The 72,089-nt window shown below is 35.2% G+C and overlaps 2 protein-coding genes across 14 annotated transcripts; one reads left to right on the plus strand and one right to left on the minus strand.

Moving 5' to 3' along the window:
- Positions 1 to 4,757: 4,757 nt before the first annotated feature.
- Positions 4,758 to 26,481, plus strand: GUF1 (GTP binding elongation factor GUF1). Of its 6 annotated transcripts, none has more exons than XM_067735848.1 (17): positions 4,758 to 5,130; positions 7,309 to 7,420; positions 7,569 to 7,717; positions 7,999 to 8,079; positions 8,985 to 9,062; positions 10,693 to 10,776; positions 14,118 to 14,182; positions 14,696 to 14,899; positions 16,373 to 16,512; positions 17,635 to 17,758; positions 18,109 to 18,241; positions 19,058 to 19,201; positions 20,131 to 20,264; positions 23,026 to 23,127; positions 23,997 to 24,116; positions 25,422 to 25,458; positions 26,294 to 26,481. In XM_067735848.1, the coding sequence occupies exons 1-17, from the start codon at positions 4,966 to 4,968 to the stop codon at positions 26,429 to 26,431; spliced, it is 2,010 nt and encodes a 669-aa protein (XP_067591949.1). In that variant the 5' UTR covers positions 4,758 to 4,965; the 3' UTR covers positions 26,432 to 26,481. The 6 variants fall into 6 exon arrangements, with proteins under 6 accessions (XP_067591949.1, XP_067591950.1, XP_067591951.1 ...); XM_067735849.1 differs by lacking the exon at positions 26,294 to 26,481 and adding an exon at positions 25,746 to 26,287; XM_067735850.1 differs by lacking the exon at positions 25,422 to 25,458.
- A 2,396-nt stretch (positions 26,482 to 28,877) lies between these two features.
- GNPDA2 (glucosamine-6-phosphate deaminase 2) lies at positions 28,878 to 56,830 on the minus strand. 8 transcript variants are annotated; one of them, XR_010942982.1, is made up of 9 exons: positions 56,674 to 56,829; positions 53,542 to 53,703; positions 49,332 to 49,433; positions 48,090 to 48,272; positions 42,089 to 42,273; positions 36,277 to 36,451; positions 34,462 to 34,638; positions 33,840 to 34,001; positions 28,878 to 29,899 (listed from the first exon to the last, which is right to left on the minus strand). XR_010942982.1 is itself a non-coding variant. In XM_067735855.1 (8 exons), the coding sequence occupies exons 2-7, from the start codon at positions 53,663 to 53,665 to the stop codon at positions 34,475 to 34,477; spliced, it is 933 nt and encodes a 310-aa protein (XP_067591956.1). In that variant the 5' UTR covers positions 53,666 to 53,703; positions 56,674 to 56,829; the 3' UTR covers positions 28,878 to 29,899; positions 34,462 to 34,474. The 8 variants fall into 8 exon arrangements, 5 of the variants coding, with proteins under 5 accessions (XP_067591956.1, XP_067591955.1, XP_067591958.1 ...); XR_010942981.1 differs by having other exon boundaries at positions 34,442 to 34,638; XR_010942983.1 differs by lacking the exon at positions 34,462 to 34,638.
- Between the last annotated feature and the right edge of the window lie 15,259 nt (positions 56,831 to 72,089).

The following is a 72,089-nucleotide window of genomic DNA, read 5'->3' on the forward strand; positions in this document are numbered from 1 at the left end:
CAGAGAAGCAAAAAATAAAACAGGTAAGAACTAGATGCTAATGTGATTATCTAAGATGAAGTCACAGAAAAATTAATTCCCTTCAGGAATAAATATCTATTTTCCTTGGCAGTTGTACACTTAGAAATGCACTTCGCTGGGCTGTTTACGAATCCTTTCATCCCTGTAATGAACTTTATTGTTCCCCAGTATCCATCTTCATTTTTCTCTCCTATCAGCACCTAGTTTTTCCTTTGAAGAAGACCCTGCTGACTTTGTGTGAAAGCCATGTGATTCTGACTAGAATGACAGTACACCTTCTGGTAGAAACATTGTAAGAGCTAATGTGTCTTTTATTGCTGTCTCTTATTTTGCTACTGTTATACTTGTTGGGTTTGGATACTTTTTCAGTTTAAACACTTCTAATCCTAATGCCTCCGCCCATTTTATGAAGATAAAAATTATACACCAACATCCATATTAAATTACTTATAAGTAATTTAATTTTTTATAGCAAAATCCATCAAAACTCTTAATGAAGTCCTCTTAAATGAAACACAGTTGCTCACCGACATAGTTTTGGAAGAGGACATAACTTTCACCTTCTTCTTAGTGAAGCTGTGTGTGCCCAAACATATGACAGTCCAAAGAACATTGGGCTTTCCCTTGGGGTTATGGAAGTTAGTCGACTGAGAACCAAAGCTCTGGGCCATTCGTGTGTGACTTAATTTGATGCAGGAGCACCCCATCGTCTCAGCAGGTCAAAGACTTTAAACTGGGGCATCAAATAGGTTTCTATACACCCCAAACAGTAAGAGTAAGAATGCCAAAGACAAGTCATTTTAGTTATTTCTAAATCCCTGAATCAATTTTCCATTGAGAAATTTGTGGACTTTGCTTTTAAGGATCTTTTTAAACCATAAAGACCGATATCCCATGAAGTTAGAAAGTAATCGGGTTGGTTTTCATCTGACAAGACCACCACGAAAGTTTCAAAAGTGCAAAATGGAACGAAATGCTGCTTTTTCTCTTGTAGTCCTAGTGAATTTTTGAAACCAGTAGATAATACCTGTGATGAGTGGAAATCAGAGACCAGTTGATACATTTCAAGTGTGAAACACGGACAATTATACTAATCATAGGATTGTTTTGAGGATTAATTGAGGTAATATTTATAACATGCTTAGAAGAGTATGTGACAGATAGTTAGCTCTTTATAAATGTGTATAAATAAATCATATCTATTTCATGTTTGCATCCTCATGGCTTAATACTGTATTCTTGGATACATAAGGAAATTCCTGAACAATGTCAACACACACCATACAAGCTATTCTGTGACAGTAAAGCTTGTTTTTCTCATTTCACAAAAGGATACCCTAAGATATGGCAAGTGCTTTTCTCAACTATTTTATTTTCTACTCTCTGACCTCAAAAACTCACTCAATACCACTGTTTTTGTTTTATTACCTTTTTATATATGGTTCCAAAACTCTAGCCCTGAACTTTTTCCCAAGCTCCATTTACAACTACCTGTGAGATATTTAATATTTATGCTTCACATTTTGGTAAACAGCAATTACATTCTCCAATCTAGCAGAGTTAGAAAATTTGGATGCCTCCCTCTCTCTCTACATCAAATGAACTCAGTTAATTCTATCTCAAAATATCTACCAATCACTCCTTCATCCTTATTCGCTCCAGCGACTCCTTCAGGCCCTTACTGTGTCTCACCTAGATTATAACATAGAAGACTCTCCTCTCTCTGCCTCTGTTTCTCTCTCATTACTTCATCCACTTTCCTCTTCAATTCATTTACACACCATTGTCATAGTAGGCTTCCTAAGGAAAACCTGTGTTATTTCCTTACAATCACTTCTGCAAGGAATGATAGTGAAACAGTAAGTAGCAAAGACCCTATCCAAGGTCCTTCAGAAACTTGGCTGAAATTGTTCTTTCCATATATAACACCAGCCAATTTTTCTCCTCCTTTCCCCAGATACTTGCTATTTTCTGATATAAAATATTTATAAAGCCTTAATTTATGTGCACAATTTGAAAAACAATATGAAAATCAAAAAAAAATAAGTCACAGAAGACTTAAAAAACTAACTGAAACGTGAATTCCAAGCTGTATTTTCCACTGTAGACATGTTGGGGCACCATTTTAGCTGGTTAATAGCAACTCTGGAGATCCAGATCCTTTGTTAACATCATGTTAAGTTGCTCTAAGTTTGTGTGTGTACCTGTGATAACTATTGAACTGATATTAAATATTTATTAATGGTATTACTGTTAAAAATGCTCCAACATATCAGTAACTTTGAAACAGAATTTAGAGGTCATAAAAATTATTGTTTATATATATAATTTTTAAATTTATGATTCCCTTTCTTATGGGCTGAATTGATATTTAAAGTTCACATGTTGAAGTCTTAACCCCGAGTACACCTCAAAATGTGAACATATTTAAAGATAAAGTCTTTAAAGAGGTAATTAAGTTAAAGACAGGTCATTAGAGTGGGCCCAAATCCAATATGACTGGTGTCCTTATCAGAAGAGGAGATTAGGACACAGACAGGTATTGAGAGAAGACCATATGGAGACACAGGGAGAAGATGGTCATCTATAAGCCAAGGAGGAAGGCCTCAGAAAAAACCAACACAGCTGACACCTTGGTCTCGGACTTCTAGACTCCAGAACGGTGAGAAAAAAAATTTCTGTTTATGCCACCCCCTCTACTGTACTTTGTTCTTGCAGCCCTAGCAAATCAATAGACTCTTCAAATATGTTTAAAAACATAAATACAATAGTTGCAGATTACTGTACTATGCAAGAATGTAACTTCCCTATTATACATTCCCTTGTATGGGGAAATGAGCCTCCATTTATATGTTTTTAATTATATGTGCTCTTCAGAAACCCTTGCCTCAAGTAAAACGCCGAGGTTCTAATCTTGGCCATTTTCCTCTTCTGAGCATTAACTCAATGTCATACCTTTTTACTCATTCACCCTCGCTCAGCAGAGTTTAATGGAGTGGTTAAGGGTGTAGACTCTGGAGCCAGTCCACCTGGGCTCACAGCCCACTTCATCACTAACTCTGTGACTTTAGGCAGTTACTTAAAAAGCCTGGGCCACATTTTTCTCAGATATGTGTACAGTAGAAACAATCATAAGAGTACTTGCATTAGAGGGCTCTGTAAGAATTGAGTTGATATATACAAAGTGTGTAGAATAGTATTGGGAATATAGTAAGTACAATTATGCTAGCAATGATCCCTCTGCTTGATTAGGCTCCAGTTATCTCTTTCAGAAAACCTTTTTATCCTTCAAGGCCCAGAAAAAAAATGATACCTCAACTTTGAAACTTAGAGTGACTCCACTTCCCCTTTCTTCCCAGGTTGAATACTAAATGATCTTGTGTTGTCAAAGGCATTGTAGAGGTTTGAGCTTTGGTTTTTAATCTGAATTCAAATATAGATTTTTTTCCATTTACCTATTACACAATTTCAGACAATTTGCTTAATTTGTCTGAGTCTGCACATCTAGTACATTACATGACAGGCAGGCTCAGTATTTTTCTAATAAATACATATTTCATCTTGGGTCTGGGAGGATAATGTCAACCAAATAAGATATTACAGTATTCCCAAAGTGTGAGACTAATGGAGGTACCAAGATAATTTTAGGCTGAACATAGACATGGCCTTAAGGACACTGAATCATACAGAGAAAACTCTTCTTTCAATTTTACTTCAATACTGCTGATTAGGTCAAGAAGAATTATCTCAGTTTGGTGCTATGTTTTAAAATTCTTTAATGCTTATTCATCCCCATTTTTAATCAAGAGAGATTCTGAGCCTTTATCAGGTAACATTTATTTAGAATTGAATCACATTTAGTATTAATTATACTTATTTTTACTTTGAAATTTAGGACAGGTCACAGTGCTTTTTCCATTTATAGAAAATGATACAAATTTTTCTTTTAAAATAAACTCATTCAAGTATAAAAGGTAAGTTGATTTAAAGAAAAATATCACTTAATAATAGTGGTATGAGGACATGGTGAAAATCGAGGATAATATTAAAATTACTGAAATTTGGGCAACACTAACTTATATGAATTATTAGAAACGATTGTGTTCAATACATTTCAAGGTGGCTATTAAGTTCATTCTGTAAGATGACAGTAGCAATTAGTGATGTATCAAGTATTGTTTTACAGTAGTCCCAAGAAAAAACTAGAAACAGTACAATGGTAAACTCAACACAGCTGCTGCTTTTCTTCTGTACCAGACCCTGGATATTGCATAAAAGCCCACGGGAGATAGTGGGAGACAGACACTAGATGTGGTATACAGGTCTCATTATCTCTTATCATTATCCTCCACCTTAGAGCTCTGCCTGCCCCACAAGGTAAACACTGTTGAAGTGGTAACCCGAAGGTGACAGAGACTGAGGGCTTTCAGGATGTAATTTTTTTCCTCCTTCACTTCTGGCCCAAACTTTCCTAGGATACATTATTGCAATAAATTTTACTGCCCGTTTCCATTCGGATGCACTTCAATACTAGCGATACCGCAGATAACATGGAGAATACACCTCAGCTTCCAGATTTTAAAAGTTACTCTCGTACTTTACCACTTGGTAGGTTAACCCCCAAGGTTTCGCTAAGAGAACTGCTAACACTGCCCGCGAGAGCTTCCCTCACGTGACCTCCTTAGAGCTCCGCGCGGAGGCACGCTGACGTCAAGACGTCATGCGACGTCCGGACGTCAGCGAGTCGCCGAGCGTCTTGGGCGTCCTGCCGGGGCCTTTAGTTGGGCCGTGGTTCGCAGTTTAAGTCTTCCTCCCTGCTTCCGAAAGCGTGTTTGAATCCTGTCTTTCAGCTCCCAGCGGGGGCGTCTTGGAGGAAACGGAGCCGGGGGTGATGGCGCCGTCGCGTCTCGGGACCCTCTCCTGACGATTCTGTTGCGCGGGGGGATGTGGACGCTTGCGGGTCAGGGCTGCTGGCGCAGACGCGCGCTGGCGGCTTGGGCCACCCGGGCGGCGCGTCGGGGGCTGCCCGGGCCTCGCCCCGCGCCGACCCGGGGAGCTGCAGCCGAGTCCAAGACTCCGGACAGGAGCTACAGCTCTGCGGACCGCAAGGTGACCGCCTCTGAGTTTCTCGTCAGCCAAGTTTTAAAACTTGGGGGGGGGCTTATTTTGCTACTGTTGTACTTGTTGGGTTTGGATACTTTTTCAGTTTAAACACTTCTAATCCTAATGCCTTCGCCCATTTTATGAAGATAAAAATTATACACCAACATCCATATTAAATTACTTATAAGTAATTTGGGAATTTGGGAATGTGTCGGCCTTCCTAGGACTACCTGTGAACGCAGGCTGCGCTTCTGAGAAGGGCGCGGGCTCCGCTCGGGTTTCTGACTCCATTGCTCACCAGTGTGACCTTGGGCAAGTCACGCCCTAACTTTCCTCATTGGTGATATCAGAAGTCTTTTATTGTTTATGCGAGGTGCTGGTCTCAGCATGTATTTAATTTTAAAAGCCTACTGGGGAAGCTGCTCGTTCCATTTTCGTGCAACTTTTTAGCCATGGGACTTGGGCAAGTTACCTGACCTTCCTGTGACTGTTTCTAACGTTGTTGAATGAGATGCTCATAAAACTCCGAATGGCTGTTTGTGAGGCTTGCGCGGTGTAAGGCACAGACCTTTTAGCCCAGTACCTAGACTATAAGGAGTGCTGGGTATGCCTTAGCTTCTGTTTGTTTTATTATTTCGTTTAGCCTCAGCCGGAGCAGGCTTGTGCAGTTCTGACTATTCCTGTGGTTGGAGGAGGTGGGGCTCCAGCGACTCTTAAAAACTGTACTGTCTGATAACTGTGAAGAGATAACAGTTTAGGCAGTAAAGTAACTGAATGCAAGTTGTGAGTAACTGCGGATAAAAAAGACTATAATTATTCGGTTTTACCCTTTTCTAAAATGCCTGTGGAATGTAAAATGGATTTATGTTGCAATTCTCAGATCTTAAAAATGGTGCAGGACTGTATATCTTTTGAATTGAATGTTGGGGGCGGGGGGAATCCACGGGGCAAACAAATCAGGTTTAGTTTTTTTGCAGAATTCCTTTCAGGTGTAGTTGCACTCTTATTGTGCGCCTTGTATTGGAGCACTTACAAAAAAAAAGGAAACTTAAGCTCACGAGAGTTGTGTATTTCATTGTAATTTCACTTTTTTTTGCTGGTTAGGAGATAAAAATTTGATTGGAAAAATGAAATGTTTTGAGTACAAAAAACTGACATATCTGCTTAAATACCAGTTTTTAGCAATTTGCAGTGAGTCTCAGTAAAACAGTAAAGGTGTATGCAACTAAAAATCAGAAGTTAACTTTTCAAAATATTTTAAGAATTAAAGTGATAAAAAAAAGAGGCTTTTTTTCCTGATGTGGTCATATTTTTTCCTTCTCTCTCTCCAAAGAAGTTGTCAAATAACAAAATCATCTAAATTAAACTTCTGAAGGCTCTACTAGGAGCACAGATTTTTAAGTAGACTGTTGATTAAATATGTGATGGGGGCGAAAACTTTTCCTTTTATTCTTTCAGCTTCTCTGTAGCTTTTTTGTTTCAAGAGATTTTGTTAGACCAGGTGCTCCACGGCAGTGGTAGCATTGGTCTGAGGCCTGTTAGGAACCGGGCCGCACAGCAGGAGGTGAGGTCCAGCGGGGGGGGGGGGGGGGGGGGAAGCTTCCTCTGCCGCCCCGCATCACTCCCCATCACTCGCATGGCTGCCTGAACCTCCCCCTGCCCCCCATCCATAGAACAATTGTCTTCCATGAAACCGGTCCCTGGTGCGAAAAAGGTTGGGGACCGCTGCTCTAAGGCTGTAGAGTTCTAGGTATCTTGTGTTCTCCATTCATGAAAGTACATTCAGTTCCTCATTGGCCCTCTACGTATCTTGTGTTCTCCATTCATGAAAGTACATTCAGTTCCTCATTGGCCCTCTATGTATCTTGTGTTCTCCATTCATGAAAGTACATTCAGTTCCTCATTGGCCCTCGAGTGATGGAAATATTATGAGACTTTTATTTAGCTATATGGTCACCTTTGACAGTGAAACCAATGTTTTTGATGGTCCTGTTGTAATCCATTGCTTGTAATACGACTTTAGCCATATGTCTCTTTACTGTCAGAGGAATAATATAAACAATATAAATGCTGTAAATGAAATTGTTCTAAGAAGACTAAAAGAACATTCTTTAATTTAGTATACTTGTTTCATATTGTGCACAATTTATACTCATAAATGTAATATGTCTCTCCCCTTTCTAGGAAAAAATTGATATGTCTAGATTCTCTGTTGAAAACACTAGAAATTTCAGTATCATTGCACATGTGGATCATGGCAAAAGTACTTTAGCAGACAGGCTCCTGGAACTAACAGGTATTTTCATTTTATATTCTATACCTAATTAATGGCAATGAATAATTGATAATTTTACCATGCTTTTTAAAAGTTTGGTTTTAATTGTATATGCAGTATTGTCTCTTTTTAAAAGCTCAGAAATATCAATAAACATTTGTATTTATAGGGGCAATTGATAAAACAAAAAATAATAAACAAGTTCTTGATAAATTGCAAGTGGAACGAGAAAGAGGAATCACTGTTAAAGCACAGACAGCGTCTCTCTTCTATGATTATGAAGGAAAGCAGTACCTTTTAAATCTCATCGATACACCGGTAAATTTAATATCAATTTTTTCTCTATTGTTAAAGTCAGCCTTGTATTAATACTGCTAACAAATCCTTTTTTCAGGTTTTGAACTGAACATTAAACACCTCACTTTGCTTTTTGTTTTCTCAGTGTTCTTATGTTAGTGTCAGTTGTTTCACAAGCACAGGCTAAAAAAGAAACCTATTAACTTTTTATCCAGTGGAGTCAATATATTTACCATAGTGCCCCTCCCTAAGAAACATTTAAACTCCAACACTTAGAGGCATTAATATTTTTTGTTTCTCAGGGCCATGTTGATTTTAGTTATGAAGTATCCAGGTCACTCTCAGCTTGCCAGGGTGTTTTACTTGTGGTGGATGCAAATGAGGTAGGTACTTTAATTTTATATGATGTGATATGCTACTTGGTTGTTCCAGGGTTTTCCTTAAAATGCTTTGGGAAATAGAATTTTTGTGTTTGAAGAAAATAAGATTTATTTTATTACTTAAAGTTATGTTTTGGTCCTGTTAATTTGAAGTTTTATTACACTAAAGTTGTCTGTGAAGTTGACTAGTTCATTCTTTCAAAAATGTTAAGAGAAATTGTTCAAGAGATTTTTGAAGTATGTCATGTTATATATACATCCTGCCAAAAAAACCTCAATTTTAAGCAGTTCTTAATCTGAGGTTTCAATTTTTTAGCAGAACTTGAAAATAAATCTTTATTTTTGAGGTCATTTGGGGTGTTTTTAAGGTAATAATTTGGGAAGTGTTAGGTTTAAAGAAACATGTCAATAACATTACCAAGTTCTCTGGTATAAATATAACCATAATAACATATTGAGATGAGAATATAAGAGCTATGATATACTATTTAAAGTAAGCTTTTGATATGTTTCAGTTTCTCACAGACTCTTCATTCAAAACCCAAAGATTTTTTTGTTGTTGTGTTAAATCTTCCCTGAGCCTGTCAGGGAGAGTCAGTCTCTACCTTACATACATATACTGGGCTTTACAAAATGTGTCACAAGAGTCCTTTGGGAGGCTTAGAGGTCTTTAAGGATCTGTGTTTTACTACTTTGTCTCCAAAGCCTAATACAGTGCCCTCTAAAAAACATTTCATGAACTGAAAGAAATTTTCACAGGGAATGATCCAGATGCATGGAAGTATAGATACCATAGTTTGCCTTGTACCTTTGCTTTTGATGAGGATGTGTGGAATGGTCTTGAATTACAACTTTTGCCATAAATGGTGGAATGATCATCTTAGTGTCTTGTGTCTTGTTATTTCCAGGGTATTCAAGCCCAAACTGTAGCAAACTTCTTTCTTGCTTTTGAAGCACAGCTATCGGTAATTCCAGTCATAAACAAGGTAATTTGTTAGCACAACAGTGCTATTTATTATTTTACTTTGTAAACTATATAAAGGAAAAGTCAAAAATCTGCGTGTAACTTTTGACTCCCCACAAACTTAACTACTAATGGCCTACTGTTGACCAAAGCCTTACCAGTAGCTTAAACAGTCTCTTAATGCATACTTTGTATGTTATATGTAGTTATATGTATTGTATACTATATTCTTACAATAAAGTAAGCTAAAGAAAATAAAATGCTAAGAAAATCATAAGGAGGAGAAAATATATTTACAGTACTCTATTTATCAATACCCTAAGTTTATGTCATCTGTTTATAAGGTGAATCATCTCTCAGTACTTACATCAATATTGTCTTAGGTGATACAAAACACCGTAGGTGTTATATGTATTACTGACACCAGACATCAAAAAATTAAAACATAATGTGAAAAAGAACTTCATATTCATTTGCAGGTATAATGATTCACACATTGATAATGAAGCAGAAATATGATTGCTTTATGGTATGATACTGTATGTGATTGCTTCATGGAAACCTAGCATATACACTAATGAATGAATCCTTACAAAGTTTTTATGGCATACAGTATTACAGTCACATTTATAACAGTATTGGAAACATTGCTACATTTTAAAAAAATATGCTTATATATAATTATAGGCTGATATGCAGTTTCTCCAGTTATGAGAGGCATACTGTATGGTAATGTAATTCTTTGAAAGCAAAGTTATAAAACAGTAAGAAAACCAACACATTATTAATTTTATGTTAAATATCACTCATCTTATGCCTTTGCTAGGGATAGGCTATCCACTCAATACAAGTCTTGCACATGATGTTCTACAAGTGTATTTTTACATATTTATTGAAAAAAAATCTGCACACAAGTGGACCTGTGCTGTTGAAACTCTTGTTATTCAAGGGTCAGTTGTATATTGGTGGGATTTATTTCTTTGAATTGCATATGATAAAATTGCAGCTCAAGCTCCTATACCCTGGCATGTAGTTGAGAAGATGGTCTCCCTGACTTACATGGAGTGATGGGGGGCTGTTTCTGTAGTAAAGGGCAGGGCAGGCACAATAGTGTTGGACTAAACCATATAAAGGAAAAGAAAAGGACCTTATGAACTAGGATGAAATAGTGTAACACAGGACACTTAACAGTTAAGTGCTAAATTGAGCAGTGTTGATAAAGCTTTTATATTTTAAAATTAATAAATTAAGAGTCTTAATTAAAAATCTGCATGGCATTCAGTTTTATTTTTTGATATTGAAGTTAGGTTTAAAAGAAGCAAGGTTGCTTATAGGTAAGACAGTTTGTTTTTATAAGTTATATCTAACTTATAAAATCGGTTTACATGGTGTTACTAAACTCTTCTGCCTTGAATAGCTAACTGCCTCAGTTTCATGCTTGCTCTGCTGTCTGCCTATTTTCAGTGGCCATGCTTGTTAAAATTATATTGCCTTTTTCTAGATTATTCTTATTTTAATACTTTTGAAAATAAAATCATAAAGGGGTCAGTTAGCTTAAAAGCAGGTATGCTTTTATCTATCTCCAAATACCACTAATAAATAATACATTTTAATTTAATTATATTAAGACATAATGAATTTTTCTTTTTAAGATAGATCTGAAGAATGCTGATCCTGAAAGCGTTGAAAAACAAATTGAAAAGGTGTTTGATATTCCAAGTGATGAATGTATTAAGGTAAAATACTCTTTTTTTTTTAGAAGACTTGGTTTTACTTTCAAAAATCTCAGGTAATTGGCCTAAGTATATTATTATCTTACAGTTCTACAAAGTTCTTTTTACTGATATTTCATTTGATCTTTGCCAAAAATCCCTATTATATGGTTAGGACAGATAGAAATTACTCTTATGATACAGTTGAAAAGACTAAGAGTCAAAGATTTTATCACTTTCTTAAGGTTATAGACCTAGTTAGCTAATGTGCCAGGACTAAAATGTAGGCCTCCTGCAACTCTTTATAGTATTATTTCTTGTATGCCATTTTGCCTCTATGGAAATATTCTCTTTGAAGAGCAGGGTCAGACTAATTTCAAGGCATATGTACATATCATTCTTGGAAATAGATTTTATTTATATCAAAGTTGATACTATTTTAAATTTGAATTTTTAAATTTACCTTTTAAATGGTGCTTTGGGTATTAAATAGCCATCACTGAACTGTGCTGTGCTACATGCTTGTGTAGTAAGTCTGTCAGTGCAGTAATATAATGTTTAGCTTCCACTTTCAATCTTGTTTGAGTTTTGAAAAAGCAAGTTTCAGCTGATGAAGTGAGTTTTTTTGGTTTTTTTTTAATTTTAACACATTGGCTGATTATATAAACTTGATAATAACGAGAAAAAGCAATAATTTTTTTTCTTGGATATATACGTAGAATTTAATGGTTTTTATTATGAAGAGGGACCTCATTGTAAGGCAGTTCTGAAATTATGGTATCATGACTTGGATTATGTTATATTGAAGTATAATTAACTGTTCAGATTTTAATAAATATTTACGAAATTCATTCATATACTTAATAGCAGTGAACAGTACAGGCAAGACCTCTGTCTCGTGTTTATATTCTGCTTGGGGAGGCACTCACTGAATAAGTAAAAAGAGAAGTAAGTATAGTAATTATTGAATGAGACATATGTTATCAAGGAAATACATTAACGGAGTGTATTGTTCCAGGTGGAATTACCATACTTAACAATGAAAAAAGTCTTTTTCTCAGAGAGGAGCTGTGATGCAGAGTAACTTAGGGAATTCTTCTCTGATGAACTGAGACTTGAAGAAATGAAGAGTTGGGAGAAATGCATTCTGGAAGAGGAAGGCGCAAGTGTAAAGGCTTGGCATGTTTGGCAAGGTTTGGCATGTTTAAGGAACAGAAAGAAGGCAAGTTAGATGAAACGGCTTTGTAGGTTAGGTGGGAATCAAGTCATTCTGGGACTCTTGCTGTGCTAAAGGGTTTAAAATTTTTAAGATAATGAAAGAATTTTAAAGCAAGAGAGGAAAATAAGCTGATCATTCAGGTTGCCTTATAGAGAATGGATTAAAAAAGGGTAAGAGGAGATATGGGGAAACCAGCTTGTAGTAGTAGCCCAGGTGCAAAATGGTGGTGGCTAAGTATGTGCTGCTGATGTTGAAGAAGTGGGCAAATTTGATGTGTATTTTGTGGATACTGTAGATTTTGCTGGTGTGTTACGTGTAAGGAAGTGAAATAAAGAATCAAGGAGGGTTTGGATTTGAGCAACTGGTTGAATACTGGTATTTGTTAATATGGAGAGGACTCGGGGAGGAACAGACATAGTGGGAAAATGAAAAGCTCTGTTTTGGACATAGTGGGTTTGAAATGTCTGTTAGACATCCAAGTAGAGATATTGCATAAATCTACAATTCTGGCATTTGTGGAGAGGGCTGAGTCGAAGATATTTAAAAGTCTGTAGCATGTATGTAGTATTGAGGCCACAGAAATGGATGCCGTTTCCTAGGGAGGAAGTGTAGGTAGAAAAAGAGGTCCTAGAAGCCAGACTACACTACATTATTATCAATTTGTAGGGGGTTTTGAGTAAGAATTTGAGAAGTATTAGAGAGTAGGATTCAGAAGAGGAGGATGCAAGGATTGAGTTTTCAGAGAGGTGAGAATATAGATTGTAACAAGAGAGAAGGCAAAGAGGTTGTGTATACAGGTGCAGATGGATTTGTATGTTTGGGTAAAGGAGTTTTTGATGTTTTCTGTTTCCTTAAATGAAGTAAGAGGCAACCGTATCTGAGAGTGAATTGGCCATAGGGAAAATGTGTAGATTGAAAAGGAAGGTGGTGTGAATTATCTTAATGAGCGACAATGTGAATTTAGTAAGGGATGTGTCCTGGGACTACCAGGAAATGTTAACTGCACATTGAGATCTGTGGTCATGAACTTACAGAAACCAACCAGACCAGTTACTTGACTTTTCTCCAGCAATGTTAAGCTGTTCTGATTATAGGCATAGAAAAGGCACATAGTTGGATGCAGTCACAGTTGAGGTTTTACCAACTGCTTAGGATAGAGAATAAAAAGTAGTTAAACAGAGTGATCACAAACAGTTGACCCTTGGAGTCTCAGCTGTGAAAAGAGGCAGGGGGGTGAATGGATAATGAAAAAAAAAAGTAGCCTATTCAGTGGATTAGAGGTTGTGATCTTAAAGGATTGTTGCAAAGAATGTACTAGAGTCTAAAGCAGTGGTTCTCATTAGGGGGTAGTTTTGCCCCTAGGAAACATTTGGCAATGTCTGAAGTCCTTTTTTGTTGTCACACTGGGGGATGGATGCTACTGGCATCTTGTGGGTAGATGAGAATCCATGGATACTGTTAAGCATCTTACAGTTCATAGAACAGCCCCCCAAACAAAGAATTATCCAGCCCAAAATGTCCTTAGTGTCGAGTTGAGAAACTCTGATCTAGAGGGACTTTAAAGGGTAAGAGGAAGTATTCATGGAATTGGGTTTGAAATAAAGATTTCAGAGATAAGTTCAATTACTGGTAATGACAAAGGTGAGTCAAATGCACATGTGTTTTGAGTCTTTTGACCTGTATTTTCAGTGTGAGAACAATAGTAATAATATGCCCTACAGTTACCTGTATGATATCCACAAATACTGCTTATTCACACAGCAACCTTGAGGTTTAGGTAAAATATGAAAAATCAGTTCATTTATCAGATGAAGAATTTGAAGCTTAAAGAAATGTGTATTGTTTGAAGTCATTTATTACATGTGGAGTGATGATTATAACCCAGATTTTTTTGAACTCTTAGTCCACTGTTCTTTCAATACCATAATCAGAATGCTTTTGTAATTTAATACCAGAGAATCACCTAACTGTAATGGAAGGGCAGTTGTTGATATGTTATATGCTTTGTGCTTCCTTTTACCAAGTTCTTCAAGCAAATTGATAAATTTTAGAGTTCTTTTTCCCTTCTAATTATAAAGCTCAGTCACAAGGATAGAAAAGTGAAGTCTTAACTTTTTCAGTGTTTGTTTCACATACATATTTTTAGATTTCTGCTAAACTTGGAACGAATGTTGAAAGTGTTCTTCAGGCAGTCATCAAAAGAATACCCCCGTATGTATTTTGCTCTTTTTATACTATTTGTTTAACAGTACAAGGTCCATCAGTTTGATCTGCTATTTTAGCTTAGTAGCTATGGCAAATGTACTCTTTGCAGTCAGTGAGAATAAATTTTTAATTTATTTTTAGTAACATATAGAAGGCAAATACAGTATAGAAAAATAAAAGAAAAAAGGATGATAGAGATCTCTTAACAATTATTGCAATAGACTTGAATACATTGGTAATTATTGTTTTTTCTTAATCCTGAACAAATATATTTAATCAGTTTCATAAGTAATTTAAAAACAGTCATTTAAAATGTATTTAAAACTTGAGGTCGAATTAAAACTAATATAGGCATTATACCTTATAGAAACGTCCTTTTATTTTAGCTGTCAGTTAATCAACTGTACTAGAATAAATTAAGCATAATATTTGAGTTAAAAAGGTGTTATATTAAGATTTTAATTTATTTATTATTTAAATTTAATTTATTAGTGTTTGTTCTTTACTTATTTTTAATAGTCCTAAAGTGCATCGCAAAAATCCCTTGAGAGCTTTGGTATTTGACTCCACCTTTGACCAGTATAGGGGTGTGATTGCCAATGTAGCATTATTTGATGGAGTGGTTTCCAAAGGAGATAAAATTGTATCTGCGCATACTCAAAAGACATATGAAGTTAACGAAGTAGGAGTTCTGAATCCTAATGAGCAGCCAACTCACAAACTGTAAGTAATCTGCATTAGTAATTAAAAGACACTTGTATGTGTTTCTGTCACAGCCTTTCTTAACTTGGTGCGCTTAGAATGATCCCAATTTGATAACTTAGAAAAAAAACAAAACCTGATTATTGAATGCAACTACATAGTGAATCCTCTTTGAAAAAGAATCTCATGTGTGAGGGACAGTAGGGATTTGATGTATTTTTTTATTCCTTTTGACTAGCCACAACTAATTTTATATTCTGGTTGCAGACTGGGTCCAACATTGATGTACTTGATGAGACAGTGGAAGAGATAATTCTCTCATCCATATCCATGTCCATACTGGGTATCAATTATTGACATTTAATTTTTTTGTAATTAGATTTTTCAACATAAAATAGTGAAGAAAATTCGATAATTGTTTTCTTTAGTGTGGAATTCATGGTAAAACTTTGATTAACAAGAATTTATGGTGTTTGAGGTTAGCAAGGTAGTGTACATTATAAAACTGAGTTCTGAGTTCACTTATAAAACAAATATTTATTGAGTGCCTATTCCATTAGTACCCCAGATACTAAGATAGATTACCTTGGGCACATAGTTTTCTAAGGTCTTTGTTTCATCATTTGTCAAATTCAGGATATGAACCAGGTGACTATATAGGCCACAATTGATAGTTTAATGTTGTATGTCTAAAACTGCACTATTTTGTCCTTTTTTTAGGTAATTGAAAGTCATAAAGTCTATTGTAATTTTTTCAAATATTTCTAAAATCTGTCTATATCTTATTTAAGTATAGTTGATTTACAGTATTATATTAGTTTCAGGCATACAGCATTATGGTTCAGTATTTTTATAGATTATACATTAAGAGTTATTGCAAGATAATGGCTATAATTCCCTGTGCTATGCAAAGTCTGTCTATATTGTGTCGCATATATATTGACAATTACTGCATCTTTAGTAAAGATTTTTGTACCTCATCCTAAATGGAAATTATCATTTAGGAAGTTTGCTTTAAAAAAAAAAAAAAGCTACAACTCTGAAATCTTGGATTTGCTCTTCCTGCAAGAGGCACATCAAACAGATAATCAGATTTGTTGAGAGTTCACATTTTTTTGCTTGGTTAAAATTTTTCTTTTCTTTTTTAAAGGACATTTGTAATATAATTCACTAATAAAACAAATATTACAAGGAGCGTTTTATGTTTCTGCATTTATCAGTTTCACTGTTGTTTAATATGCAGAGGTGGGCAGAGTCATTAAGAAGGTCCCTAGGCTTATTGTATTGCAGAGGTCCTTGGTAATGGATTGTAAGGCATGGGATGTTCTTTTGCTGACGATTCTTAGAGTTGAGAATTGATATGTAGCACTTAGTTTCAGTTTGATGAGGTTTTGTTTGGAAAGTGTGATCATTTCCTAGAAGAGTAGAGCTGATTGTGAGTGTGCACATGAAACATGAAAACAGTAAATATTTCCATATAATAATTTTATTTAGATATGCAGGACAGGTGGGCTATCTGATTGCTGGGATGAAAGATGTCACTGAAGCACAAATAGGAGATACATTATATTTACATAAACAACCAGTGGAACCCTTGCCTGGGTTTAAATCAGCGAAGCCAATGGTATTTGCAGGTGAGGAGCACACATATTCAAAGGATAAGGGCCAGTTTACTCTAAATTGAAATAAAATTTATTAGAAATACTCATTTTAAAGAGCAGCTAATTCCTGTTAAAATAACAGTTACTCTGTTTTTCTTAATTTTTTTTTTTTGTGGGCGTGCTATTTACATAGCAGTTAATTGCATATGTATGGTGAAACTTTATGTGGGAGATAATTTCCTAAATTTTTTTAGGACTTCTTAAAAATTAACCTTTTAAACAAGCCCTCTGATATATTGGAAGAGCACAGTAATATGAACTTCCTTCTTGTTTCACTAGAGAGTAGGTCATTGTGTTTGAAATACTTTCCTAATTAGGATGTTTTTATTACTGATTATCAGTGGACATTTACTGACTGCCTTCCCCTTAGCTGGCCTTTCTTTAATACTGTATTATACTAGTGTAGGCATGGCAGAGAAGAGTGTCACCTCATGTGTGCATAACTTCAGAACCTCTTATTTCTGCATTATATTACATACATTTGAAAAAGGAAGACCTGATTGAAGGTCATCTGGTTACTCTGTACCGGGTATCCATTCCTTGTTTCCTCGCTTTTGTATTTCTCATTGGGAATTATAAATGTTGTTTAACTCTCCCTGCCCCTGTTAAGACAAAGTCAGTCATCTGGATTTTGAAGAACTTAAGAGGTGAGGACTTGGGTTTGAGGTGAAAGAGAATCTGACGAATCAGTAGTTCTTGTTTTCATTTCTACCTCTGCTTTTTATCTGCTCATGGAATTTCATTTGTGGTTGTGGATGTCTTGCACTTTTGTTTCTTAAAATAAACACAATGTATTTTCCTGATAGGCTTAATTCCCATGGTTCTTTTTTGTTTTCTCTGTATTTTTTGCAAAAGCAAAAACATCACTTTGAGTGTGAATCTAGTGGTAAATTCAACGTTTATGAAACTCGCAAAATACTTTGAAGCCGATTTAACTTAATATTTATAGTTTTCTTAGCAAACCAGTATTTTGGTCAGTGAAATACAGAAAGTAATTTAAAAGCTAAGCGATTAATTTTGAACTTGGCAGCAGTGCATATTAGCTTTTCTAGGCAGCGTTTCACATGTGATAATTAGAAATCATTGTGTCCCCAGGAATGTACCCTATAGACCAATCTGAATATAATAACCTGAAGAGTGCTATAGAAAAACTGACTCTAAATGATTCCAGTGTGACAGTTCATCGGGATAGTAGCCTTGCCCTAGGTGCTGGCTGGAGGTAAGATTCAGTTATGTTGTAGTGTTCCATTTTTATTGAAAAGTAAAGTTTAAATGGTGTATTGCTCTTTAACATTTCTGAAGATAAGTTCATATTAGTGTAAAATGAACTAAACAATGTCTGCCTATTTCTCACTGTGGATTCATATTCTGTGGGTAAGTTTTAAAGCTATTTTACCAATGGAAGATTTTATCTTATTTAATGAATTTATGCTAGCATTTAATTATGATGTGATAGATTGAATGACTCTTTTGATTCCACTCCTCCCCCACAAAGTAGCAGTATATTCATCAAAGAAAATACAGCCCGTGGGACATAAACATTTTGGAGTTTGGCTTTTTCTCCCCCAGGTTAGGATTTCTTGGACTTCTGCATATGGAAGTTTTCAACCAGCGACTTGAGCAAGAATATAATGCTTCTGTTATTTTGACAACACCTACTGTTCCATATAAAGCTGTTCTTTCATCAGCAAAATTGATAAAGGTACTGTTGTGAGTCAGCATACAAAGGAAAACTCAATAAATGTATGTGGGTGTGTATGTGTGTGCAGAATACAAGAGAAATATTTTAGTACACCAGTAGCTGAATAGCTATTAAAACTAAATATTTCTTGATTAATAGTAATAAAAGTTGAATTACCTTATGATGGAGAAGTTACTTGAGAACTAATTTATGCAGTATTTTTCTTAACCTGATAAAACGTCCACATTATCAATACTAGTCTGTTACTAAGGGTAAAAAGTAGAGTTAGTTCTGAAAATACTGTTCAAAATTCAGCACAAAGATTAAGAGTATAATTTCGGTCATAAGTAATTCATCTTATGAAAAGTAAAGCATTCTGTCCTACGTGGTGGTAGGAAATTTAGATTTCAAGTTAACAGTAGAGACAATATTGTATTCAGTCTAAGTGGCAATCTATTCATTTTAAACAAATATTAACTGGCATCTGTAAATATTTTCCAACAAAATTAACTTGGGAAACTACTTACACTGCCTTATAAGGAGCAGATTAAAATGTATCCTTCCATCATATTTTTCTAAGTGGTGTACACAATGTGTTTTAGTAAACGTCAATAACCAGAATATATTAATGATGGTTATTAATGTTAAAGATTACAGTTGGAGAGTTTTTAATCTAAAGTGTGTTAAGATAATATTCTAACCTTTAAGAATTCTTTTGTGTTTATTCCAACACATTCAGTAACAGTAAATTCTAATATATATTATAAATAACAAATTTTAAAACATTGTAATTATTAAGATTTCTTTTTAACTATTGGTGATTTTTCTTATTTTTAGGAATACAGAGAAAAGGAAATTACAATCATCAATCCTGCACAATTCCCTGATAAGTCAAAAGTAACAGAATATTTGGAGCCGATTGTTTTGGGCACCATTATCACACCAGATAAATATACTGGAAAAATAATGATGCTTTGCCAGGTATAAATGTAATACTGTTTGATACAAAAGTAAACTTTAGTCTTCTCAAACAGTGGTACCCAGCTTAGGTTTTGAATTGTTTCTCTCGGCAGTGCACGTTGAATTTAACAAAAGAAATTTTCATAAAGATCTATATATATTTTACCTATTTATACATGTAGATATACATATATATAATTACAGTATTTTGATTTTTAAATAAGAAAATAGAGCCAGAATTTTTGATCATCTGTGTTAGTTTATTGAATTGATATTTTAGCCTAAAGGAAAGGAATTTGATGGCCTTTTAACTTGAGTAAGGTATAATTTCCTTTCGCCTTTTTGAGTATTTGAAATTGAGTATCATTTGAAAGATAATTATAATACTTTAGAGACCTTTGTTTGGAAGGTATTCCTCAGTTTGCTTTAGTTCTTGCCACATTGTAATAAATGATTTAATCCACAAATTTGATATAATCATAGTCCTTAAAAAGTACGTATTTGAAATATTCTGACATATTGAAAAGAACTCTCAAATGACTAGTGGACTTGAATTTTAATTGTCTTGTCACAAAAAAATTTAACTTTAGTCGCTTAATTTCTCTGGGCCTAAATTTCTTTTATTTGTAAAATAAGAAATTAGAACTTTGACTTTATCTGTAGCTAATTTGATTTATTGTTAAATGAAATACTGTATAATTAAAAAAGACAAAGTAGTTTGATAAAGACAAAGGATTAAAAGCTTTGGTAGCAAATATATTGTAATTGAGATACAAAATGGTTCTTCCTGTATTATAAATATTGGTCAGATGTTTTTACTAGATCATTAAAAAAATATTCCTTCGTTTTGCCCATTCTTTAAAGTTGATAATTGACATCTTCCTATATCCATTAAATAAACCATTATTTGATTAGGTTATCATTCAATACATTTTTTATTCCCTTTTCAGGCTCGAAGAGCAGTTCAGAAGAATATGATGTATATTGATCAAAATAGAATAATGCTTAAATATCTCTTCCCTTTGAATGAAATTGTGGTGGATTTTTATGATTCTTTGAAATCTCTGTCTTCTGGATATGCTAGGTAAAAATTTAATGGGAAACTCTGATACTTAGACAATTTTTTATGAAATATTGACCAGCAAGTGTTTACTAATACTCCACTTATTTAATCTCAGTGATCTTGAAGATGGTTGAGAATCACACTGTAAGGTTAGAAAAGCTTGGAGCAAGCTTATAGGTGTTACAGAGTACTTGTAATTTGCTTAATGGAAGAATGAATTTCTTTGATTCATCAAACTATTACTCCTTTCTTTTTTTTTTTTTTGCGGTACGCGGGCCTCTCACTGTTGTGGCCTCTCCCGGTGCGGAGCACAGGCTCCGGACGCGCAGGCTCAGTGGCCATGGCTCACGGGCCCAGCCACTCCGCGGCATGTGGAATCCTCCCGGACCGGGGCATAAACCCGTGTCCCCTGCATCAGCAGGCGGACTCTCAACCACTGCGTCACCAGGGAAGCCCCTATTACTCCTCTCTTAATGGCAAAAATTTTAGTGCCCTGTTCATGAGAGGAGCTGTACTCCTGTATTTCGATTAAAAATTATAATAATTTGAAAAAGCTACTATGACCTCAGTGACACTTTTAAAATGTATTTGTATGTTATGTAATCCTAGGAGCATCTGTGTACATTTGGAAAATAGAAGCACATATTTAGTCTGTAAAAAATGCTAGGTGTGCCTCTGTATTTGTGAACACTTCAATAACTTGGTCTTCTCAGGAATAAGTGGTCTGCATCATGAAAACCATTATCTTATCCCATAAAAGTACATGGAGGAACAGCCTGGTAAAACTGAAGAAAGAGTATAGCATTGTGGGAGTATTTTTTGTTAAGGCAAATAACTCTAGGTGCCCTTAGTGTCCTAAAATCCTACATTACTAGATAACATATACTAGGATATAAAGGAAATGTAAAATATAATGGGGAAGTTGATGGAAAAGTGAATGTTCACATCTGTAAAACATGCATGAATGTACATTCATACTTAAAATTAACATTCAAAGAAAGATCCCAACATTTTGAAGAACATGCTACAGTGACCTGGAAGTTTACTTTGTGAAATGAGCTTTTCAGTGAAGAGAGTCAGCATAACTCTTGATACAAAGGAATCTTCTTTATTTGTATTGAGAATTTATTTTTTCTAATACGTCACCGAATTTTTTTCCTATGTCTTCTTTCAGACAAGAGCTTGAGCAAATAAGTAGCAATGTAATTTAAAATAAACTGAATTGAGGCAGTAAGTTGTTAAACAATTACTATAATTTAAAGAATGATTACTAAGTGTTTATAACACTTTTAACAAGTCTGTGAATTCTAGTTTGCATTTGGGTACGACTTTCTGAGTTAAGTGGTCTTAAAAATCTTTTAGCATGGAAAATTAAATATATTTCACATTAAGTGAGAGAACATGGTTTATTTTGAACTATGTAAAAATAATTCCAGCTTCCAAAATTAAGGTAATTTTTATGTTCAAAAATACATGTGGATAATTTTTCATGTTCTAAAAAATTGAAATTCTAAGATTTTGGAGCATAGAAAATTATAAAGCTGTAAACAAGGTGGAAAGTCCAGGGACTAAGTCTATGTCTTATCTCCTCTTATTCTGCATAGTACTTAACATGGTACCTTTATATAGTATATGATTAATGATGTTTGTTGAAAAAAGGAAGGATTTTAGCAACACTTTAGACAGTAATCGGGTTTTAGAGAGTATTAGTGTCACTTAGTGACCTTCCTGCTGAAAACCTTTCGAAGCCAAACATTTGCAACTCTAGGCACCGGTTTGTTTTAAAATTAAGGCAGGGGCTTCCCTGGTGGCGCAGTGGTTGAGAGTCCGCTTGCCGATGCAGGGGACACGGGTTCATGCCCCGGTCGGGGAAGATCCCACATGCTGCGGAGAAGCTAGGCCCGTGAGCCATGGCCGCTGAGCCTGCGCGTCCGGAGCCTGTGCTCTGCACCGGGAGAGGCCACAACAGTGAGAGGCCTGTGTACCGCAAAATTAAATAAAATAAAATTAAATTACGGCAGGAGGAATACACATGTTCTCGTCCATAATTGCAAAGACATGAAAGCATAATTGAAATTTTCTTTCTCATAAGACATCAGTTTTGTAAGTTAAACCTGTTTTGATTAGCACTTTAAGCTTTTGACCATATCGTTAATAGAAATAGTTGACACTAAATGCATATTGTGCTCAGCTAGGCTCTGTTCTTAACACTTTTTATGTACTAGGCTGTTCAAGTGCTTTACGTGTATTAACTCATTTCATTCTCAAAAAAGCCCTGTGAAGGTTCACACTGAAGAGCCATATATGAAGTCCAGAAGTCTCATTTATTAATGGCTGCTTAGCACTGTCATAGCATTTATTTAACTGGTAATAGAAAACTAGAAAGAAACCCAACTCATGAGTCTGAGAATGACTCACTAGAATGTACTGTTGTCTACAGCCAGCCAGCTGCTAGGAGGGAACATTGGGTAGGTGACATTTTCTTTCAGTGATCCATTTTCTTAGCCTGGCTTCACAGTTTTTTCCCCTTCCTTTAGTAGAGCATGTTCCCCTTGATTTTTGTACCTAATTTCATAAATGTAAAAAGATGAGGACGTTTGTTCCTTACCGTGGTCATGTAGATCAATTCATCTACAATTTATATGTAACATTTTGTTTGAAAGTTAGATCTGTTGGGAAGGATATGGCAGGAGGTAGAAAAAAGATATTTTGAAAAGAAAAAAAATGTAGTCTCTTGGGAAATATAATGTTTATCTATCACTTGGACATTTTTCCTTGTTAGTTTTGACTACGAAGATGCAGGCTACCAGACTGCAGAACTTGTAAAAATGGATATTCTACTGAATGGAAATATTGTAGAAGAGCTAGTAACTGTTGTACACAAGTAAGTTGAATAGAAACTAAGCACAGAATGTGAAAGTACCCACTTTTTGACGTTTTCATTTAATTATTGGTTGCTCATTTTTATTTGACAGCTACATTTTGAAAACTTAATTAAAGGTAATTAAATTTCCATGTACTAGTTTTTCCTTCCATTCTTTTTCCATGCTTCTCTTTCCAAACTGTTAAAAGGAGAACAGAATTACAATAGCCAAAAATAGTAGTGTCATGGAAAGAAATGTTTCCCTTACCACATGAGACAAAGTAAAAGAAAATGTTTTTTAAACTATGATAAATTTAGAATTGAGAACAAAAAGTTTCTTATTTTCATTAAAACTTTTATAATAATGAAAAATGAAATCCCCTGTATGTTCAAGGAATAGTGGATTGGTTAAAATAAATTATGGGGCACCCATATAATAAATCTATTAAGCCATTAAAATTATATTGTAGAGTAATATTTGGTGATGTATAAAATGTCTATTAAGTAAAAAAGTAGAATATATCATAAACACTATGATCCAAACTGTAAAAAACAATTAAATATAAATATGTATGCAGAAAAATAACTACAAGGATGGATATATGTTTAACAAACATTCTAGAATGTTTTACAGTGGTATTCTATGGGTGAGGGAAGCCCGTCAAGGATGGTTTTTATTCTCTAATGTATGTTTTGCTAGATTTTCTGTAATTGTTAGTTTTGCAATCAGAAAGGTCATATACGATTCAGAGATTAAGTGATGCTTATGTTAAACAAGTTCCATTTGTATCTCCTTAATAGCCTTTACATTGACTATGCATATTAACTAGAAAGCTACTTTAAATATTCTTATTTAGGATATGTGAATAACTGCATTTTTTCTATCTCAGAGACAAAGCATACTCTGCTGGTAAAGCCATATGTGAACGTCTGAAGGATTCTCTTCCTAGGCAGCTGTTTGAGATAGCAATTCAAGCTGCTCTTGGAAGCAAAATCATTGCAAGAGAAACGTGAGTTGAAATTCATTTTTCAACCAACACTGGTTGGTTTTAGCAGTGATATACATAGAAAATGAAAGAATATTAAAAAACTTAACATTGTCCTAAACTTTATTCCTACTTATAGATACATTAATCTCTTAATTCTACTAAAGTGATGACTATTACTTTGAATTACTTATACGACACTTTTGGGTGATAATTATTTAGTTATTAATATATATGCTGTGAGGAGTTTTATTTCCATTTATTTTATTCAGTGACCCCACTGAATTTCATAGTTAATGAATTTCTATAAAGTTTTTATGGTTTTATCTCTTTAAGTAGATTATAAACTAATAGGAACTGGAATTAAAAAGGTGTTGGAGGTAATTCTTGCAAGAGACAAAACTAAATTATGATTTTTACTTGAAGCATTTAATATCACTTCCCCAGAGCCAGTCAGGTTGTAAATTGTAAAGGTGAGAGAGGAATGCTGGTATGATGTTAGGCTTCAGGGGTTTGCAGTAGTCTTGGGATAAATTGTAAGCCTCTGTTTGCAGTGAATTTCATTTCCTAACACCATTTTGCTTTAGTTATTTTGTGTTTCATAAATGCCCAGAGATTAGGCAGAGTGAAGTTTATTTATAATAGGGGAACATCCAGGAAAATGCAATTTAAAACAGTTAGCAAATAATCATTCAAACATAAATGTGCTGAGGTAGAGAATACCTTAAAGAAGACTTTTATACCTTCTTATGGAATACAAAAAAGTGGAGCTATTTTCAAATTTTGATCCTCCAAATTTCTCATACATTATAGAAATAGATTAGTTTATTGCTCCTTAAATGACTGTATTAAAATTATTTTGTTTTCCCTGAAATGGGTTTTGTAAAATATATCGTTCTTTATATTCCTAGTCACTCTTGACCCACATTCGGTAGAGTTAGTAATGAGATAATAACCCTTTTAGTTTTTTTGGTAGTGGTAGTAGTAGTAGTATTTTTAGGTTGAGCTGGAAATGACCTTTTATAATTGTTGTAATCAAGCTCATACCATGCTTAAATTTGACCTCTTCAAGACTGCCCACAAGCCTTGACCTTTTTTTATTCTTAACAAAGTTTGTGTTGATATTCATGTTGAATTAATTTTCTATTTTATTCCAAATACGTGAAAATAAATACAAGAGCATTTAAGCTATCTAATTATTTGCTTACGGCAATTTTATATAGGCGTGACCTGATCTTAATATGTTTCCTGAAGGGGAGATTGATTTTGAAAATAAGTACTTTTAAATAGTATAAGTTATGTACTTATACAGAACTTTCTCGTTTACAGTGTGAAAGCCTATAGGAAAAATGTTTTGGCAAAATGCGTACGTATCTACATGTGTTCTATTTTGTAATATACCTATTTTATAAGTTTAGAATCAGAGGGGGTATAAATACATTGGTTTCCACTGTTGGTTTTTATAATACCTTTTATCTCATCTCCATGTTTTCTTTTTAAATAGGTAAATTTCAGCTTGACTTTAATAATAGCATACTCATTTTGATCACATTTTCCCATCTTATTTTTAAAATTTTCCTTATGTGCAACTGTCTAAGAACATTTTTATAATAGTTATGATCAGGATAATGTTTTATTGTTTTAATTTATAAGGACAGATTTTGAAGACAATAACTATGTCTTACAATGGGAGTTGAAACTGAAATTGAACTCCATCTCTCCTGCATTACTTTGCCAAGTTTGCTGTTTCGTCTATTAAAAAAAAAAAGATTAAGTTATTATGAGAATTAAATGATAAATGCTTTTTCTAAATCCTTAGCATAGGGACTGACACATTTAAGCCTATGTGAGTCTCTGTATTAGACTACAGCTAAATCTAAAATTTCAAGCCCTTGAATCAGTAAGGAGATGGATAACTTTTCCTTGACATGCATAATGTTGTACTGGGTTTCCTTGAGGATCTTCATCTTCTTCCAAAAACAAATAAATAAATAAAGCCTTTATTCTTTTGAGAAGACAGTAAAATTAGGATCTGCTTGGGCGTAACTTTGGAAGTTACCCTTAGGAAGACACTTTGCAGGTGTCTACTTCATGGATAATAATTGTAAAGTTTTTGTAATTGTATTGATGTCTCTTGGTAATTGTAGGATTATTTTTCTGTGGAGTGATTTGGACTTGTAGTTTTTAAAAATGTTTTTCAGTATGGTGGTGATATTACCCGAAAAATGAAACTTTTGAAGAGACAAGCAGAAGGAAAGAAAAAACTAAGGAAAGTTGGCAATGTTGAAGTTCCAAAAGATGCTTTTATAAAAGTTCTGAAAACACAATCTGATAAATAATTGGTGGGAAAATATAAGGAATTTTCATAAATTAAAAATTGTGTATCTTTTATTTTTTCTTTGTAATTTATAATATGTTGAACACAACAGAATGAAAATTATAAAATTTGCTTGTTACTTTCCAGGTTTTCAGTTTTAAATAACCTCTTGGCTTTTCTTCGAAAGAGAGTCATGGGTGGATAAGAGCATAGATTCTGAAGCCATATTGCCTGGTTTCAAATTTCTGTTCCACCACTCACTAGGCAAAGTGACGTTGGCCAAATTACCCTCTCTTTGTCTGTTTACTCTTTAGTAAAATCAGGATTATACTATTACTTACCTCCATAGGCTGTGAAGATTAAATATGTTTACAATATTCAGAAGACTGCATGACACCTAGTCAGTGCTCAGTGAATCTTAATTTTTCAAGCATATTCTTTACTCACACTAAAAGGCCCCGTACTTAAGATTCTATCTAGTTTCAAGCCCAAGATACAATATTTTCATAATCACCTCAAGTATCAACTTGTTAGATGGATATATTTAGATATATATGAATCTGTTATTCAATATTCAAATAACAGCATCTAGACATGTGCTGTAGTTTTTCATAAAATTTTTACAAATGTTACTTTGAAACTAGACAGTTTACATATGCATATAAATTAAAATGATAGGGGCTGTCTTATTCTGAGAATTAAAATGCATTTGTGCAAAGTGATAGATGTTTGATATTAGCAGCAGCTGTTATTAATGACAGTTTAATAATGATTGCCTAGATTTCATAATTGAGGAGACTGAGTAAATAACTTAAGGTCACATAGCCAGTAAACAGTTGTGTTACTTTCAAAGCGTGTCTACTCAAGTCAATAAACAAACCAGAGTGCAGACTGTATTACAGTAAGATAAAATAATTTAGCCATTGATTTTTGTCCTTTACTTTGAATGAATTGAATGAGGTTAATGTCTTCTAGGGATAAGACTATCAGTGATAAATTTTATACAAGGTTGTTATATTATGAGATAATTATAAATTCAGATAGTGGGGATTTACCTAAAATTGTGTATGGGGGTTACATAACCTGTGGCTTATGAGATCTCATGACCAAAGTATCAATATTTTAGAAAATGGCAGTATTTTTGAAACTAGAAAAGCATTTTAATGTCATTTCTAAGACAAGATGTTCTACCATTATTGCCAGGGGAAAGTTACAAGTTGGTACCTGGCACATAGTATGTATGGTGTGTCTACTATTTAGTATTTGTGTCTTATTAGTATGCTTACAGTTTGGATACTTTTTTTTTCCCCTTTAACCTCTGACTTTTTAGGAAAGTTTACTTGTAATAGTAGTACAAAAAGTATTTTCCAGATTTTTTAGCATACTCTTAAGTTCTCTCCCCTGGCCACTTTCCTAAACATGATTGAGAGTTGTGTATCCCCCAGAGGGCCTTATATTACTAAGATTTTTGTGTACGTTAAAATAATGTAAACTATTAGTATTAGAATAGCCACCGTTTATTGAGTTTAATATGTGACAGCCACTGTGCTAAGCTCTATAGACAATTCCCTCATTCAAACTACATGGCAATGGAGGTACAGGCACCATTACCATCCCATTTCACAGGGGAAGAAGCTCACACTTATGTATCAGTATTGTCCAACATCATCACAGCTCTTGACAGCTGGGATTCAAACAGTGGTTTCTTTCTCCAAACCCCAATTCTTAGCTACCATGCTTTATTGCCTCTTGTGGAAATATCTTCAGTAGACTTAGTTTTTTGCTTAACTGCAGCTTAGCTCCTGAGTTAGGGAGTTAAAGTAGCAGGAACGCAGTTTGCTGTGGACCTTGAGTATATGGACTTCGAACTTACAGGGCAGTGATGGAAAGGAGATTTTGGACTGTTTCAGCAAGCACATTTAAAGCACAGAAATAACAGCTGAACCGTGCACCAATCTTTAGCTTTTTCACTAAACTATATGACCTTCTAAGGTAGTTTGCACTAACCAATACTTTATTACCAGGTGTGGGACTGGGAGATAATACTGATTTCACTTCCTGTTCAAAAACCATGTATAATACTTAAGGCTATTAGAAGTTCATTATCTAGAATTAAGGCAGCATATTTTAACAGTCCTATTTATTTCTAAATTTGCTATTTAAATGTTTTAAGGAACTTAGCTGTAAATACATTTCAATCACATAGGCAATTAGCAGGTATGTAAGTGATGCTTCTACTAGGTGGACTTACAGAAAGCAATATATGCAGAGAAAAGGAAGCATATTTTACTCCCCAAGGAGCAGAACTAAGAATTATAGGCAGAGACATTGTCTTTTAATTTAAATCTAATTGCATAATGACAACAAATAAAAAGTAAACGCAAGCTCATAGCTACTGTTAATTGTTAGAATCTTTCAGATGTATGTGTTCAATTTCACTGTTGGAAATAAAATTTAGATAACTTACATTTGTTTATTATAAGCTTTATTTGAGTTAAAGATAGAAAACAATATACTTTTATTTGCAATTTAATAATGCAAGTTGTTATGGCAATCTAAAATAGTTTACAGTAACTTTATATTATACTTCATCATATGATCCTTTTAGACATTATATATATGTAAGGAATAAAGCTAACCATTTATGAAGTTTAATGATAATCAGAAAATTTTCTTCAAAAAAAATAATTTCCTTAAGTGTGTTGCTAGGTATAAAGCTCCTAATTGCTAAAATACTTAAATTAAGTGCGTGAACCCAAGTCGTTAACTAAAAATAAGAGCACATCTGTTTAAAAAAGTGCTACAGAAGGTGGTGCACAAAAAACATGCACTTATACATACTTTCCAAAAGGACGTAAACTGTACTTTTAGGCACTGCAGTCTCTTCAAATTTTCTGTACCAACAATATATAGCAGGACTTTTGATGTCCAGATGCTACTGCAGGAAGATGACTAAGGCAACCACGTGCAGAAAGCTTGTGCAGAGAGAATATTATAAAGATAGCATTCCGGAAGTAAAGGCTTGCAATGATAGTGGTTTGATACCTGAAAGGCTTGGAGTGTCTTCCTGTGATTAAAAAATTAAAATCTAATAATGCCACTGGAGTCATATACATGGTACTTTATGTACAGAATTGTCACCTTTAAAATGACTTAAATTTGTAAACAGGCAGACATTGCATTTCTGTGCTATGTTATAGAGTGACTGTGGCTTCTGTAACAACTGATCAATTGTGAGAGCCAATTACGTCTAAACCCTAGTATAAAATGGACACGTTGTAAATATGGAATGTTTAACATATAGATATTAGACTTCAAAAATGACAATATTCAAAGATTCCCCAAGTTTTATCATATTGCATAGCTGAAAATTCATCGATGTATAAAAGTGTTCTGTTCATTCAAGCAGAATTTTGATCCAGTCTCCTTCAATTTGCTTCTTTCATACTGTATAGTGGATCCACAAGTTTATTGTGCACATGCATTAAACCTTAAAGAAAAAAAGCACAGTTCTAGTTGTATTTCTTATTTTGAACTATATCTTATTTAGAAAACAAAAGATTTAATATTAAAATACAAGTATACTGGCTCCCATCTAGTACAAAATAGTTAAATTTATTGGAAAAATGCAAATAGAAATGTTTCAGAATGTTTAGTTTTAACTACCTAGCATATATCAATTTAGTTATTTATGAAACCATGGATCTGGAATGGGTACAGGTTCTTTGTGAGTAACCAGAAGTAGGGGCAGTTCTTGTCTTTACAACTTCCTTCAGTATGACAAAATAACAAATTTGAATACTAATTACATCTAAAAGTCTGTTGAGTTTGACCCTCTGCCAGTTAATCTAACAGACTCCAACAAAGGGCTCAGAACTGTTGTTACATCAGTTCTCTAATATATTACCCTATCCATTCATCTGGCAAATTATTTTCTACTATTTTGACATGTGTATTTACAATAGGGGTTGATTACAAGCCACACAGGTTTACTAAAACAATAAGATAACCTAAATATCAATTTCCAAGTAAATTTAAATTTCATCTTATAATTGGTATGCTTGTAAACTGTCCTTAATTTTATTAAAGCTTCTTGGGAGATATATTCCAGTTATTCATGTCTTAATGCACATGTATCGTATTTAGGGAAATAAACTGTCCCAATTAATGAACTAAAGATTTTATATTGTGCAGGTTAAAGAAATCAGTTAAATTTACCAGGTTGTTAAGAACATGGAGGCTGGGGAAAGGGACTCAATGTGGTTTTCTTAGGAAATGGGATTACTGGATCGAGGAGACAGGGTACTTGTTAGTAAGAAGGTGTACTTTGTCAGAAAGGCTGCAAAAGCACTCTAAAATCCAAACTGTGAAGACCCACTTTTAAGAGATAAGCAAAGGGACATGCAGAGAACACTTAAGTATACGTGTAGTAGAAGAAAAACCAGGAGTGGAACAGTCTTAAAAGGAGAGAGAAATATTCACTCGTGAAATTGAAAGAGAGAATGCTAATTAACTCAACAGCTCACTTCAGTGTCTAATCAGCACCTCAAACTTGTTAACAACATCCAGACCCATTTTCCCCTTCTAAACCATTTCTTTAAAAACACTGTATATGGTGTTACCCTCTGATGAGCTGCTAAAGCCAGACAACTGAAATTCACTGTTGATTTTTTTCTCTTTCCTTTTTAAATTCAGCAGCAAGACTGGTGGGCACTACTTTCAAAATATTGATATATCCCAAATTAGCTACATTTCTTCATCTCCACAGCACTGCCCTTAGTCGAAGCCACTTTCATCTCTAATCTGATTACCAACTCAGCACCCTACTTTCATCACTTCCCATTGTCCAATTTTTCTAAAAACAGAAGCTAGATTATACCATTTCCCAAATTAAAATTCTCCAATTGCTCTTGTCACTTAGAATATAATTTAGATTGTATTATATTATATTATATATATTATATTATATTATATATATGTATATTATTTAGATTCATTTATCCTTCTGATCTCATGTCCTCCCCACTCTCCCCCCCCCTTTTGTGTTACACTCAACCCTGGCTTTGTTGCCATTACCTCAGAAAGGCTAAGCTTGGTTATAGTACAGGGTCCTTATATTTGCTGTCTCATTCAGCCTGGAGTGCTCTTCTCCCTGAGCAAAGCATGATTATCTCCTTTTGGCTTTTTGGGTCTCAGCCCAAATGTCACCTTATAATGAATTACTGTTTCACTTTCTTTAGAGCAATTTTCACTCTTAGAAAATGTTTTTCCTACCATGTCTCCAACTAGAATCTGAGGTCCAGGACCTTAAATTTACTGCTCTAAGTCCTGGGTCTATAAAGGTCATGATACATGTTGGGAGCTCAAGAAACATTTACTTTAAAAAATCTGTGAAGATTCAGTGAGATGGTCTCTGGAAGCTTTTTTTAAATTTAAAATGAATCTAGAATATAGTTAAAAAGGAGGCAGGAAAAAAGGAGGGAGCAGAGACCAAGATTCTGTAGTTCAAGGTCCTGAAGACAGAAAAGTATCAAGGGCACTGGCAGAACGGCTAGACGTGAAAGGAAAGGATGCTTAACGATTAGGATAAATTTAAAATCTTGGAGGTAGGACTGTGGAGGAACTGAAGTTAAGCCTTCCATGCAGCTGGAGGGACAGAAGGGTCAAAAGGTTAAAATAAGTAATGGGAAGAGTTTGAAGAAAGCAAAACAAGGAGCACAGCTAACCCAGGAAATGAAAGAATTATGTATAAAAAGTACCAAACTAAGCATAAAGGCACTTGATCGGTTCTGCCTCCACCTCAGGTATATGGCAGCCATTTACCCATCTGGCCTTACTTATAAAATGGAGTAACCTCAGCTCAAAAATTTAAAAAAGAAAGCAATGTACTCAACATAGTGCATAAAAGTCTTATAATGATGTTTGGTATATATGTCTGAGATAATGTAATCTCTGATACTTGAATGTTTCTATAGTGACAGTTCCATAAAGTTATATAACCCTCCCTTCCGTGCTTACCAGTGCAGACAAAAAGCCTGTGATAAAAATCCATGAGTATGTGGACAAACCAACAAATACTTCATTCATTAGACTGTTTTATGCAAACTATCTCCGAGGCTGGATTTGAAGCACACTGGTTTATTGGCATTTGTTCTTTGCTCAAAAAATGTTAATACATACGAATATTTTTCTCAGGGCTAATAACCCCTCCCCCCCAATACCCTTTTGAAAGGCCACTGATATGCAAGCCCTCATTTGCCTTTTCACTCTTAATTTTGTTTTTAAAGTATAAGCTAGCCCCATTTTATCGGTATACTTTGTTCTCTATTAAGAGGAACTTTTTCTGCAACTGTGTTAGCTCATCCTTACACCTGTGCTATTATGGCATTCTCTTCAAATCTAAGTGTTACCATCTTCTACAGCTCTCAGTCCCATCAGCTCCATTCAAGTTTTCATCAACTACTATGTAACTATAAAAATCTCTCCCTTAACATCCCTTGGACTTCACAGTGATTTACATAATTTAGCACTTAAACTGAAATGGTATCAACTTCATGTGTCATCCATCTACCTGCCCAACTACCTAGAATTTACCAAGTGTCTCCAGTGTACTAGGTAGGTACCCTTTGAGATGCTCATCTATTGCAATGAACCAAAACTGAAGTCCCTACCGTCATGGAGCTACATTTTATTTTCTCGAATCACTTAGTGAGCCAGTTTTATGAAGAATGCCAACTACTTTCAGGCAGGGATACTTGTACTTCTTTCGGGTATAACAACACATGAGACAATGTACTTGAAGGCACTGTAACCCATGTTTCTTGGCTGATGACATTAACTGGAAAATATAGTTTACATTTACCAAAAATAAACATTAAAGGGTAATTTTTTAATACTGTAAAAGGTATCTGCTAATGAAAAATATTTACCAAATAATTAGCTCTAAATAGAACCAATCTTATTTAAAATAATATTTAACTGAAAAGTTTAACAACCAGTATGTAAAAAGCAGCAAAATGGAGATTGGAGAGACCCAAGAGAGGGGACAAACAAAGATAATGGTAATCTCAGCCATGTGGTTTAGAAGATATACCTCTTCCAGAGTATCAGCTCTTTGAGGATCATTCTACTTGATATAATTCATCTATCATTCACTTAAAGCTTTGATCATGGAAAGAATACATTAGAGCTTAAAAACACACAACTTAAAACATCAGGATAAACATTAAAAATACAACTCCTGTAAAGTTTTTTAAAAACTAAACACTGGCTGTAACTTGTACATAACATAAAGCTAGTTCCAAACTAAAAATAATTTTGGAAATTTTAGTACTTGCTTTCTGAATAATAAATCAAGAGTTTGCTATGACTATAGGTAAAAACTGACAACGTTCTACACAAGAATGTGATAAAAATAAATAACTGCTTACTTAACTCATAAACAGAAGTAAATTCTAATGAGTATTGATAAAAATGCATAGACTTTCTGATGTTGCTTGAAGAAGAAAAGTTAAATATAATAGATTTTATAGTTTGGTTCAATCTGAATTCATTCAGCCTCTATCAAGCTATTGGAGCTATTGGAGTAAGGCCTAAAAAGGATAAAACAAAAAGAATGTTCACCATGATGATGATGTCTTGAAAATATATTATCTCAGGACATAAAACATAGGTTTTATTTTTTAAAAAACAAAAAACTAGAATGAAACAAATTAAAATGTTTTCCTGTGATTTACTTATATCTTTCAAAAGATATATACTGAAGTAAACTTCCATATGCTAATGATTTTTATTGTTTTAGATGTAGTTAACCTAGACTTCAAGAGCTAAATAATTAGAACCCTTTAAGATTCCTCTTGACACTTTTAAAGGGATGGCAGAAGAAATAGTGATGTGAATGGTATTCGAAGAATTACAGATTATAACTAAGGGATTCATTTCCTTCAGTATATCTTGCAGTGATATAATAATAAGGATATGACAGATACATAAAACTACATTTATAACGTATAAATTTATGAAGTCATTTTACCTAATATCAAAATATCTTACTGTAAGATGAGGTCTATATATATAGCCCAGAACAATACTGCAAATCCATTTTTCTCCATATTGAAGGAGGCATCCTGACAGAGGCTGATGTCCTGAATCTCTTCAGAAATATATAAAGCTCCAATGGAAAATAATTTCTAAGTGACTTTAACATCCGTACTAAGCCTGTTAATTCACCTATAAATGGGATTATAAGAGTACCCATGTCATATAATTGTGAGATTTAAGTAAATCAGCAAGTATAATATGCTTAGAATAGCACCTGGTCATATAACTATTGGCTATTATTAAATGTTTACTTCACTAAAATGTAAAAATTTTCTGATAAAAACTAAACTGACAAAAATCAGACAAGTATAGGGGTTTATCTGGGGATTACTGGTGCTAGAAAATGGCAATGTTAAATGAATCTCCTCAAAACTGTTATTAAAATATGTGGATAGGGTTTCCCTGGTGGCACAGTGGTTGAGAGTCTGCCTGCCGATGCAGGGAACACGGGTTCGTGCCCCGGTCCAGGAAGATCCCACATGCCGCAGAGCAGCTAGGCCCGTGAGCCATGGCCACTGGGCCTGCGTGTCCGGATCCTGTGCTCCGCAACGGGAGAGGCCACAACAGTGAGAGGCTCGCATACCACACACACACAAAAAAATATGTGGATAATGAAGATTCCTTCTATTAACTTTTTCGAGGAATCTAATATTTGTGATGAAACCTGGACTACATGGAAATAGATGGGTAAACCTCCATCTAAGAGCTCTTATTCACAACCCATAACTGAGGTATTCCCTGCTTTTATCTGTCAAATTACTAACAAGCTAACAATTTTCAGTTTAATTTGGTATATTTGTGACTTGGTAAAAAACTGGTAATTTAACTGATAAAAATATAAATGACTGGAAGTAATCTAAGTGCTTAACACTAAGGAAACCTTTAACACCTTTTATTAAAGAGATTTAAAACGTATTTTCATTCATATAGTATCAGTAGTACACTTATTACATACTTTGTGAATTACTGAACTATACATATGACTAATTACATAATATTTTCATATCAGCTATATAAATACAGGTGCTTTGTAAAAAGTACCTATTTATACAGCTTGTTTATGTGTGTGTATTTATATGTGGAGTTGACTCAAGCAGGGAATGGCTTCTAAACTGAGTGTATTCAAAATTGTCCTTGAAAATCTCTTAAACACCTATCACAGCAAGTTTATATGGTTTTTTATATATATGTATATATATATATATATATATATGGTATGGTAAAGTTTAAAAATTACTGAACTAGACTGTAGGAAGAAGCAAAAGGAAGCTAAATATGCAGAAGTCTGGGCAAACTCTGCTTACTTGCAGAGTTTATTCCATACTGTTTGACATTTAGCAAAATTTATTGTGAAGATTAAATGAGATAGTGGGCAACCCATCTTATCCCCTGATTTCATTCTAAACATAGCTGAGAGGTTAGGGTGGGACAGGTAAACAACGAAAAAATTAGAAAGGACATATATACATTTCCTTTGGGGCTATTTAATCTTGTATATTCAATATGAAAGTAAAATATTTAATTTTGGATTTCAAGAAACATCTTGTTTACTGGAAATATAGATTGAAGAGGTTTTCTTCAAGAAAAAATATTAGGAAATTACTTTGAAAGCTAGTATTATCTGAAGTGAGACATTTCTAATCCTTAGCACAGTACCAGTTTTCAATACGCCACAATGCAGAATGTAACTCCCCAGTCATACTAAGTTTTAATTGTCATCTACAATGGAATATTCTCCCAGTCTGCTTTTGAAGTTTCAGTGCTCACCTTTAAAGTATTTCACAGTTTTAACTCTTAATTCTAAAGTAGCATCTTCATCACATACAAAAATAGTTCGGGGATGTTGCTGGAAGGCTGAAACAGTCCACATGTGATTGACTCCTTCTTCTATTGCTTTGTAGAGAGCAAATGCCTTGTGTGCACCTGTTATGAGGATCATTACCTGAAAAATCGTGGACATTACCTGTCAATTCTTAAAACATGTTCCAAATGACTAAGAAGCTCTATTTTTTTTAAACAAAGAATTTAGCACCAATATTTTTCTGAGGGTTAAAATAAAAATAAACAGCTCCATATTTCTTCATAGTTCAAGGTATTTATTTCTGCTCTTTAAGGTAACAGGCAAGCACAAAGTGTATCTCTACTTCTGGCTGAACAAAGTAAAATAGTGTCTTGTAATGGAGTATTATTGAATATACCATAATGCCTATGATAATTAACACATTAAATACTGATGTACAAGAAGAGACCTGGGAGAATGAAGAAAAAGAAACAAAAGGGATGTTTTGCAAAAGCAGAGTTACAGATCAACAAAGAATTTATATAACCAGAAATGATATATCAAATTGCTCTAGCCCAGATAAGCAATAGATATTACTTTGGAAAAGCAAAAGACTCTGAAATAAGATATTTTAAAAGTAATCTAGAGAAATGAGCCTAAAGATTGTTTCACTGAACGGGTGCTATCTAAAGCTGTTTTGGAACAAAACTAGATTTAAAGAAGGGTTCAGAATCTACTTAATGCAGGAACTGTCCTTTAAACACACATAACTGAGACCATCCTTAGGTACAGAAAATCCAAGGTCTTTGTCCCAGATCCCTGATAGCCTATGAGATAAGTCAAAGAATGTATGCAAATGTGAGTGAGTGTATACAGGTGTCTGAATGAATCTTTTCTTTAACATTTTTAGCAGTAAATCAATCCTGTTTTTACAAGTTAAACAGTTTATGTAATGTAATAAATCTTTAAACATGTTTTTTTCTGATTATTTTTAAAAAAATGAATGTTAAAGTGGTTGTAATTCTAAAATATCTGTAACAATGTAAAAATTCTGTATTTCACATTTTATAACCAGACCTTCTAAAACAGGGAGGAAATTAAAGATTAATGAACCAGATATTACTGTATTTCTTTTATCAAGATTCATTACTTTTCATTTTGAAGCTATTTTTGATTAATATCAAAGCCCATGAATGAAATAAGATATGTATGAATTCTTACTGTTTTTATTGATACTTCTTGTTCTTAAGTATAGAGATCTAGGCTCAGTGAAGAATTAATATGCCTTCACCTATAATTAAAAGCATTTTTTAAAAATTAGCAATGCTTAAGGTAAGCACAGCACTGATTAATGGGTCTATTAGTTTTCCTCACTGGAAATTAATATTTTTTTCTTAAGACTGATACGTGTTACAGAGGAGTTTGAAAAAAAAAAACAAAATATTCAAGTTCTTTGCTCCATCCTGTCTTCTAATTCAGAATCTTTGGGATTAGGACCCAAGAATCAGGGTCCCTTAAGTGATTAGTATGCAATCTGGCAGAAGTCCTTATACTAGCACTTGAAAAGGCTTTTTAAAACTATTTTAACACACACTACATTAAATGAGAATATGTAGTGATTGCTGCATGATGGATATTTTCTGAAGTTTAATTTATTTCAGGAGTTTTAAAATGTGATTTGATGGTTTCAGAGTTAAACACCGAACTTAAGCACTTTTCGTGAATTATTATCTCATTTAACTACCCACATCAACAGCATGAGATAAATACTATTCTTACTCATATTTCACAGATAAGGAATGAGGCACAGATATTCTGTAACTTGCCCAAGGTCTTGGTAAGGCTACTATATAAACAAGAGGTCTGATTCCAGCATCCATATCCTTAACAACTACAATAAGACATATATAACCTTTGAGAATTAAGAAGAAATATCTGGAAAATCAGAAATTGAAGAAAATCCCTCTTGGAATATAATTTGACGTTGATAATACGTGATTATTTCTACTCTATCTGCTCCACTATTCTCAAGGAGAGTATTTCTTGTATTGTGAAAAAGCTTAAGAGTAGCCCTATCTGAAACCAAATTTTAAGGATAAGCAGAAAAGAAAAGGGGGCACTTCAGACAGTTATGGGGTGGTCAATAAAAAGCTAGAAATTTGGTAAGGCTGAGCATAGGGAAATGAGATGGCTGAAAACTGAATTTTGATAATACAGAGCATTTTATGCCAAAGAGGCTAGATATCATCTTGTGATGAAGCAGCAAGGAATCAGAGACTCTTCATTACATGCATGAGTAATAACTATGTTTTTGGGGGAAAAAAAAATTCAGGCTGTAATAGAGAACAGGAAAGGGAAAGAATGGAGATAGCCATGATTTAGGATACGTTTGCAATAATCCTTAAAAAACTGATATAGACCAGAAGTAAGGCAGCTCCGATGGATTTATCTGATGGATTTATCTCTGTTCGATGGAGGGCTGGATCCTTATTTATCTCTAAGTTAAATGGTGGAATGTGGTGACTGATTAGATGTGAAGAAGCTGAGAATGACACACGTTTCAAGTTCAGATAATTTTCATGGAGGATGTTGCTGTTCACCAAGGGAGGGAGATAATTTTGGTAGAAAGATGAATTTAAATTTTGAACAGTTTAAGTATAAGGAGTCAATTGGAAATATGAAATCTGCAGCTTCAGAAAAAGAACTGGCTAAAGATATGTACTGGTAGTTATCACTGTATTGAGCGTAGTTGACCTTTTTAGAATAGTACTAAATCTACCAAGAACAGGGTTCCAAAGTGTGACTGCTATTGATGTATTAAAAAAAAAAAAAACACCACACAAAAAAGGTCACTGCCCAGAAGTATGCATAGTGAATACGCAGTGCTAGGAGATGACCCCCTAGGTAACAACAACATTCAAAAGGCAGATGGAGGAAGAAGAGCCAGGGAAGCATACTGAGAAAGAATGGTCAGAAAGAAAGAAGAGTAATGGTAGAGGTTTATGATGGAAGAAATAGTCCATAGGAATAAATGATGAAAAGAAGCCCAGTAGGATAAGACCTGTAGCAAAGATGATGGTCTTAACAACTAAGAACTTGTCACTGGTGACTTCTGTGACATTCAGTAAGTCAACAAAATCAAAAGAAGATTTTTAAGTTTTACTGGTTTTTCCTTATGTCATCGCAAGAATAAACATTCAAATTATTATAATTATATATAATAAGCAATTCTAAAGATGCTACAGTAATTAAAAACAATTTGTGTCTTTTCTTTTGGAATTACCTTTAAAATATAAAGCATTATCTTTAAATATATCTCAGTAAAAACAAATTTTAATCCTTTGAGGGTAAATGTGGCTTTCATCAAATAGCCGGAAGTCAATAAAAATCAGATCTGGTGGTTCAGGTAGACAGCCAAGCTGTGGATAGAACCAACTTTGTCCAAAATGAATTATAGGCAAAACTATCATTCAAACTATTCTCAACAGTTACTGAATACCTATTATGTGACAGGCAGTGTACTGTGCTAGATATACATGACTCATAAACACTTGGAGATTATAAACTAATGAGGAAGGGTATTAAACAACGAAACATACAGAAACAATTATAAACTGCAAAAAGTGCTATAAACAAAAACTGTGGTAAAAGAATAAAAGAAAGTAATTTTGATTATAAGAATTATGGTCAGAAAATGGAACTCTGAAAGCTGAAAACGGGTGCCATTTTAGCTAAGCAAGGGCTAGAGAAGTAGAACATTTCACAATTAATTAACATCAATGTAAGGCCTCAAAGCAAGGAAGGAGTGAAAACTGAGGGCAGTGACTTGTGTGGTTCATTACCTAGTGGACAATTCCCAAGTCTTAAGAAACCTGTAATAACTTCTGGGTTGTCACTTCCAGGGTCTGTACAGAAGGGCCTCATTATCTGAGTTGCCAAAGTGTGAAGATACTTATTGATGCACTGACCACTTAAAGATTTGTCTCCCATTCAAACCTACTTTCCACTCAACAGTGACATCTGTCCCACACATGGATTTAAATTTTAAATATATTTGCAGTTATTGAAAATGACACTGAAGAACAGCTCACATCACAGTTAAAACCACTGGCAGATGAAAATGTGTACACATGAAGCCCATTAAAATTGAAGATAAAGTCATTAAGTATAATCATGTGATACTTGTTTCAAAAGAATGCTATGAAAAATCTAGCAAGACAATAGCCAAGACAATGGAAACAACCCAAGTGTCCATCAACAGAGTACTGGTTTAAGAAGATGTGGTGTACACACACACACAATGGAATATTACTCAGCCATAAAAAAGATTGACATACTGCCATTTGCAGCAACATGGACGGACCTAAAGAATATCACACTAAGTGAAGTAAGTGATACAGAAAAAAACAATACTATATGCTATCACTTATATGTGGAGTCTAAAAAACAATACAAGTTAATCTATATAAAACAGAAAAAAACTCACAGACATAGAAAACAAACTAATGGCTACCAACGGGAAAGGGGGTAAGTTAGGAGTACAGGACTAAAAGATACAAATTACTATATGTAAAACAGATAAGTAACAAGGATTTACTATATAGCACAGGGAACTATTCAATATCTTGTAATAACCTATAATGAAAAATAATCTGAAAAAATATATATATAACTGAATCACTCTGCTGCACACTGGAAACTAACACAGTATTGTAAATCAACTATAATAAAGCACTAAAGTCCTTGGGAAAACTACTAAATAATAAAAGTTTTGCCATAATTTTCTTTACAGTCATGCTGGGAATGAATACTGTGAGGTGAATAGCATCATATAATTTTGTTGGAAAAGTCAAACAAGAAACAAAATCAATGTTTGAATACTGTTAATTCTAAGAATTAGCATAAGAGTTGCACTGTAACTTTAATTTTGTTATATGTAAGAAATCGTTTCGCATAACTTTCATATTTTAGAACTAAGATTGCTCTATTTTTTTTCGATTTATTTACTATGAAATTTCAGTCTTTAAAAGGTCTTTTTTCATAAACCAATTATCGTTAGATGTAAAACTCCATTTTGAATGACAGTTCTATTTGTGCATTCAAGTCTAGATATATTTACATTAAGATCAGTTACTCATTCACCATACCTTGTCTGTACTCTTTCCTCTGAACCTGTCCAATCCTGCTGCCAGAAGGGAATGGAGTTTTGGGTTTCCATATAATTTAACCACTTATAATCATGATCTGACTATAATTTGGTCTGTTATTCTCAGGGCAGGAAATGACAGCCCAATTAAAAACTAAAAAATTTGAGTCTACTGTTCAGAACTCTTGCCTTCTTAAACATACCAAATTTAGAACAGATCCAGCCCTAAAGGGGTTCTTTTTCCACTGGAAACCAACTGAGCTATCCTCCTACAGTCAAGAATCACATTACACTAAATTATCCTAAGCCTCCAAAAGCAGTTTAATGTTAATTATGACTGCATCTTTGTTGCAACAGTCCTTTCACAAGACTATATGATCAGTGTGATTTTAGGACCTCAAACTGTGAAACAAGAAGAGGCAAGTAAAGCAGTACCCCAAAAGAGATGGTGCCTAATTTTTAGTTTCCAGCTCCAAAGACTTAATTTACTTGAATTCTAAACATGGCAATGAGCCTAAAAGAAATTACTGAAAGCCAGACAACAATTTATACTGCAAATAGGATTAACCCAAAATAGCACTTATTTGACACCACAATTTCTCCAAAGTCTATAGACATCAAAGGAAAAACATCAAAGAACATTTAATTCTTACTTCTCTAGCATCCATCACTGTCCCCACACCAACTGTTAGAGCCATAGTTGGCACTTTTGATAAATCTCCATCAAAATATTTAGCATTTGCCAAAATGGTGTCCATTGCTAGAGTCTTTACTCTTGTCCTTGATACTAAACTGGATCCTGGCTCATTGAAAGCAATATGACCATCTGGACCAATTCCTTTCAAAAGAAATACATATACACACACATATATACATAAGTAAATAAGGTTTCTCAAAGTTCAACATGATTTAAAGACCAAAGAAATAGTCATAAACACGCTTACCTTGTTTTATTTGATAGCTGAATTTCTAATGCTGCAGTAAAAGATTTGTTCCTGTATTTGATTCAATAAGTATTTCAATGTTTTCCATATGCTTAGCATTGAGCTAGCATGATTCTAACAGCAAAATTAAGTATCACTTTATAATAATACTTCATAAAGCAATTTCACATGCATCCTCTCAACAACACATATATTTAACAATCTTGTGACATAGTCAGATTAACCATATCTATTTACCTCATCTCCCCCTTTTTTTAAGCTCAAAAGGAAACTTTGATGCTAAAGGATAATATATGATTTGTTCAAGGTAAATAATTTAGTAAATACTAAGACAAAACTCAAATCTAAATCTTCTGATTCCTAACCCAGTGGTCTTTATATTCACACTTTAACTTGCTTGGTTCTAGTCTAGATGGGGCAGTTAACTACTGGACCTCCCTGTAGTATAGTTTCCTCACTTATAAAAATGTTTAGATTGGACAAGATATTATCTAAGGCAGTAGTTTTCTTCAAACTTTGACTGCAACCTACTGCAAGAAATACATTTGACACTGCAATCTAGTACACATATAAACAATTAAAACAAGAATTGCATGAAATAATACCCTTACGAGGAGCCATTCAAGCTATTTTTGATTACATTTTGTTTCATTAACAAAACGTACAAAGGGAAATGGTGGATGTGACTGACCATATTGATTTCATGCCCTAATAATATGTGACAACCACAATTTGAAAACTCTGCTTTAAGGAGATCTACTGCCAGCTGAAATATTCTAGGACTGCCTCTAAAATATAGATAAGAATATGACATTTCTTATTTGAAGGAAATTGGAGGTAAATCTTTTCATAAAATCAAGAATCTTTCTATGGCTTAAGTAAATCAAGTTTTATATACATGGACCCTACTTGCTAGTCAGATTTCTGGCAACTTCAATCAAAAAAAAAAAACCCCACAAGTTCTCTGGGTCAAAATACTGGTTATACTTATATTCTGCATATTTAGTGATATATAGGTGTATCTTATTGGCTCTTAACACACAATTCTAACAACTTTTTCCCAGGCTACAACAAAGTAAAATATGACAAAGAGTAACCTGGTTTTGAATGAAGAAGGAAGAACTGAAAACCTTAGGAAGCAAATATGAACTACCAAAGCACAATAATCTAGGAATTTTTAACAATATAGGATTAATTTTTAATCTAGTACGTAAAGCCAGACCTATATGTGGTTAATATGTATGGTTTGTTTCCACTATTAAGTATATATATGCTTGTCTATTTTAAATCACAGATACGCATATCTCTCTAGATTTGTAAAACTGTTCTGCTTTTCCTCTTAAGTATACATCTACCTAAATATTTTTATTTATATGTCTCTATGGAGGAAAGGATGGAACCAGGAAAATAAAAGAGTTCCAGAAAAAAATAGAAGGTCCTCAAAGATCAGTATTAGTGATCTCACCGTTGATTTGGGTCACACAAGTGTACAGCAAAGCTGGAATTATCAGGAATGGTTCATGATGGAGAAGCGTCAATACATTCCCTTACTATCAGTAACTATCAAAAATTGAGCTTTTCCTGATATAAAATTATATTTTTAAAATGTTCAGAATGTTTTACAAAGCCTTATAAAATTTTCTTAAAAATAATCATGAACTCTAAACACCATGGTTAATTCTTATTCAGTCTTTAAGTGTAGACTAAGATATCAACACCTTTTTTTTTTTAAATTTATTTTATTTTTGGCTGTGTTGGGTCTTCATTGCTGTGCACGGGCTTTCTCTAGTTGCGGCGAGCGGGGGCTCTCTTCATTGCGGTGCGCAGGCTTCTCACTGCGGTGGCTTCTCTTGTTGCTGAGCACAGGCTCTAGGTGTGAGGGCTTCAGTAGTTGTGGTGCGCGGGCTCAGTAGTTGTGGCATGCAGGTTCCAGAGCACAGGCTCAGTAGTTGTGGCACACGGGCTTACTTGCTCTGTGGCATCTTCCTGGACCAGGGCTCGAACCCATGTCCCCTGCATTGGCAGGTGGATTCTTAACCACTGCGCCCCAGGGAAGCCCGAGATAATCAACACCTTTATGAAACATCTCTAAAACCTCTGAGTCTGGATTGTGTGTCTTTCCTGTGTCTATAGTTCTATGGGCTAGAAAGTAAACTTCATGAGAGTAGACTTTCTCTTCTTCATAACTGTATCCTTACTATTTAGAACACATGACACACAGGAGGCCCTCAATAAATAATGGTTGAATAAATGAATGGATGGTTGGTATTGTTCAGAATGTTCAGTACAGTTTTTGCCCCCTTCTACCCTGCTCTGCTCCCCTCACAACAGGGGCTAGACCAATCATAACACCCTATATCTCATATTGTTTAGGCAGAACTGTTGTGATCTAAGGACAAGTACTTAGGCCAAGCTGAAACAATCAGAATTTCTCTCTATAAATCTGAAACTTGACCAGGAACACAGAAAGAAAGAAGGTATCTAGAGCTGAGGCATTTGATGACAGCACTGCAGGAGAGGATCAGGTGAGTCCCTGCTTCAGTTCATCTGAGGCTCCTGGTTCTTGTTCTTTTAAAGACTTGTTTTTTCCAACTCTGATGTCAGTTCTGTGAGTTACCCCAGAATTATTCCAATAAATTCACTTTTAGTCTCATTAGTAGACTACATTTACTTGCAAATCAAAGAATCTAATCGTGTAACCAAAGTAAAGGGTTAAAAATTTCCCCAGTGTCTTATTTTTACCTTTTAAACACAAATTATCTTAAGATAATTTTAAAGTTAATAATGCTTTTAGAGTCTATTTATAGATTTCCATGTTTGTGTACTTTATTGCTGGGTATGGATCAGGAATTGCATGATACACCTTATTCTTTCTCCCAACAATTCTGTCATCAGATGAAGAACTTCTGAGTATGTATTTCCTCCTTTCTCCTTTCTATAGAGGGAAGGGAACTCTTGCTCCATTTCCCAGGAGTGAGCAATGGTGGATTAATACTCTGGAGCTCTTCTCTGGTCTTACTATTTCCAAATTCAGAGGGGAGGAGTAGGAAACCCCATTCTGGCCTCAAGCCCAACCTGCAATCTCTAATCCAACTTTACCTTTAATAAAGCTGATATTTTGATCCCATTTGGCTCAGTTCTTAGTGTTTTTATTAACCAAACCCTGGAACAAAAGAAGGGTAAGTGGTAAGACCCAGATACCAAGCCTCATCTTGAATATCCAATGATAACAACCTAGATCAACAAAGGTGAAGAATCGAATGAGATTCTTTCATGAGACAGATCCAATAATAGGGTATCCCAAACAGGGGAAAGTTCAAAGAAAATGTAATAAGCCAACCCTCTGTTCCCTATACACAATTATATGTCCCTTCGATAATAAATATAAACTGTCAGACCCTGGATTAGCCCACGACTACAATGAAGGTGTTAATGGAAGAGGAAAGGAAATCCTGTTAAATTTTTTTGCAAGGGGAGAACTACAGGAAGTTTAAGACAAAAATTGGTTAAAAAACAAAATAAAGTTCTTTTTAGTAGTAAGAGTCAGTGATAAACATAAATAATTATGATTATGCTCCATTAGTTTCAAAAGTAGAACTAAGGTGAGTTATTGTGAGGAAATGCACTGAAAAACTTTAGCTATAAAGAAACAAGAAGTGGCTTAAAGCTATGGGGAAAGAAGAAAGTTTACTATAAATCTCTGAAAAGGGAGATTAAACCTTAAACATTACATTAAGCTAAAATATTTTCCGGAAAGTAGGCAAAAGGACAAAATGGAGTTAAAGAGCTCTTATCAGTTTTTTTTCCCCCAAGTAAATTCTACTTCCTGGCATTGAGACCCCAAGGGATTTGTCACAAGAATCCTTATGTAAGGTCAATAAATTAACAGGAAAAAATAAGTCCTCAAATAAAGAAGTAAAAAAATACTATTTATGTTATCCATTCAGCCATTTTTAATACTGAAGTTTTAATAGTTGCATATCTTTTTGTATAATGGTAAATGAGTGAAAATATTTCTTGATATAACTAAGATAAACAGTTTAGGTATATTATTTTACAGTAATTCTACTTGATTTTGGTAGAGTTTAGAAAATCTAAAGAATGCGTGGGTAGCGCACTCCTTAAACATTTTCAAATATCTACTGCCTTGGCCTTGATATTGGTAGGCGCAAACGGTAATTATCTCAGAATTGAGCAATACGGACAAAACTGGAATGCAAATGTTTTCCAGGAATAGTGAAGTAATATTAGCAAGTTTTATTTAAAAAATAGATACTGTCTATTTTGAAAAGCAAACTAGTCTAACTTGGATTCTTGCTCAGATAAAAAAACCATCCTAGACGGTCTATTTAAGAAAGTAATTGATATTAGTTCTGCTAGGTAGAGATAACAGTTTCTTCAAAGAGAAAAACTTCAGTCTTGCTGGATACCCTTAGAGGTAAATCAGTAAAAGAGCAGGACATTCAATGAACTAAGGAAAAATTACTTCAGAAACTACATCTCAGAGACAGAGTGGAGTAACACTTAATGGATTACCAACTACATACCAAGCAATGCACAAGGCATTTTATACATGTTATAATGTGGTTAATTCTCATCAATTCTGAAATGGTTAATATAATCTTGTTTTACAAATAACTTAATTATATTGAATTAGTATACTGAACTAGTTTACTGAAATCAATAAATTTCCTAAGATCTTACAGATTGTAAGTGGCCAAAACAGGATGCTAATTTTTGTCTGACGATAAAACCCAATTTTCTCCAAAGGCAACCAAACACCTCTACAATACCTGGCCACCTCAACCATAAATTAACCTTAGTACAGGTCTATTGAAGATCTAATTCATATAGTTTTGAGCAGTCTTCTAATAAATTAATTGTAAGATATACCTGGATCTAATGGATATATCTATCTCTATATATCTAATGTTAATTTAGAGCTTTAGTATGTTTAGTTGAATACTAAAGAATCTGGCAAAAAACAATTTTGGTTTCAGTTTAGATGATGTACTATTCATATGCTCCATACTGATAGCAGAAAACCGTATTGTCATTACAAAGGAAGAGATTCTTTCACCTCTTCAATGGTAGATCATGAACACACAATATACATACACATATGTATGTTTGTGTGTGCACGTACATATATAAATTTCAAGTGGAATTTAGTTAATTAAACATTTACTTTAGAGTTTATTAAGACAATTATACAGCTTAATTCATATTAACTAAAGGCTGATGATAAAAATTTTACATTCTTAACTGATTTCTTAGTGAAATGAAGCAATTTGAATGATCAGTAGAGAAATGTTAAAATCCACCTGTTCCACATGCAGACTTTCAGAGATTTAACGCCGTAATTTGATAAGAAAGCTGGGTTGGGGTTTTAAAGAAACAGTAGAAGAATAAGAGTATCACTGAGGAAAAGAAACATCACTCGTTTTCTAAGATGTGGTAAACTATCAGTTCTAAAGAGGTAATTAGGCAGGGATTAGGACCTATTTCTCAAGCCATAATTTAAAAAATCCCCACTTGCAACATTAAGATTATTTTTTGATGAAAATAAAGTAAAATAGAAATCAATAGCTGAATAAATGGGTATTACAGACAGTCACAGATGTTCTTTACATTACACGAAGGTAAGTTTTTTTTTAAAGCACCTAGTTCAAATATTAATAAATGATTAATGACAAAATGTTTTACGTACCTCCAACAAAAAGATCAATTCCTCCAGCTTCTTTTATTTTCTTTTCAAATGCATCACATTCTGCTTGTAAGTCTGTAGCATTCCCATCAAGGATATGAGCATTATTAGGATCTATATCAATATGCTTAAAAAAGTTATTCCACATATAAGAATGGTAGCTTTCGGGATGATTTCTGGGAAGTCCTAAATACAAAGTTAATAAATAAAAATGTAACTATTTCCAGAAATAAATCTAAAGTTTACTTTTCTGATTAAGCCATAAATGCTATTTAAAATATGTAACATTTCTATACCATATTCAATTTAAAAGCATTTTTATACGGAATATATGCTTATTATGTGCCAGGCATTATTTTAATCACTGTACATGTATGTATTAATTAATGTGTACAATGTCTATGGAAATAACTATTATCAATCTCACTTTATAGATGAACAGAAACACAGAAAAGTAACTTTCCCAGGGTCACAGAGCTCACAAAGGGGCTGGAGCACAGAAGTCTAGTTCATGTGCATGTAATCACTATATTCCCCTTCTCAAATACAAAATTTTAACCAATAAAACTGATTTATGTGTTAAATTCAACATAAATTAAATGGCCACACAACTGAAATCTTGATCTACGTTCTTCCTCTGTTATTCCTATTTACATGCAAGGTATACTAAATTACGACAGTTCTTTGACAATGACTCAGGCTACTGTTAAAAATGTGTACCTATAAAATTTAAATTTTAACACAGAGTTTATATATATCACTGATCTTTCTAGTTAAGCAAGGTCACAATCAATAAATTATAAAAGCTTCAAGGCTACAAATAGCCTTATATTTAAAAAATATTTTACTAATTACTTTTACATACATATTAATTCATTTATCCCCACAACAACACTGGTTTTAACTTTGCCTTAAGAAAAAAAGAAAAAGAGAAAAAGAGAGAATGAGAAATGTGAATGAATTGGCTCAAAGTCGATGGAGCCAGGACTGGTAAGTGGCATAGCTGAAGACGAATGCAAATCTTCTCATTTCTAGTCTCACGGTCCTTCTACTACGTCATGCTGTCATTACAAAAATAGTTTTTTTTATATAAACTCCCAACCCCACTACAAGGTAATACATTATACTCTAGAAATATATTCATATTACATTCAAAACAAATTTAAATAATGTTAATATTCTCAATATATTAATTTTTTAAAAATATAACATGTCCAAATAATATATTCAAATAATATAGCTTACCTACATATTCATCCATGTTAAAGGTCTTCACATATTTAAAAGAAAGGTCTCCATTCTTATGATATTCTATTAGTTTTTTATAACATCCTAAAGGTGTACTCCCTAAAACAGATAAACATTCCATTTTCTAACATAACTTGAAAATCTAATTTAAAAAAAAGTTTATATTAACCTTATTCTCTTCTTACTTAATAGTATTTTATATTTCTAATTTATTAGGCAAACAATTATTAATTTAAATACACATTCAGTTAACAAATATATGTTGAATTAGTCTCTCTACAAGGTAACCTAAAATTTTAGTAAACTGGAATTTGCTGAATAAAGCTGGGAATCTGTCAACAGAAATTATAGCTTGGAAAATTATTCTTGTGTCGCTGGATATTTGGAATTAATGGTGTATATTCCAGGATTAGAAACTTCTAGAGAGCACATGTGAATTAGAAGAAAAACAAACGTCCCACCTTTAGAGAAAAAACTATTTAGAGAGGGATTTGCAGCATAAATGATACATAAATAGGTCAAGTATTGACCATTCAATGAAATCAAAAGTGAAACCAGAGCTGAATTTAAACACTGCCTCTACTTTCAAAATAGAAAGTGGCAAGGATCGAGTGAGGAGGCTTATCCTGTAAGTTTTTAACTGGAGCTCCTGTTTCTCATTTTGTGTTATTTTCAGCATATATCAGCTAAAATGTATAAAGTAAAATGATTTCTAGGAAATGGGATCTTGGCTTTGGATACTTCATCTGAGTTCTTAATGTTATTGTTTTATAAATGTGATTCTTTTATGTTTTATGAAATTAAGATCTGCTTGATAGTGCTCCATGAAACGACACAATAAAGATAAATGAATTTAGCCACTTGAGGATGGCCTCCCTTTGTTTTTTAAATCTGCTGTATTTTTTCATTTTAACTACAAATTCGAAGACTAGATTGACTACATTCTTACAACAAGCAACCTGGCCCACACAATCCTGGTCAGAGTATTGGTTTCTAGTCCGCCCACCATCACAAAACAAAATAAAACACCCAAACACAAAATTTCTACTCAAGAGGCAGGGAGAAGTATGGCAGAACTAAGCAGTCTCTGGCAAAAAAAAAAAACCACCAGAAAAACAAAAAAACAACTAATACAAAAAAAATCCAGAGTAGTAAAAAAACTGACTCTCATTTAAGATGACAGAATAATAGAAGTGGCTAAATATCACACAGGTTCACAGAACAGAAGACTAATAGGTTTTCTTAAAGTTAAGCACACATATTGTTTTAAATTGTCATTAATAATTTAAAATTTATGTGGTCAAACTTTACAATTCTCAAAGAACTACAGCCCACTAACATGAAACCTGGATAAAAGATGGATAAGTATGCTCTTCTTTCTCCTTTTCTAGAAGCATAACAAATTTTCTGTGTGTATCTTTCAGTGTCAAGAGAATAGTTATAGGACTCCCTCCGTAATTTAAGGACATATGAATATAAAAAGAAGTTGTCACAATAGTGATAAAAATCACATTCATTTTCTACTTTTTAATCAAAGTGGCTGAATAGAAAAAAATCAATGGAAGATATGGTACACGGTGAACTGGTAAAAGAAACTTCATTTTAATATATTTGCTTTGCAATACTCATTTACTAACATAACTAATTTAGCAAGTGCTTACTATGATTCAGATAAAACAAAGATTATGACTGTTTCTACCCTAAAAGAACTCACAGAATACGGATAGACAAGTACAAAGTAACTATAACACAAGGAAAAATATAAATAACCTATAAGAAGTCTGGGGCAGTATAGTGAATCAAAGAAGAAAACACTATAGTCTTGCTTGTGGGAGAAAGGATGAAAGATGGCATTTCAACTGAGTCTTTGAAGAAGTGAAACTCCCACAATCAAAGAATGGGTTAAGTTGTAATTGAAAATAGAAAAAAGATGGGGGAGGAGGTTCAGAGATGACACTTGTATGCCTACCATGTGCTAGATGCTATGCTGGTGTTTCATACATGAGCTAATGTAAATCTCACAAGTTTGGGAAATTGGCATTATCTTTCCCATTGTGAAGGTGGAAGAATTGGGGTAAAAAAATTAAGGAATGTGCCAAATATCACACACACGGCAGTGAAGCCAGATATTCAAGAGATTCTCATAAAGTTCTTATTATACAGTATGCTAGCAACATGAATGAAAGTAAAGCCAGCAAATTCAGGTCTTTTCTTTGAACTACAAGCCGTGTAACCTGCCTACCCTGATTCAGTGTAGAGGAATAGTGGGAATAAGTCTGGGAGGCAGGTTGGGCCCACAGCATGCAGGCCCTTAAATATCAAGTTTGTCAACATCACTTCAATAAATATATTACTGAACAGGGCTTCCCTGGTGGTGCAGTGGTTAAGAATCTGCCTGCCGATGCAGGGGACACGGGTTCAAGCCCTGGTCCAGGAAGATCCCACATGCCGCGGAGCAACTAAGCCTGTGCGCCACAACTACTGAGCCTGCGCTCTAGAGCCTGTGAGCCACAACTACTGAAGCCTGCGCGCCTAGAACCCATGCTCTGCAACAACAGAAGCCACCGCAGTGATAAGCCTGCACACCACAACCAAGAGTAGCCCCCGCTCGCCACGACTAGAGAAAGCCCACACACAGCAGCGAAGACCCAACACAGCCAAAAATAAATAAAATTTAAAAAAAAAGATATATACTGAACAGATATTCCCCAGAATTGTGCTTGGTGGGGCGTAATTACAACATAGCATGTTGTTTACAGAAATGTATGTTCAAATTTCAAAAGCATGGGGTGGGGGGAGGTAAGGATGGGGCATGATTAACACTGTCATTGGTCAATGAAGGAGAAAAGTAGAATATGTTAACAAAGGTTTTCCAGAGATATACCCTTGGCAGATGTATTGTTAGGCAGTAATACTATCCAAAATAAAGCAGAAGAATTGTATATCAAAATACACAAAAACATGTTTAGCACTGCTGGCGTTTATGGCTCTGAAGCCTTTCTGCTCCCATACTCAAATTACTGCTTATTTCTTCATAATTAAGACAAAGTGATTAAGGCAGCTAGTCTGAGCATGGCCCAGGTTTACAGAAGGCAAACTGATACAGAGGGCATGTTCAACCACTGGGGCTCACATATCAGAACTGTGGGTGCTGAGGGGGCCCATTTCTGGTGTGCACAATTAAAAAAAATTCCTCTTTGCCGTTCTTACCAACGCCTACTGCCATGGACCGAAAAACAAAAAGCAAAACAACAAACAAAAAATCAACTTGGTGAGCTAACAGTATCTTTCATGGAAATTATGCAAGTGAAAAACAATTATGATTGTAGCTTTTCTATAGTTGACATGTATGGGGGGAGGAGCAAGAGGAAAAAATACTGTTTAAATAAAACACACTTAAGAGAACCTTAAATTTACATAGTGTTTACAGTATACAAGGGACTTGCTCTTATTTGAGCTTCAAAACAGCACTGTAAGCTATTAATTTCCTTATCTTCCTTAAAAGTAAGGAAAACAAGATTATGGTGTAGAATAAGTGCCCTTCAGTCACCAAGAAAGTAGCAGCTCTGATTCCAGGTCCAATACTCTTTCCTATGTAAGTCAACAATATCAAATAAAGTACCATGTATCAGTGACACTACTTGGTTATTTTTTAAGAAAAACCTTAACCGAGAACTAAATCCAATAAAGTGTATAATTAATGCTTATGTTCATTCTGTCATGAAGACATACCTGTCTTCAATTTTTCACCTGTAATACTTCTAAAATAGAAAATAATCATAGAAATAGCAAAGGGCTAATAAGATAATATAAGGCATATGAGGTAAAATTAAGAGGCAGTAGTACATATTGTAGGTACCTCTTAATGATCAATGAGAAGGCTAATCTCCCAGGAAACTACATGAATAGTGAAAGCAACATCCCTAAATACAAACAAAAGACTACTAGAAAAAGGTACAAAAAATATCATGACCATGACCTAAGCTATATTTCCTTTTCAATTCTGGAGTGGTAGGTGAGACAGAATTTTAACAAATAGTAATGAAACTTAGATACCAGATATGTCTGTATCTATACATTAGACTTGATATCCTAATATGTTAAATCAGTGATATGACAAGAAATAAACAGGAAATATATTTTACTAAGAAAAAGCCTTCAATCCCACAACCTTGAGTACCTAATATGGGAAAAAATGGTGCATTACCTGTTGGCAAACCCAGTGTAAAATATCTGTCCTGTCCAGGTCTGAATTGAATGATGCGATTACAGATGTATTTGGCTGCCCATTCACTAGCCAAGTCATAGTTATCAAGAATTACAAGCCTCATTATGGTGATGCACAGCTTCCAGGACAAGAAGTTCAAACCTGAGAAAATTCCATTGTAGAGCACTTTAAGTAATTTACAGTCAAACAGAAGTAAAATACATTGATGACTTTTAAAAGGACAGTACTTAAGAAAGACATGCATGTATACAAATACAATCTGTACTTTTAAAATAGTAATAATGGCTGTTCTCTTTTGGACGAACTTTGAGTTCTGGGCAGTGGGCTAGGTCATTTAAGTACAAATATTAATTCTTACAACAACCTTCTGAAGTACATACAACATCCAGTTATAGATGAGTAGAGGGACTGACACAATTTGACTGAGTTCACACAGTTACTAAGTGACAAAGCTGAAATTTATATCAAGGCAAATTTACCATAAAGACATCACACTGCACTATCTCTACAGGTATACTATATAAAGCAACATAAAACAAATCTAAAGGCAAACAGAGCAGCACTCATTTATTGATTGCAAATTCATGGTAGTAATGATTACTCAGCACCTTTTGGGTTACTTACTAAAATCCAGAACTCTCCCTATGAATGATGTAATAACCAAACCTCCCTTCTGTATAAAAGTGATACCTGCACTTAAAAAAATTTCAATCAATACAGAAAGATAAAAAGAAGTTAAAAAAAAAAAAATCGACCCAAATCCTGCCACTCCGAAATAATGCTCATTACTATTTGGTATACATCATTCCAGGTATCTATCTAATGCACACATATAAACAGGATGTATAGAAATAATTTCTAACAATGGGATCATACTAGACATGCTATTTTTAACAAAAAGCATAACGAATTGAATTCTTTCTGCATTAAACAGAAGCAAAAGAAAATAAAGTGAACTAAAGAAACTGCTGATCTCTGGGGGAAAAAATTATTCACAAAAAGCAATTTCAGTTCCTAGAAGTATTCTAAGGTTAAGAAAAAATATTATACAAATATTAAGAGATCAGCATCATTTAAAAACTATATGATTCCATTTTAGACAACATGGATTGACCTACTACCATGAAAGATGTGAAAATTGCATTCTTACACTTCCTCCCACCCCGATTTCTGTAAGATGTATTATTTTATACTGCCAAGATTTATAACATTTACAATCAATGTGTTCTACGACTATAATTCCCAGATTTTAATTCTTAGTTTTCTTATACTTAAATGGATTTGTTACCCACACCAATCTTTTCACAAATGGCTTCAGCAGTCCTGAATTCTGTACCCACAAACCATACATACAGAAGTCAAAATCTTTACATTAGTGGGAGTAGGAGGTCTTATTACAAGGAAAACACTGAATCTAAATATGTCCTTAAGAACATGATGATTTAGATTCTGGCATAACAACAACTTACGATCACCATGATCTAGAGTTATGGCACAATAACAAGAGATAAATATCATTTACAGACAATAATTTACAGTTAAGTCATGAATTCAGTCCAACAGATGGACTTGGCCTCCATTTAAATTCATTAATAATCTAATGGCAGAAACAATTTCAAAGTTACACCAAAGAATCAGAAACACTTCCTGGCTGTTTTAACCATCAAGAGATATACTTATCTCTAATAAGGATATTCAGCAAAATGACTACTGATAAAAAGAGAAAAAAAAAAAAAACCCTGTAAGGTGAGGAGGAGGAATGGCATTAGAGCTTTCCAAGTGTCTTCTGTGTTTTGGGGCATGCTATTTCTTTTCTCAGTTCAACACACTTGTGAGGGAGGGCCTATTAAATGCCAAGCACTAAGCTCTGTAGACACAAAAATGACAAAGATAAGGATCCTACTATCAAAGGGCTTAGACTCAATAGTCTCTGGGGAAGAACTTATCCTCATTTTTCAGATAAAGAAAAGTGCAACTCACAAGTTTATTACTTAAGTTATAAAGCTATTAAGTGGTGGAGGGCCTATCTGACTGAAAGATACCTGCTTCCCAAAAGTGCCTTATAAGGAAGAATCACTTAGGATGCCTGTTAAAAAGATTCCCCGGACCTTTCCCTGGACATGGTGTTTCAAAAGATATGCAATGGGTCCACGGAATCTGCACAAATATCACAGGTGATTCTTACAATCAGGATACATTTGGAAAATAACATCATACAAGACGACTGCGTTGCACAGAGGTTCAAGTAAGCCTCTCAGACCAAACACAGGCACGGTTTGCTTTCTTAAACTCTTCCGCGAGTCTACAGTTCAGTTCTAAAAGTCCCAAATGAATCACCTCACCCAGAGAAAAGTAGAATGCCACATGTGTTCAGATTTTTAAATGTGTCTTTTTCCAGTTTTTGCCAATCCTCACACATCTGAATTGCTGCTGCAGTCGACCATTCTCTGACATCTTGACCCGACAGCACTCAAAAAATGACACAGCACCACCCCTGCCCTCATCTTCCTCTGGTGCTGATTCATTTTGGGTGTGCGTCCCTTGGACAAAGAGCTGCCAAACACAAACCTGAACTTTAAAGCTGGATGGGAACTTCTAGACGACTTGGGTTACACAGCTATTTTAGAATCTGTACTAGAATCTGGAATCTAGGCTTACAGAATCCCTGCTCTGCGCTTTTTCCCTAAAACACACTACACCTGACCTCAAAAGATTCCTGAAGCCCGACCAGGAAGGGGGCTCTCAGAGCAGGGATCCAGGTCAGGGTCCCGACGAGAGGCGAGAAGCAGCAGAGAAGGCTGTGGTCCCTGCCCGGAAGGCGAGGGCTGCAAACTCACCTCACCTGCCAGGCCGCTGGGCCCGTCTCTCCTTAAACCCTAACGAATGCAAATGAGGATGACTATTACGAATTTGTAACAAGTGTCAGGAGAAGACTGCCAAAGAGCAAGGGCCAGGAAAGCCCCGTCCCGAAGAGGACGACCAGTCAAGTTGGAGGCTCCCGGGACCCCCATCCGCCCGGCGTCCCCGTCTCCGCACAGAGCCCACCGGTGGGTGCAACAAACAGCCGGGCCCCCGCCCGACTCCCCTTCCAGGCCCTTCCCGTGTACTCACCTGCCGACCCACCGGCTCTTCCGAGGCTGGAACAGCGAAAATAACCAGCAGGCAGTCAGCCCGGAGAAACACCAGCCGGCGCGAGGAGCGTAAAGCCTAAGGACCCGGATGTAAATCTAGACGCCGAGGAGAAGGCGGAGCGGCCTGCGGGTGCTGCGCATGCGCGCTGCTGCTGCGCATGCGCGCGCCTCCGGCTCGCCCAGGGTGAGCTGCAAAGAGGTCTTTTGAGTTGCGCGAGACCGGAAGTCTTTACTTAACGTGAGTCTCAAGTTGTTGGGTCATCACCTCGACGTTGTTCGTTTTTCATCTCTCATAGGTTGAATGGCGGTAGATTCTTTGGGTTTATGAGATTTAGCATGTAGGACTACAGTGCTCATACATAAGCATTACTTTAGTTGCTGCTTATAATAGCAATATGAATTCTTGTCTCTCTACCCCAAGCTATTGAATGTCTACTTTGCAAGCACAATGACAACTAAGCGCTTTTTATCAATAAGCTCATCAAAGTTAAATTTAACATGCTGCAGAAAGGCAAATCTTGGAGTGGCTCAATAAGCGTAAACTCTAGAAGGAAATTCTGATGAGATACGAATTTGTGCTGAGATTCTAGGAAAGGGGTAGAGGAAGCAGAATCTGCTTTGTACTGAGTATCTTTGTTCATGAGGTGGATGGAAGGAAGCAGGGCTGGGGAAGTTATTGTTAAGAAAGCAGCAGTCACTCAAAGGAAGGGTCTTGTGGCCTCACCAGGTCCCATTAGAAACGCTGTTTAGAGTTCTGGGGTGACAGGCAGACTCAAGTTTCCTTGGACACTGCAAAGTTAAGATAAATGTGTAATGCTACAATCCCAAATTCCTTATCTGAAGTTCTGCACCTGGGTTGTAAATCCACCCTGCTTCTCTGGATCAAATGAACCCCCCTGGCTCACATTTTTAAGGCAAGAGTAGAATGTTCCATTCTCAGATAAAACTTCAAACAGCAAAATTTCTCACAAACTGGTACTAGGGGACAGAGTTTTTTGGCACTATAGCTTTGAGTTAGTTTACAAAGACAGTTTCAAATACCACCCCAGTACTATAATTTATCATCTAACAAAAATCTAGTGTGCATCTACTGTAGTCAAAAAGACCGACAAATAATAAAAAGAGCCTTGCAGGGAATATTATTGGAGCATAGAGTGATATTTGTGAAATGTATTCTTTCTCAATGGTTTTACTTCTTCATGTGTTTCTGACACTAGAAAAATAAGTTCTGTCCCTGCTGTAAGTGCTGACAATGGTTAATTCTGCTTTGATTGCACTGTTTCATGTCCTGTCTTCCTTTTCTCCCAAGTTGGTGTTTCTCACCTCTTGCAGCCCATATGCCATGCTTTGTATAAGATTAAAGCAAGAAATTACTGCCATCAAAAGCAAAATATTTAATACTAAACAGAAAAAACTTGTTTTTGACAAGGACAGGGACAAGTATGCTGAGTCACTCATTTTTCCATTCAATAAATATTTAGTGATTATGTGTCAGACACCAACATGAGGAAAACAGACACACAGCCTTTGTTGTCAGTGAACTAAGAGTCTTGTGGGGATACAGACATTACCCAGAAAATCCTAATAAAGGAAAGTAGTCTCAGTCATGAGACTCTAATTGAGACATTCCTTTATGTTTGGGGATGACCTGAGCATAGAAAGAACCTGTGTCTTGTCCTCCAGATAAAGCCCCAAGGAATGATAAGATTAACAGAAAGATCCTCTGAACCAAGGTTTTAGATGAAGAGTTTGGTAGGAAAATTTTAACAGGCTATCACCCAGGGAAGGTGATAGATTTACAGCGGCATAAGAGCAGTACAGTAGAGGTAGATAGATAGGTGACAGGAAAATATGCCTGATGACAGCCCTGGTCTACTACAGGTCACAAAGAGAAGCATCAAACAGCAGTCATACCCTGTCATCCTGATAGCTGGCACGGAGCTGAAGTTAGCTGATACAGAGCCTGAAATAGTGCTTCAGTCAACATGTATCATGCAAATGGAGGCCGATGGACAAAAGATGTTTCAGCAGACACCAATGGGGATATATACTGAAGACCAAAATGCAGAGGAAGAGATACCTATACATTAAGTGGATGTCAGAGAAGAGAAAATGGCCCCAGAACAGATGCCTCCACCGATGTAGATGCCAGTAGCCTCCCCACCTTAGATGCCATCCTAAGTCAAAGGTGGGGAAGAGGGATAGAAATGACAGAATTTACATTTGAAATGACTAAGGAAACACTAAAACAATTAAATGAACCTGAAAGATAACTTTTGTTTCCTGCTCTCATGAGAATGGGGCTTGAGGGAGAGATTTAAGTAAAAGTTACATTAAAGCTGTATATTATATAGAGATATTACAGAAAAATAAGAAATGGCACATTGGAATTTATGGCCTATGCAATTTCTATATGCTACAAAAGGTTTTAGCAGGGTATACCATGATCAGATTTGTATGTGAAACAAAAATTACCCTGTATGCCTGTAAAGAATAGACTGAAGTTGGATCAGGAGTAGATCAGGGAAAGCTGGATTTTGCCAGAATGAATACAGAGGGGGAAACTGTAAGCCCAGGAAATAGTTTGCACAAAGGTATGCAGGCAGGAAAGTAAAAGGCATATATATGGAATTCTGAATGACTACCAAGTGGCTAAGATAGGATGTATTTCAAAAACTAGAGAAAATGAATCTGGAAGGCTATGCATACAAGTTGGACTTTATATTGTAAGCAGTGGGGAACCACTTAAGCTTTATGAGTGTAGTAAAGACTAGCAGATTGTGTTTTAGGAAGAAGGAAGTAGAATGGGTGGGGATTGTATGATAGCAGCAAAAATCCAGACACAAAAAGACTCTAGGCTCATTTTGTATTTTCCCTGCCCCAGCCATAGTACTCGGCATTTCACTAATCGCTGAGAGTTTTTGGTTTTGCTTTGTTTTGTTTTGTTTTTTATCAAAAATGTTAGGTTTTACCAAACACTTCCTGCATCTATTGAAATGATGGTGTGGTTTTCCATTTTAATCTGTTGATGAATTATGGTGATTGATTTTTGAATATTAAATATACCTTGCATTGCTGAGATAAAGCTGACTTGGGCATGGTTTTTCTTGTCATGGTCATGGACTTTCAGTCAGAAGCAACTAAACATTTGCCTGGATAGTTTTTGACAAATGACTTTCCCCAAGAGTGGCTTGAGTACTAGGCAAGAGTTCTGAATTAGACAAAATTAAAAAAGCCTTTCAGTGGCTTCTTCCAAGTTTCTTCTGTCTTAAAGAGAGAGGTAGGGCTTCCCTGGTGGCGCAGTGGTTGAGAGTCCGCCTGCCGATGCAGGGGACACGGGTTCGTGCCCCAGTCCGGGAGGATCCCACATGCCGCAGAGCGGCTGGGCCTGTGAGCCATGGCCACTGAGCCTGCGCATCTGGAGCCTGTGCTCCGCAACGGGAGAGGCCACGACAGTGAGAGGCCCGCGTACCGCAAAAAACAAACAAACAAAAAAAAAAAAAAAAAGAGAGAGAGAGAGGTAAAATAATAATGGCTGTTTTGGGGAATGAGGGTTTGAAAGTGCTCCAGCCCAGTTTTTCTCCCTATAGTACTTGGAATGTAAACTTGTTTTTGTTTTTGTTTTTGTTTTTCCCAAGGCTACCATAGTTCTGGGAGCAGGGGATGGGATATGGGTAAGTTAAAACAAACAAAACTGACCGTTCTTATTGATAGTCCTTCAACTTTTATGAAAAAGCCTCCCAGGTTGCTGAAAGACTTTCAGTAGTCTTCACAGTTTTCAGAAATGTAGATTTTTATAGTTTGTCAGTTTTCTTTTTGTTTTTATGGGGGGATACATTTTTGGATATCCTTACCCTGCCATTTTTGCTGAAGTCCTCAATTGATTACTTTTTGAGTGAGCGTTGACAGTTTGTCTTTCAAGGATTTTTAAAATTTATGTTGCCAAAATTATCGGCATAACACTGTAACATTCGTTGTTATCTGTGCAATCCTTAGTGATTTCACTGCTCTCATTTCTGATATTGGTAAATTGTATCTTCATTTTTTTTCTCCCTAATCACCGTGGTAAGATGTTTATTAATTTAATTGATCTCTTCAAAGAACCAAATTTTGGATTGATTGAGTTTTGCATTGCTTTCTGTTTTCCATTTCATTGATCTCTACTCTGATCTTTACTATTTCCCAAGGTCTGCTTACTTTGGGTTGAATTTTCACTTCTTTTTCTAGTTTCTTAAGTGGAAGCTAAGATTATTGTTTTGCAACCTTTGTTATTTTCTCATATATACTTGTAGTGCTGTATATTTCCCCTCTTAGAACTGCTTTAGTGGCATCCCACAAATTTTTATATCTTGTCTTTTCATTTTCATTCAGCAGAAAATTCTTTCTAATTTCGTTTTTGATTTCTTTTTGACCCACAGGTTATTTAGAAGTGTATTCTTAGTTTCCAAATATTTGGATATTTTCCAGATAGCTTTCTGTTTTTTATTTTACTTCATTTTTCTTCAAAGAACATCCTTTGTATGACTTAATTTTTTAAAAATATATTAAGATTTTTTTGTGGCCCAGCATATGGTATATTTTCAAGTTCATTAGAAAAAAAAATGTGAATTCTATTTTGGGGTGGATTACCCTGTTCAGTAAATTAGGTGAAGTTGGTTGATAGTGTTCAAATTTCCTATATCTTTACTGATTTTATGTTACTAATTTTATGAATTAATGAGAGAGTAGTTTTGAAATTACAGACATTTGTGTATTTTTTGTTGCCATTTTATCAGTGTTTGGTTCATGTCTTCTGATGCTCTGTTATTAGGTACATAAACATTTAGGTTTATTATGTACTCTTGATGAATTAAATATCATTATGAAAGGATCTTCTTTATCTTGAGTGATATTCTTTGTTCTGTAATCTTTGTCTGATATTAGTATTATCATTCCAACATTTTTTTGATTAGTGTTTGAATGGAATATATTTTCCATTCTTTTAACTTATTCATATCTTTATGTTTAAAGTTAAAAAAAAACAGATTTATTGAGGTATGATTGATATACAAAACTGCACATATTTAAAGTGTACGAGTTGATGCATTTGGGCATATGCATACACCTGTGAAATCATCATCATAATCTAGGAAATAAACATACCCATCACCTCCAAAAATGTGCATATGTCTCCCTCTTGCCTTTAGTTAACATGAGATCTACGCTCTTAACTAAAATTTTAAGAGTGCAGTACAGTATTGTTAATGTAATAGGCACTATGTTACACAGCAAATCTCTAGAACTTGTTCATCTTACATAACCGAAACTTTATATACATTGAACAACAAATTCTATTTTCTCCTGCCCCTAGCTTCTGGCAACCAACGATCTATTCTCTGCGTCTATGAGTCTGGCTATTTTAGATACCTCATATACGTAGAATCATGCATTATTTGTCCTTCTATGACTGGCTTAATCAAAGCATAATGTACTTCTAGTTCATCCATGTTGTCTCATATGGCAGAATTTCCTTCATTTTAAGGCTCAGTGATATTTCATTGTATGTGTATATCACATTTTATTTTTTATCCATTCATCTGTTGATGAATATTCGGATTGTTTCCATAGTTTGAATATTGAGAATAATGCTGTAGTGAACATGGGAGTTAAGGTATCTCTTGGAGATCCTCATTTCAGTTCTTTTGGATATATACCCAGAAGTGAAATTGCTGTATCATATGGTAGTTCTGTTTAGTTTTTTGAGGACTCTGTTTTCCGTAGTGGCTACCAGCAATGTCCAAGGGTTCCAATTTCTCTGTATCCTGACCAATATTTGTTATCTTCTTTGTGGGGGTCAAGGGGATAATAGCCATCCTAACTGGTGTGGCAGGATAGCCACTGTGGTTTTGATATGCATGTCCCTCATAATTAGTGATATTGAGCACTTTTTCATTTTGGTCATTTTTATGTCTTCTTTGGAGAAATATCTATTCAACTCCTTTGCCAATTATTTGAGTCATTTGTCATTTTGCTATTGAGTTGTAGGAGTTCCTTATATATTTTGGATATTAGCCCCTTACCAGATACATGGTCTGAAAATATTTTCCCCCATTCCGTAGGTTGTCTTTTCATTCTGTTGATTGTCACCTTTGCTATGCAGAAGGTTTTTGGTTTGATGTAGTGTTGCTTGTTTATTTTTGCTTTGCTGCCTGTGCTTTTGGTGTTATCTTCAAGAAATCATGGCCAAACCAATGTCAAGAGTCTTTTCCCCCATGTTCCTTCTAGGATTTTTACAATTCAGGTCTTATGTTTAAGTCTTCAATCTTTTTTGAATTGATTTTTGTATCCATTTCATGATTTTGCTTGTGGATATCCAGCTTTCTAAGCACCATTTGTTGAAGAGACAGTTCTTTCTCCATTGTGTACTCTTGGCTCCCTTGTCAAAGATCAGTTAATCACTTATACTTGGGTTTACTTTTGGGTTCTCTATTCTGTTCCATTGGCCTATATGTCTATCTTTATGCCAGTTCCATACTGTTTTAATTACTATAGGTTCACATTATATTTTGAAATTGGGAGATGTGATGCCTCCAGCTTTGTTGTTCTTCCTCAAGATTGCTTTTATTCTTTGGGGTCTTTCTGGCTTAATATCACTTATAGGATTTTTTTTTCTAATTCTGTAAAAAATACCATTGGGATTTTGATGGGGATAACATTGAATCTGGAGATTGCTTTGGGTAGTATGGACATTTTAACAATATTAAGTCTTCCAATCCATTAATGTGGGATGTCTTTCCATTTATTTATGTGTTCTTTAATTTCTTTCATCTGTTTTTTGTAGTTTTCAGTGTTTTGTAGTTTTCAGTCTTTCATCTGCTTGATTAAATTTATTCCTAATTACTTTATTCTTTTTGGTACTATTGTGAATGGGATTGTTTTCTTAATTTCCCTATATGGATAGTTCTTTGTTAGTGTAGAGAAACAAAACTGATTTTTACCTGTTCATTGTATACCCTGAAACTTTACTGAATTCATTTATTAGTCCTAACAGTTTTTTTGTGGAGTCTTTAGAGTTTTCTGCATATAGGATTAGGTCATCTACAAACAGAGATAATTTACTTCTTTCTTTACATTCTGGATGCACTTTATTTCTTTTTCTTGCCTAATTGCTCTCACTAGGACTTCTAATATTACATTTAAAAGTGGCAAGAGTAGGCATCCTTGCCTTGTTTCTGATCTTAGAAGAAAAGCTTTCAGCTTTTCACCATTTACTATGATGTTAGCTTTGGGCTTACTATATATGGTCTTTGTCATATTGAGGTAAGTAACTTCTATACCTTGTTTGTTGAGAATTTTTATCACAGAGGTGTGTTGAATTTTGTTAAATGCTTTTTCTGTATCTAGGATGATAATCATGTGATTTTTGTCCTGTATTCTGTTAATGTGGTATATTATGTTAATTGATTGGAATATGTTGCACCATTCTTTTTTTTTTAACATCTTTATTGGAGTATTATTGCTTTACAATGGTGTGTTAGTTTCTGCTTTATAACGAAGTGAATCAGCTATATATATACATATATCCCCATATCTCCTCCCTCTTGCATCTCCCTCCCACCCTCCCTATCCCACCCCTCTAGGTGGTCACAAAGCACTGAGCTGTGTTGCACCATTCTTGAATCTCAGGAGTAAATCCCACTTTGTCATAATGTACGATTTCTTAATATGCTGTTGGATTCAGCTTGCTAGTATTTTGTTGAGGATTTTTGCATTTAGTTCATCAGGGGTATTGGCCTGTAGTTTTCTATTTTTCTCTTTTGATTATATGTCTCTAATATTTATTATTTCCCTTCTTCTAATAACTTTGGGTTTGGTTTATTTTTCTTTTTCTAGCTCTTTGAGGTGTAAAGTTAGGTTGAGCTCTTTTCTTATTTTCTAATGTGGGCATTTATCACTATAAACTTCCTTCTTAGAACTGCTTTTGTTCCATCCTTGTTTGATTTATTTGTTATTCAAGAGAGTGTTGTTTAATTTCAACATATTTGTGAATTTTCCTTCTTCTGTGATTTCTAGTTTCATTCCATTGTGGTCAGAAAAGATATTTGATGTGATTTCAGTCTTCTTAAATTTGTTAAGACATGTTTTGTGACCTAATAAAATACAGGGTATTTTCCATCTCAAACACTGTAGTTTTCATCTCTAAAAGTTCGATGGAAGTTTTTTTTATTGTCCATGTTTCTACTTAATATATTCAATCTTTTCTTTAGCTTCTTTAACACATAGAATATAGTTAAGATAATTTTTTAAGGTCCTTGTCTACTAAGTTTATTATTTGTGTTATTTCTAGTTCTCTTTCAATTGATTGATTTATATGTTTTATTCTAATTGTGGGAACAGGAACTATGTCTGTCTCTATGAGTGGCTCGGACACTGTTTCCTCTAATCTTTTCAGGTGGTTCTCTCGGCCTCAGATAGTTTCCTTAGCTGTGTTTGCTGATCAGTACTCAACTGAATACTCCAGGGGAACACTCTTCAGAACTTTAGAGTTCTCTCTGTGTGCATCTTGCTTCTCTGTGGTACTCTGCCTTGCAAACTCTAGCTACCATGGCTTCCCTGGATTCTCATCTCTCAACACAGAGACACCATGGGTCTCTGCCTGCATCTCCTTTCCCTATGCTACAGTGTGGAAACTTTCTCTAGACATTAACCTGGGACAATTGTAGGGCTCACTTTTTTTGTTTCTCATCACTCAGGGTTACCGGTCCTTCATTGCCTGATGTTTTGGGTCTTGAGAGATGTTGTTTCATTCATTTTCTTTTTTTTTTTTTTGGCGGTACGTGGGCCTCTCACTGTTGTGGCCTCTCCCGTTGCAGAGCACAGGCTCCGGATGTGCAGGCTCAGCGGCCATGGCTCACAGGCCCAGCCGCTCCGCGACGTGTGGTATCTTCCCGGACCGGGGCACGAACCTGTGTCCCCTGCATCGGCAGGCGGACTCTCAACCACTGCGCCACCAGGGAAGCCCTTTCATTCATATTTTGTCCAGCTTTTTAGTTGTTTAAGTCAGAAGGGTGAATCAGATCCCTCTGACTCTATCTCAGCTGGATTTAAAGAATGGCTGGATCCTTGAAACACAATTTAATGAATTCTTATTACCCAAATTCTGTTTAATTCTGAAAAGTAAATTGCTGTGGCCAGTGAAAAAGCAATAAATTTTCTTCTGCTGGTTGTTACAACCTATTTGCTTCCTATAAAAGTGACTATTAAACTTTCAGAGACTTCGTTGAAAAATCATTATCAAGAATTACATATTGCATGTCAAGCATAAAACCTGATAGAAAAAAAAAATGTTATGTTCATGGAATCAAGTTCAAATTTCTCAGAAAATAAAAATAAAAAGATTTTATTTAGAAGTTTTATACCAATTAAAATTTAATATCTTTCTTAATACTTTATATTTCATTTTTTGTCTGACTTTTGTAATATGAAGAAATTAATAAAATTTTCCACTAGCCTGATATAGATGCCCTCAAAACTCCTTTAGTTTACTTCAGTGTGCTGTACATATTTGATCTTTCTCTGTGTGTCCCATTACATGAAAACGTTTGTAACCCCTCACATGAAAAGTGAGTCTAAATCTTGAAAGACCCTTTGCTATAAGTAGCAACTGTAGAGGTGGGGATGGGTGTGAGTGAGCTCATGACTGTTGGTAGGGGGTACCCAGAATGTTTGTGTGTGTGCATAAATGTGTGTTTTAGTTTTCCTTGTTCAGAAGGTATAGTAAAAGCAAAAGGAAGGTCAGATTTGATTTAGAAAGGAGACCATTTTATAGTCATCATTGCATTACTAGACATCTTGTAGTATACTGATTGCAAAAATGGCTTCAATCCTCTATCTCTCCTTAGATCCACACTCTATCTATTGTGACTGTGCTTGGCGGTGGCTTATTTTACATGATTGTTATAGCAATTGCTTACGGATACACATCTGTTGTAATGCATTGGAGAAAGAATTCAATAATATGCGGATCCTTCCACACTCAAACGTGTTGGCAAAGCTCTCACAGATGTTGGATATATCTGCTGAGCTGGGCTTCTTGACTCCCAAGCAAAGATGTTGTCTTACCTTTTGCATCATGCAGGAGTGAATGTTTGTCAGATCAGGTACATTGGCTCATGACTCTGGTCTCCATGGGCAAGGCAGGCAGTGAAAGCTGCCTTAAAATTTCATAAGCTTTCATTCATAATTTTAGCCAGATATTTGAATATACGATAAAATGAGGCAAAGCATTCCCAGGGCAAAGTGGAAAATGCTCCTATCATCCATTTTTAAAAGGAAATATGATACATAGTCTGAGAAGGCAAATGGGGGATTTAGATTTTTAATGTAAGTGGGGTTTTGAGTCAGTCATTTGGTTGTAAAGAGAGACTGGGAAACTTGACTTGAAGCTACCTTTGCAGAGCAGGCTCTTTGTTTTAAATTAGATTTTAGGTTTATTTAGAGTTGTTTGGGGTTTGATATACTTGGGGGAGGGTTTAAAGTCACCATGCATAAGACTAACCTTAACTAGGGGTCCCCCAACCTCCAAACACTGAGGTAGAATAAGAGAATACTCTTATAGTTAGAATAAAAGGGGTTGGGCAATTGAGTAGATGAGAAATACACAGGGGTCCTCACACTTAGGAATGAGGGGACAACCTCTTGATAATTGTTAAGGGTAAAACAATAGTCTATGTGTAAAAGGTAGAATGCTAGAATGGATGATTACTGACTTAAATGTTTCATTGAAATCAAATTCTCTTAAGATCTGCCTACTATGGTTTATATCTTATCATATCTGCTTTTATTATAGAAAGTTTCATTATGGGCCATATTGTCATCTATCTGCAAGCCATCACAATTAAGTTTCTGCTCCTTTAAATTAAAACAAGAACTTTTGTTTTCAAAACCCACAAAAAGTAAGTAAAATTTAAGAAATTTATGTCAGCTCTGAGATTTTCAGAGGATTTCTTTAGATAAGAATCATAAAAATGCAGATGGTAAGAATATATAATTGGATTTAGGGAATTTCAATTTTAATAACATAGACTAAAGCACTGTCTCTTGTCTATAATTTAATAAGGAAAATTTTCCTGGGATCATAAACTATGAAATTATAGCCTCAGAGGCTTCTCAATGACAACTAACACTAAGGTTAAATAAGAGCTTTAGAATTAAACATCACAGCAGCATTTTATTGAAGATTATATCTTTGTAAATAGTAGCTATAAAACTAAATCAATGGATTATGAAATTTTTACCACTAGAAGTTAAGGAGAAGAGTTTATGGCAAGCTAAATCAATAATTTAAGATTGTAGACTAAAGAAATTAGTGGCAATATTTTTTAGCTGATAAAAGTATTTGTACCATGTAATGAAATGCTAAATCTTCATACAGAAGTTTTCAAATGGAATGTAAACTTATGTAATAATTAAAGTAAGTCCTAAATAATCTCCATGAGGATAGGGACCTTGTAGGTCTTGTCCACAGCTGTGGACTCAGCACCCAGCCTAGCACCTGGCCCATAGCGAGTGTGTGATGTTCACCGTGTTGTACTAAATATTTCGATTTAAAGTTGGAGCTGCTATGCTACACTTAGACACTAGAGGGCATGATGGAACCTGGTATAGGACAGGCTGTGCTGATTTTCTTATAAACTGTGGTTTTTGTTTTTTCCAGTTGTTCTTTGTGAATAGCAGGTCACTCTGGCTGACCTTCTATAGCATAGCAGTAACATATAGTAAGGACTATTAAAAAGCTGAAATTTACTGAAATTTATATTTACTCCTATATAAAACTTAATAACTACTTTCATTTATAATATTAAGAGATTTACCAGAGAACTGAAAAAGAAAAACACAAAATAGAGTGATGTAAAATTTTAGGATTTTTTTAAAATAGCAACTCTTCCATACAAACTGGAACTCTATCTCAGATCACTGCCATAGAAATCAGGCTTTTATTTGCATAGCATACTCTTTACATTGCATTTTTGCCCATTTTTGTGAGTAGTGAACTGAAGCAAATTAGTAAAAGAAAATTAACCTTGTTAAAGAAAATGTATTCTTCAGCATATAAAATAGTGATGATAAGCAAGGAGTGGAATTGGAACAGTAGCCCCCAATATTTTATATGTTGGGGAGATGGAGGGAGGTTTATTGAGCATCCTGGACGCTTGGCAGGTGGCTGTGCTGGTTCTATAAAGATCCAAGGCACAGACACTTCCTGACAGTTGTATATTACAATTGTATAGCCATTATAGATCACTCTTACCCTCCTGTTTTCCAGCTCTCTCCCATGGGCTTGCACTGCCCTCATAAAAAAATAAAGAGCCTAATAGATAGCCAAAAAAAAAAAAGAAAAAAATCACTTGTCTCTAATGAATTCCCTATATATTTATTTTACTTGGCAATGGTCACCATGCCAACGTGGCTAAAATTGATAGGCATTCTTCATCTTCTTATTTGATCTCTGGGAAGCATTTAGTACCATTGGCCTCTCTTCCATCTTAAAATATTGCTCTCTCCTCTTTTCTTTTTACTTTCATGGACTTTCTTTTTCAGTCTGTCAAATGGGCTTCTCTTTCCAAGATTCCCTCTTTGACCCTCTCTGTAATCACACTGTGTCTGGACACTTTTGCTCTGTGACTTCAGTTATATTGTCCCAAACTTATATAACTCTAGCTTAGCTCTCAATCTTGAGCTCAAACCCCTATGAATCTGAGCTCTGGGCTTTCCAGCTAGAAATTCAAATGTGTTCAAAGATATCACCTCACTCCCTACCCCAAACCTGTTTCTCTCGCATTGCTTCGTCCATGAATGACAATACCATCCAGACAATCGTCTAAGCCAGGTGTCTAAGCAATCCTTTAGAGTTCTGCTTCTTTCTCAGCTTCCACAGCTAATTAGATCCTCTGGGAGACACTATTGGTTGTCTCTCCAACATTCCAACCTTCTCTTCACTGTTGTTAGAACCTACCTCCCACTATAGAGGCTGAAAGAGCCAGATTTTGTTCTCTCAACTTTCCTTGCATTGAAGACATGGGCATTTGGCCCACGCTGATTAATGGGATTCTAGGAAAGATTTTCCACTCTGATTAAAAAACAAAGAGATGCCTGTACAATGGAGGTCTCCCCTTCTTTCCTGTTGTGGGCATTGCTGTTTGAGGATCCAATGCTCAAGGCTGCTGCTTGAGACCATGAAAAAGAGAAAAACTACGTGGAGAAGTCAACCTGGAGTTCTGACGGGCATGTGGCAACTGTGCCTGACTCCTTTCTTCTTATGTAAGAAAGTGACTCCCAATTACTTTCATACTTACACTTGACATTTTCTGACTTAATGTTGTAAAGATACAGCTTGAAGGCCAATTGATTTTAGCTCCTAAATATCTCTTGAATCTGCTTCCTTCTTTCAGTCCCTTGGTTAACCCCTCTGTTGGGCCTTTTTCATTCGTGCGGGGATTGCTGCAACAACAGCCTGACTGATGTAACTTCTTCCACTCCTGTTTCTTCTTCTCCAGGACCACTTTCCCTCTGATATCAGAGGGATTTTAATTTGAAACTTCAAGTCAAATCACACCTCTTCCCTTGTTACAAAATTTTCAGTGGTTCCTCTTCAATAGTAGTTAAGTAATCAGGCAGTTGCTAAGCTTCAGCTACTACTTCAGCTGCTAGATCGACTTCCCACATTTCCATAAATGTGGTTGGTAAGGAAACAGTGAGCTTAAGTGGATTGAGATGTTTATCACTCATGAGACATCAGGCAGCAGGAGCTTCCCCTTTGCTCTCCCCTCATGTCACGGGGGCGATGCAGAGTGGATCCTGGTGGACCTTGCAAACATACTGGATGTAGGTCACAGCTGAGCTTAGGAAACCAGTTTTTTTTCTTTTTTAGGATTTATTTATTTATTTAATTAATTTATTTTTGGCCTCATCATTGCAGCGCATGGGTCTTAGTTGCAGCGTGTGGGCTCTTCATTGTGGTGCGTGGGCTTCTCTCTCTAGTTGTGGCGTGCGGGCTCCAGGGTGCGTGGGCTCTGTAGTTGTGGCACGTGGGCTCCAGGGCGCGTGGGCTCTGTAGTTGTGGCACGTGGGTTCCAGAGTGCATAGGCTCTGTAGTTTGCAGCACACAGACTCCCTAGTTGAGGCGTGCAAGCTCAGTCGTTGTGGCGCGCCGGCTTAGTTGCCCCGCGGTATGTGAGACCTTGATTCCCTGACCAGGAATCTTTCCCACGTCCCCTGCATTATAAGGCAGATTCTTTACCACTAGACCACCAGGGAAGTCCCAGGAAACCAGTTTTATAAGGGGGTTGCAAGCTGCAAGCCAATCTGTCTATTCTTTGCTTCCAAAGGAGACATTACCTTAAGTATCTTGATCAGGAAACAAATCTGTCCTTAAACCTGGAGAGAGACACTCTTTTAGTCTCCGAGGATGTTTATTGTATAAACATCCCTGAAAAGATAACCTGAGACATGCAGAAATGCGATGGAGAATTGCTCCCAACAAATAGGAACTAGGTTTGAGAATCAAACAGATCTGGAATTAAGTTCATATGTTTATATATATTAAATTAGATGGCTTCCAGATTCATTTCTCCAGCCCCAGAGTCTTTTCCCCAGACTCTAGTCCTATATATCCAACTTCCTACTTGACAATGTCTAGTTGATTTGAACGTCTGATAAGGATATCAATCATACAATATCCAAGTCTAAGCTCCTTGTATTTACCACCAAACCTCTTCCTCCCAAATATTAATGGCAATTTACCTTTCTCCAGCTTCAAATCTTGCTGTCATTCTTGTCTCCTCTCTTTCCCTTACACCCCCATATTCAATCCATCTGCAAATCCTGTTGGCTCTACTTTCAAATATATTGAGAATCTGACAACTTGCCACTCTTCTACTGTTATCACACTTGTACAAAGCACTACCTCCTGCTGTCTGAATTATTGAAAACATCTTCTAACCAGTCTCCCTGCTTCCTCTTTTCAGATTGTTCTCAGCATAGTAGCCAAAGCGATCCTATTAAAACATACCCTTCTACGATCAAAACCCCATTTTCCTATCTGGAACAAACACCAAAGACCTGACTATGAACTACAAGGTCCTGTGTGATCTGCCCCCGCCACCATTACATCCAGATCTCATCTTCTGCTCTTCCCTTCTCTCCCTCAGCTCCAGCCACATCAACCCCCACCTCAGGACCTTTCTACTTGCTATTTGTTCTTCCTTACATGCCTTCCCCTTAGATATCTGCTCACCCAACTCCATCACTATTTTTAAGCAATTACTCAAACGTTGCCTTCTCTCGTGTATTCTCAGCCTACTTGACAAATACATCTGGATGCCTAACAAGCATGTCAAACTTACCATGTTCAACAAG

The sequence above is a fragment of the Pseudorca crassidens genome, chromosome 4, assembly GCF_039906515.1.
Source record: "Pseudorca crassidens isolate mPseCra1 chromosome 4, mPseCra1.hap1, whole genome shotgun sequence".
NCBI classification, from domain to species: Eukaryota; Metazoa; Chordata; class Mammalia; order Artiodactyla; family Delphinidae; genus Pseudorca; species Pseudorca crassidens.

Coding starts and splice junctions, on each gene's coding strand:
- GUF1 (XM_067735848.1), top strand. CDS start 4,966: ATGTGGACGCTTGCGGGTCAGGGCTGCTGGCGCAGACGCGCGCTGGCG. Junction 19,202..20,130: donor AAATAATGATGCTTTGCCAG/GTATAAATGTAA, acceptor TTCCCTTTTCAG/GCTCGAAGAGCAGTTCAGAA. Junction 23,128..23,996: donor CTAGTAACTGTTGTACACAA/GTAAGTTGAATA, acceptor TTTCTATCTCAG/AGACAAAGCATACTCTGCTG.
- GNPDA2 (XM_067735855.1), bottom strand. CDS start 53,665: ATGAGGCTTGTAATTCTTGATAACTATGACTTGGCTAGTGAATGGGCA. Junction 48,273..49,331: donor TAACATGGATGAATATGTAG/GTAAGCTATATT, acceptor CTTTGTATTTAG/GACTTCCCAGAAATCATCCC. Junction 36,452..42,088: donor CAGTGATGGATGCTAGAGAA/GTAAGAATTAAA, acceptor ACGATTTTTCAG/GTAATGATCCTCATAACAGG.